Genomic DNA, 62374 nt, shown 5'->3' on the forward strand with positions numbered 1-62374 from the left:
TCAAACATAGGAGAACAACCCGTATCCTCAGCAGGCGAGCTGCAGATCCTGCCACGACAAAGGAGAGGAACTTGCAACATATAAAAGCGAGTGAAATAATTGAATAAAATGTTGCGGTTGTGGTGGGTGTCGAAGTACTAAGTGGCAGAATACGTGACACAGCAATAACATGATCGACGTTGTTTGCCGTTGTAACACCACATGCTGATTACAGGCGACTAACGGGGATCGGGTGGTGACCACAGCCAACAGCCATGCTGATTACAGGCGACTAACGGGGATCGGGTGGTGACCACAGCCAACAGCCATGCTGATGACGGGCACTAACGGGGATCGGGTGGTGCCAACAGCCATGCTGATTACAGGCGACTAACGGGGATCGGGTGGTGACCACAGCCAACAGCCATGCTGATTACAGGCGACTAACGGGGATCGGGTGGTGACCACAGCCAACAGCCATGCTGATTACAGGCGACTAACGGGGATCGGGTGGTGACCACAGCCAACAGCCATGCTGATTACAGGCGACTAACGGGGATCGGGTGGTGACCACAGCCAACAGCCATGCTGATTACAGGCGACTAACGGGGATCGGGTGGTGACCACAGCCAACAGCCATGCTGATTACAGGCGACTAACGGGGATCGGGTGGTGACCACAGCCATGCTGATTACAGGCGACTAACGGGGATCGGGTGGTGACCACAGCCAACAGCCATGCTGATTACAGGCGACTAACGGGGATCGGGTGGTGACCACAGCCAACAGCCATGCTGGTGAGAGGCGACTAACGGGGATCGGGTGGTGACCACAGCCAACAGCCATGCTGATTGATTACAGGCGACTAACGGGGATCGGGTGCTGAGGTTCGCTCACATGCCATAGTATCCGAGATTTGCAGCAAGATTCTTCTGATGTCAATCAATTGTCTGCGGTTTCAAACAACAAACAAACAAACATTCAAACAACAAACAAACAAACAAACAAACAGACAAACCTACCAAAACAACGTGTTAATTCTAACCATGATTATCAGTTACCTTCAACAGTTCTGCAACAGAATTGGCCAGTTTTATAAATTAAATCTGAGGGCTTTTATTGCGCTTCGTTTGATTTTGTTAATTTATGCATACACGTCTGTATTTTGTGAAACTGAAAGAGTCCCGTTATTCTACGATGGCCATATATTTTGTTTTTGCTTCTGGAAGCACTCCTTCCAAAAGCTTCTTAACTAGAGTTCCATTTTTAGATCTCTTCTCCACATACCTGAAAAAGATAACAACCAAATTAGTATGCATCATATACTTCTCATCAAAAGTTAAGACCCACTAGTGTAAATGTAGCCACTTACTTCAGTCAACTGGTCTAAACTAAATTTTGCAAAATATTCCATACTGTTTAAATGTACTGCTTACACATGAACTGATGTATTGTAAAACAAATTCGTAACGTTGAATAGAGTATTGTCATGAGTTCAGTAAATAATAAAAATCTGTGAAAATTGGCGAATTCTTTACAAAACTCTACACCAAAAATGCAGCTGTTCACATGCACGATATTTGCACATGCTTTTCAGCAATTTGAGACATGACAGTTGTGCAATCCATCTGCATAAAGTTTGCAGTGCTGGCTAGCTAGTTCTGCACGATTTAAAAAGAGTTAATCATTGAGTAATAGAATTCGTTATGGAAGTTGTCAGAATGATTAATTCACAGGGAAAGAGAATAAGTATTTGTTGTTCTAATCACTTCAATCTAATCTAATCTAATCTAATCTAATCTAATCTAATCTAATCTAATCTAATCTAATCTAATCTAATCTAATCTAATCTAATCTAATCTAATCTAATCTAATCACTAACAAAGCTCCTATACTGTTGAATTCAAAGAACTCCAATATATCAAAATGACTGGCATCATAGGTTTTCGTAATGGTGCTTTTCTGATATTTAAACACGTGGAGGCCTTTTTTCTTATGAGATCAATTTAAATCACACTGGGTCACGGAATGAATAGTTAACGTTTCTCGTCAAGTTGATAAAATCTAGCCTTGAAATTATTTTATCCATGTCTGCGCGTCACCGTTCCATACATCATGCCATGCTCAAGTGTCAGCTGAGAGATTATTCTATACACCATGTCATGCTAAAGTGTTATGTGAGAGATGATTCTATACACCATGCCATGCTAAAGTGTTATGTGAGAGATGATTCTATACACCATGCCATGCTAAAGTGTTATGTGAGAGATTATTCTACATACCATGTCATGCTAAAGTGTTATGTGAGAGATGATTCTATACACCATGTCATGCTAAAGTGTTATGTGAGAGATTATTCTACATACCATGTCATGCTAAATGTTATGTGAGAGATGATTTATACCATGTCATGCTAAAGTATTATGTGAGAGATGATTCTACATACCATGTCATGCTAAAGTGTTATGTGAGAGATGATTCTACATACCATGTCATGCTAAAGTGTTATGTGAGAGATTATTCTATACACCATGTCATGCTAAAGTGTTATGTGAGAGATGATTCTACATACCATGTCATGCTAAAGTGTTATGTGAGAGATGATTCTACATACCATGTCATGCTAAAGTGTTATGTGAGAGATGATTCTACATACCATGTCATGCTAAAGTGTTATGTGAGAGATGATTCTACACACCATGTCATGCTAAAGTGTTATGTGAGAGATGATTCTACATACCATGTCATGCTAAAGTGTTATGTGAGAGATTATTCTATACACCATGTCATGCTAAAGTGTTATGTGAGAGATTATTCTATACACCATGTCATGCTAAAGTGTTATGTGAGAGATTATTCTATACACCATGTCATGCTAAAGTGTTATGTGAGAGATTATTCTATACACCATGTCATGCTAAAGTGTTATGTGAGAGATTATTCTACATACCATGTCATGCTAAAGTGTTATGTGAGAGATTATTCTACACACCATGTCATGCTAAAGTGTTATGTGAGAGATTATTCTATACACCATGTCATGCTAAAGTGTTATGTGAGAGATTATTCTATACACCATGTCATGCTAAAGTGTTATGTGAGAGATTATTCTATACACCATGTCATGCTAAAGTGTTATGTGAGAGAATATTCTATACACCATTTTATAGAAGGAGAGGGGGAGGGAGGAGATAGGGAGTGTGGTGATGATGATGATTTTATGGGGGGAAGGGTCACCCATTTTGTTCTGGGGACGTATGGGGTCATTTACTTTGAACATAAAATGTTATGGGTGGGGATGGGGGGTCATTCACATTGTACATGCTTCTCCATAAAAGCCCATCACCCTAGCCATAAATTATGAACGGTCCCTAAATGGAGAGTAAAGAATATGTATTCCAAAGTGAACAATCCTTTGAAGACTTTAAGTGAGCTCTGAATAAATTCTTTTGCTTTCTCCAAAAAATATTTCCCGATATTAGAAAATCTTCAAAAAATATCCATTTGCTGGTGACCAAAATGGAAGATCCGGTAAACTTTTGGGGAAAGTATGTCTTGAATTGACCACGACCCGATTATCATGAACATATGTGAACTGTAAATATGTATAAAGAGTGTTACCCATGTCTATAGTAGATGAGGAAGATGTAGTCGTTGTAGAGACGTAGCCCACTGCAAGAGCCGGACACGGGGTTGCCGTTAGGGACCAGTAGGGTGTTGGTGGAGTTCGACATATCGAACACCCATACCTGGCCTGTCGTCTTGGCACACCAGTAGATCTTCTGGGCTGTGTGTGTACAAGACGGTATGTTGGTCAGTCGGTATTCACCATGTCATCAAAATGTTTATGTCTATATCATAATGGTTATACTCTTTGTGTAGCAGGGCGTGGAGTCATCCCATAGATGACATCCCTACCTTGTCAGCTTGCTGGAGCACGGGACTCCGACCACGGACCTTCTGATCCGAAGTCCACATGACCACAGAGGTCAACGCCGTCAGCAAGCTGACAAGGTAAGGACGTTATCTATAGGATGAATGCACACTGACCCTCGTGCCTTTTCGAGTATTAAAGATTGTTTATTTAGATGACACACGACTCGAAATGCTTCTCAGTACAATATATGATATCAGGAAAATTTGGGGTCATCTAAAAAATTGTCTTGAATCTTTAATCCTCGCAAAGACACGAGGACCTGTGTGAATGCACGCTCTGCTACATTTCCACACGAGACTCGTGAAGATCTGGATTAGAATTGGTCTTCAGCAACCCATGACTTGGTTGACACATGTGACCGTATCCCAATCGCGACGATCGATGCTCATGATGCTGACCATTTGATTTTCTTGTCCAGACTCGATTATATACCGAACTGCCGCCATTCAGCTGGTGATAAGTTACAGTGAAACGCCATGCCAATGACAAATATCGGCGCAGTTGTCTTACATTTGCATTCATATTAGCAGCTGGGGCGGTGGAGTAGCCTTGTGGTTAAGGCGTTCGCTCGTCACGCCGAAGACCCGGGTTTGATTCCCCACATGGGCACAATGTGTGAAGCACATTTCTGGTGTTCCCTGCCGTGATATTCCTGGAATATTGCTAAAAGCGGAGTAAAACTAAACTCACTCACTCACATTAGCAGCTGCAAATGATGACAGCTATTATTTACTTTACACGACTTTTACTTGTTAGACATGCCTTGTTGTGATGGTCAGGCTCGGAGACTTGCGTGTCATCGTTGCTCATAATATCAATCACTTGTTTTGTGTGTGTTTTTGTGATACTGCTATTTCACTGCATATAAGGAAACCAAAAAGAAATCAATCATGATTCTCTGCACATTTCAAAGGAAATTCGTTGAATGTAACCCAACGATGTCGAGTGAGTGAGTTAAGATTTAAAGTCACATCGGCAATATTCCAGCCATATCGTGACTAAACCTAGTTCTAAATTCATGAGAAATATATACAATTTATAAAACTATGTCAACGAAGGACAGTAAAATTACTACATTATCACAGATTTGTTATAGCCAGATCAAAGAAAATTAAGATCATAAACTAACAATTAACGATACGAGATAAACAGTGGCAAGAGATCGCTAGCAAAGGAAGTTAGGCCACTATACTAGGGACCGTGGGGACTTTGCTTCTGTTTCCTGCACGGTTCGCCAGGTGGAATTATACCATCCCTTCAGCTGTTAGCGATTGTAGGTAATGTTAGCCATTTATTTGTAAACTAAATATATTCTACGTTTAAAAACGATGGTAAATATGAATATTCTGAGATGCAAGTGGGCCTACATACCCTCTCAAGGGGTCAATAATTATACAGTACTTCAACCCCCGTCAAAGGTACCGCCACTTCAAATCACAGTAAATCTTCATGTGTTACCTGTCTATAAAATATCCATGTATACATCAAAATGTATTAATCAGACCAATTTCCTTAAAATCAGAACAAAAAACAATGACTAAATGAGAACTGATATTATTAAAATATCCTTCATAGTTAGTGATTTGAGTGAGTGACTGAGTTTTCGTTTTACGCCGCGTTTAGCAATATTCCAGCGACATCACGGCGGGGAACACCAGAGATGGGATTAACACATTGTACCCAAATGGGGAATCGAACCCGGGTGTTCGGCGTGACGAGCGAAAGTTAGTGATTTGAAATAGTTATCCCTTGTTATTGAACAACGATGTCAAGGCGATGGACAACATGAACTGTACATTTTATGGCACTTGCCGTTTTCAACCTTCGTGAAACCCCGACACAACTCTGCCGATCAAATCAGGGCGCCTTTGAAAACGGGGTGATCTCAAGACTCACTATCTAAGTTTATTATTTACCAGGAATGTCGATGTCCATGCCCCACACGATGGACGTTGCCGTGAAGATCGTCGTCACGGGAGACGCTTCATCAGTTTTTACGCTCTTCACCGTCTGGAACTCCTCATCTGCCCAGTATAGCAAACTGGAAACAAAATGTATATACTGACAGAGAAACAAACTAAGCTAACGTGCTAAAAAGGCAACACAGTTCAGTGACGCCTCACATGCCTGTTGCTGTGTTGAAATATCTCAGGCACTTACATCAAACGGTGTTAACATTGATTGAGTTTACTTTACGCCGCTTTTTAGCAATATTCCAGCAATATCACGGCCGGGGACACCAGAAATGACTGATGTTAACAAGAGAAATTAGTGGCATCGAACATATATCAAATCATCCGTGGTTCTTTTTATAGTGCCCCTCAAGAAAGAATGTGAAGTGAAGTATATGTATAGAAAGTGTTACCCATGTCTATAGTAGATAAGGTAGATGAAGTCATTGTAGAGACGTAGCCCACTGCAAAGAGCCGGACACGGGGTTGCCGTTAGGGGACCAGTAGGGTGTTGGTGGAGTTCGACATGTCGAACACCCATACCTGGCCTGGTCGTCTTGGCGCACCAGTAGATCTTCTGGGCTGTGTGTGTGTACAAGACGGTATGTTGATCAGTCGGTATTCACCATGTCATCAATATTTTGTGTGTCTATATCATAATGGTTATACTCTTTGTGTTGCAGGGCGAGGAGTCATCCATAGACGACATCCCTACCTTGTCAGCTTGCTGCAGCACGGACTCGACCACGCATCTTCTGATCCGAAGTCCACATGACCAAAGAGGTCAACGCCATCAGCAAGCTGACAAGGTAAGGACGTTATCTATAGGATGAATGCACACAGATCCTCGTGCCTTTCGAGTATTATAGATTGTTTATTTAGATGACCCACGACTCGAAATGCTTCACAGTACAATGTATGATATCAGGACAATTTGGGGTCATCTAAAATATTGTCTTGAATCTTTAATCCTTTTTTTTGGGGTCATCTAAAAATTGTGTTGAATTTTTAACCCTCGCAAAGACACGAGGGCCTGTGTGAATGCACGCTCTGCTACACTTCCACACGCGACTCGTGAAGATCTGGATTAGAACTGGTCTTCAGCAACCCATGACTTGGTTGACACATGTGACCGTATCCCAATTGCAAAGACCGATGCTTATGATGCTGACCAATTGATTTTCTTTGTCCAGACTCGATTATATACCGAACTGCCGCCGTTCGGCTTGTGATAAGTTACAGTGAAACGACATGCCAACCCTTGTAGTGTAATAACAAACATCGGCGCAGTTGTCTTACATTTGCATTCATATTAGCAGCTGGGACGGTGGGGTAGCCTAGTGAGTTAAGGCGTTCGCTCATACGCCAGAAGACCAGGTTCGATTCTCCCACAAGGGCACAATGTGTGAAGCACATTTTGCACCAAAGATGGGCTTCACACGTTGTACCCGAATGGGGAATCGAACCCGGGTCTTCGACGTGACGAGCGAAAGTTAGTGATTTGAAATAGTTATCCCTTGTTATGGAACAACGTTGTCAAGGCGATGGACAACATGAACTGTACATTTTATGGCACTTGCCGTTTTCAACCTTCGTGAAACCCCGACACAACTCTGCCGATCAAATCAGGGCGCCTTTGAAAACGGGGTGATCTCAAGACTCACTATCTAAGTTTATTATTTACCAGGAATGTCGATGTCCATGCCCCACACGATGGACGTTGCCGTGAAGATCGTCGTCACGGGAGACGCTTCATCAGTTTTTACGCTCTTCACCGTCTGGAACTCCTCATCTGCCCAGTATAGCAAACTGGAAACAAAATGTATATACTGACAGAGAAACAAACTAAGCTAACGTGCTAAAAAGGCAACACAGTTCAGTGACGCCTCACATGCCTGTTGCTGTGTTGAAATATCTCAGGCACTTACATCAAACGGTGTTAACATTGATTGAGTTTACTTTTACGCCGCTTTTAGCAATATTCCAGCAATATCACGGCCGGGGACACCAGAAATGACTGATGTTAACAAGAGAAATTAGTGGCATCGAACATATATCAAATCATCCGTGGTTTGAGATTACACCAGAGCTTATATCTGGTTCGGGTTAACGATGCTTGTAGAACATAGAATGTCTTCTGCTAGATTTCCCTAAGGTCCTTTTGGCTCCTTTTCTCTAAGGCCCCTCACAAACAAGTCACTTTAACTGGGTTAAATAGGGTTTGGCATGTCACCTCTAATTAACAATGTGCCAAAAGGATTATACTAGAAGACACCAGAAACAGGCTATAGAAAATGTACCTGTAAAGTGTATTGGCCGAGTGAATTCGCCATAACAAATTCTTCAGCCATTAGGGCAACGCAGCCCGAACTCAATTACCACATACACACTACTTTCATGAACAGTGTAGTTCACTTTAGCATTGTTTACTTTTAATTTAAATAACACATGTTTTCGAACATGATTATTTTTCGAACATGAAAAATATTTGAACAATGTCTTGGGGTTCATTCTGCAAAATATTCATGCATTTAGATAAACTATGACCGGGTAAGAAGTTTGGCGGTTTGAGTAAAACAACATTGACACACTCATGCAGCTCTGCTCACTTCTGTTCCAGATCGATCTGGCTTTGTCGTGGCTTGTTCACGTCTACATCTGGCGCCAAGACTGTCCAACTGCCGTCGGACGCCATCTTGACCATGCGATCCCCGCTGACAGATAAGTAGAGCAAGTCTCGGCATTCGTCGACAGAAATCCCAATAATTGTTCCTGAAATAAAAGTGATGGGACCCTTTGATTGCTACATTTCTACAGTGGCATGTTATTATCAAAGTCATCTCTTTGTTACCAAACCCAATCCCCAATTTGTAACTGATCCACTTTTGCACTTCGGATTGAGACATAAAACAACATACACTCTTACTTCGGATTGAGACATAAAACAACATACACTCTTCACACGGTGCGGTGGGGTAGCCTTGTGGTTAGGCGTCCGCTCGTCACGCCGAAGACCCGGGTTCGATTCTCCACATGGGTACAATGTGTGAAGCCCGTTTCTGTTGTCCCCTGCTGTGATATGGGTGGATATTGCTAAAAGCGGGGTAAAGCCAATCTCATTCACTCACTCATACACTCTTTACCCAACTTGCTCCAATTATAGCGTGTCGGTCTACCTGTATAGTTGGTTCCATGAGCTTGTGTGTCGCCCCCGTCGAGTTTGATCGACGTTACAGGGTTCGTTCCCAGGTAAATCCGGTTCTTCTGTTTATTGTACGCCATTGCTCTCAAATTCAGGGACAGTGTGTCGGTCCAGATTATGCTACCATTGGATCTATAGAGAGTCATGGCATTGTCAATCGCTATTATCAGACGTGGCTCTTCAGCTGAGAAAAACAAACAAATAAATTAGATACACATCATCATAATAACTGGGAGAACTTGCACTATACGCCACCCGTATAACACTAATGGATCGGCGCATGTCTTCGTTATGTCAGTGTGATATTGCTGACTGCTAACAAACAACAAACAAACAAACAAACAGCTCTTTACGAATTACAATTGCTTGGTTGGTTTGTTGTTTAACGCCGCACTCAGCAATATTCCAGCTATATGACTGCGGTCTGTGCATAATCGAGTCTGAACGAGACAACCAAGTGATCAACAGCATGAGCATCGATCTACGCAATTGAGATAGCGAGGCTGACCACCCAATCCAGTTAGTCGCCTCTTACGACAAGCATGGGTTACTGAACATCAATTCTAACCCGGACCTTCATGGGCTCTTTACGCATTACGGATAAGAGCCACCAATAATTTTGAACATCAGTCTTTACAGTTAATTTGAGCTTTTCTGACACCAAAACCTCTGTTCCCCGCCATGATGTTGCTGGAATATTGCTAAAGGCGGCGTAAAAGCATACTCACTTACTCACTAACTTTGAATATGAACCACGTGCCTGAAGTTACCATTGGTTACATAGTAAATTCATCTTCAATAACGCCCATCGACCAGGGTGTAGAAGGTGATATTCAAAACTCAAACGATTTGACAGCTCAGTCAAGGCGACAATCAGTTTCCTTATTCATATTTACTTATTAAGTGATCGAATATTTAAAATTAATTATTAACAATACAAAACACTATAACAATGAGAAATATATTGATATTTGTGCACGGTATGTTTTAGCATACATAATTTCATAATAATCACTCAACCCATACTGTTTAACCTTTCCAATTAAACGCCGAAGCTTGTCATGAACAATGAACATTGATTCAGCAAGAGAGAGATACAGCTAGCGCAGCTAACATTTGTTCTGATTAATCATAACATAGTGCCTCCAAGCCTACGAGTCAGTCCGTTCTTATTAAAACTATACAACCCGTGAAGATCCGGGTTAGAATTGATCTTCAGTAACCCATGCTTGTCGTAAGAGGCGACTGACGGGATCGAGCGGTCGGGCTCGCTGACTTGGTTGACACATGTCATCGTATCCCGATTGCGTAGATCGATGCTCATGCTGTTGATCACTGGATTGTCTGGTCCAGACTCGATTATTTACTGACCGTCGACATATAGCTGGAATATTGCTGAGTGCGGCGTAAACTAAGCTCTCTCACTCACTATTAGAACTATACACAAAAGCATTATTCAAGCACCCCCCTGAATCCAAGTGTAATCTTTAAAGTTTGACCAAGCAGGCGGTTATACCCTGGCACAATGGACTGCATATGTAAAGCACGTGCTCCACACGATATCTCAAAAGCTATGGGTCGCATGTCCACGTGCTGCGAAAGCACCAAGCCCATTGGGGTATTAATTTCATAATTGTAGTATGTGCATTGCAGTTTTCTGAACGACAGTAGATAAAGTAACTTTTCCTGACATGGCAAGACGCAGGTTTACAGAATAGGCACGATAGCTATTGTGGTGGTCTTGTGCATAGAACCCAGGTCACAAATTGTTTCAAGTTAAGCAACGTTGGTCACGGAGTGTTCTCGGATGGGTGACCGTGTTTAGCAGCTTGACTCCTGAGAGTTTCTAGAACATCCGTCCTGCCCCACAACGAAGCACACGTGACACTAGTGGTCTTACCTTGGGCAAATGAGTTTGTTCAAAATTGCATGTGTTCACCCAGCAGTGAATGGGTACCCGGGATAAGCTGGTCATGTGGCTATAAGCCTTGTATCGCCTCACAGGCAGTTGGGATTAACCGGGATAAAAATGTGTCCATTCCTTAGGGATGCTTAGCAACTTTCAGGTGGATATTTGCGCTCTGTTAATGTATTATATATACTCTCATGCATGCCGCGGTGATGTACTGTCAACAGCGGGGCTAACTTGACCATTGAACACAAGGTTGATAGTCGACTAGTTAGGAAGCACGTGGTCACCGAAAGACGGAGAAAAACAATTATCGTGTTGACGAGACCTAATTCATCATCATTGGTGTACAAATGCCGAAAAGGTGGAGAGTGGGTATCAGACACCCTTCCTTGCAGATGGGCACAGACGTGGTGTGGTGCAGGCACCGTAAAACCGCAACTTGAGGACCCGGTGAAGGGTTCATTGGTCTGAAAGTCGCAATCATCTCCACGTTATCGACGGCCGTTGTCGTGTATGGAGCATATTACCACGAAGTCATCTTTGCAGTTCAATCTTTTGGTAGGGGCTCGGCAATGATGGTGTGGGATTGCATTTCGTGTTACTGTAAGTTTGATCTCATTACAACAGCTGAGACACTCAAAGGTCAACGTTATCGACAGGAGAGAATGTCGTCGTGCCACAATTTGGCAACTACCCGGATGACAACGTCATCGCCAATCTGTAAAACAACGCCATTGAAACATGACCATGGTCCGCACGATGCCACGCACGATGTGTACCCTATTGAAGTTATCTGCTAAGTTCGAACTGGGGCACAACTGGACCAGACAATCCAATGATTAACAAGAATGATTTACGCTATAGGTATACGACATGCATCAACCAATTCAGGGAGGCCGATCGTCCGAACCCTTTATTCTCCACTGGCAAGCATGAACGATTCTTACGACAGGCAGTTGTTGGTGAAGATGCATCCTAACCTGAATCTTCATGGGTCCAAACATGAAGTAAGTGAGTGAGTTTAGTTTTTACGCCGCTTTTAGCAATATTCCAGCAATATCATGGCGGGGGACACCAGAAATGGGCTTCACACATTGTACCCATGTGGGGAATCGAACCCGGGTCTTCGGCGTGACGAGCGAGTGCTTTAACCACCAGGCTACCCCACCGCCCCACAAACATAAAGTCATAGATATGAAAAACAGTGTAACCGATGAGTGGATTGGCACACCTCGTTCAGTGTGGACGACAGTAGATGAGGATTAATAAATGAGTGCCATATTTAAATAAGGTTGCAGCTGAGTGGTTCTGGAAATATACATGTCATTGGTAAACGGTAAATGATAGATACTTACTTCCCCCAACAACTCTAGCAGGAGGCGTGCATTGGTCCGTCTGCAAGAACAAGACATACACGGTATTAGTTCATGTGATTTCGGTCATGTTGATTAATATCACATAGCAAGACTGAATGTATAAGACCCGTGAAGATCCGGGGTAGAATTGGTCTTCAGCAACCCATGCTTGCCACAAAAGGCGACCACCCGATCCCGTTAGTCGCCTCTTACGACAAGCATAGGTTGCTATATTCTTACCCAGATCTTTACGGGTCTGGAAACAATATGACTCAGTGGTATAAAGAAGATAACTGACAGCTGATTTCAAAATGTTGAGACAGAACTGTTGAAGTACAATGAATTTCTTCATAGAGAGAGACGAAAACACATTCGTAAGCACACACCCAATTGGCTGTTTCAGAGTCAATACCATTCAGACAGGTGGCCTTGCTACACCAATGCATCACCAATGGTCGAATCTTTACAAAGACATTAACCCGATAATTATGCCAATAGATAATCAATAACTTGAAATGGGCTATTTCCTGTTGCGGTTTTGAACAATGAAGCTGCCATACTGTATTGACGTTCACCACTTCCGAGAAGTTGAACCCTCTTACACGAAAGGACGTGGGAGAGACGAACGCAGCTTTATTTACATTCTGACCATGAACAATGGCATACGAGGGTTACAATATATTTAAAAATAGAATTTGTATACAGGATTGCTGACGGAGTAGACATTGGGCGCAATAGTTACAGAAATATGGAGATATTGAACTAAACAGCATGACTAAAATTCATTTAATTACAATTATTGCAAAAATTGCTAAGACATTTAAGTATGCTAAGAATTTGTCTTAACAGAGAGAGGACAGACCTTAGGTACATATGGATGATTCTACCATGACTTCAGTAAACACTGGATTGTGATTGGTTAATTAAAGTCATTCAGAGGTATATAATCACGTTATACAGGTTATCACGTTATACACGTTATACAGGTTGTTTGGTGTCCGCCATGTTGGTGGGCAGACAAAAATAGTGCATTACAGTAAACCATGTATGATTGCGCACGGAAAATCAGAGGTATATAACGAAATTATAATAGCTCTAAATTGTTCATTTAAAACCTCACGCTACGCTTTCGGTTTTAAATGAAATTTAGAGCTATTATAATTTCGTTATATACCTCTGATTTTCCCACACAGTAGGTTTATCTCCTAATTAGTAAAGGTTGCCGGTGGATATCCAATGTTTTCCTAAATGAGAAACATAAAATATAAATGGAAGTTTTCTCCAGTAGCCTTTAGAGTACAGATTGGACATCGTCTATCATGGAATGGCAATTTTCCATCTGCCAATTTTAACCGTATGGTGAATGATAAGCTAAAGTATTTCTCATAAGAAAAGTAGGGGAACCTGAACTTTCAATTTGGATAGAAAGTATAAGCGTTAATAAACCTTTCAAAGACAGACATCTTATGAACGCACCACCATTTCTCTTTATCACACCCCTAAATACAACGCAGGGATGCACGTGCACAACGCAGTAGTCCCATACAGATGCATCTTGTTTTTGACGGTTTTCAAGAGGGTCAATAAATCTCTGCAGATAATTACTTTTGACAATCATCTCAAAACATTCATTATTATCATATTAACACTGATTGACTTCGATATATCTCCCAATTGCTTTCTATCGTAAATTAAAATGAAGTTCCCTTACTTTTTTCAAGAGTATACAATAGGGTATTCTGTGTCTTTTGTCTAAAACATCAAAGTAATGTTCAAGTGTTGTACCGCCTTCCATAATCTTGAAAGATGAGATTTTTAAAAAGTTAGTAATTGTATTGACCTGTAAATATTGGTCCTCAGCTCTTGGGATATAAATAATCTGTATATCCAATCAACATTGTAGCAAACAGACTTCACTCAAACCCAGATTTTCTGGTATTGACAAATGATTACATATACCGGAATTCGCATAATATAGTCATGATTTATTCGTGCAAAATGCGTGTATTGACGTCATGGAGTGGCAAGTACATGTATTGGATGCTCTTGGAAGAAGTCAAGACCAGAATGTTCAAGAGCTGGGCGCCCTGTTGGTAAAACAATGGCGCAGGTTGCCTGATGCTGTTTTCATGGGTGTAAGGCAGTCAGGTGTCAGACAATGTTGGCTTGCTATTGTAAATGCGAGAGTGGGTGAGTGAGTGAGTTATTATTTAACGTCACATCGGCACTATTGCAGCCATATCGTGACGAAAACATATTTGGCATTGAAATGGAATATATTTATATTATAAAAACCTGTCGACGAATGTGAATGCGAGACAGGGACATACGCTGTACAGAACAAGCGCCAATACAGATGACTCGTCTCTATGACCCACCGTGCTACTGTTGAGGAGGGTGCACCAAACGCACTTTAATGCCTAATCCTTTGTTGGTGTACAGTCATTACGTCAATAAGCCATATTTATCCACTAGCAACACACTTTGGTCTATATGGGTATGATTGTGGCATAAAGTAACATATGTGAAGTTCGCTTTTGTTCAGTATATATCATTTGGGTGAAAATCAATTGAACATTAAAGTTATACATAGGGAAACAAAGAAGGGAACAGTTATCTTGTCTAAGATTTTTACCGAAAGTGCGAACAAATAATTAAGGAACACTTTAGCATATGATCGTTAAGGTACTGGTCTAAATGACTGATAAAAAGTGAGAGGATGAGTAAAGTTTTACGCCATTTTCAGCAATATTCCAGCAGTATCATGGCGGGGGACACCAGCATAAAAGGTGAGAATAGTAATGGTGACAGGTTTTCGCCTTGTCATACCCCAGTCAAGCAGGGGAAGAACTCCGAATAGGAGCTCATGATTTGATGTTCCCATACACATTACAAATGACGCTGAAACATTTTCAATATTACAAGACACTAGATTGTGTCCAACCTTCACGGATATCTCAAAATCTCTTGTTTCATTTTTCGTCCGAAGCAACATTCGCTGGATGTTCACGAAGATTTAATGGCATAGATGTTCCACAGTGTGTACCAGAGCACCAGATAGCTATACGGTATTAAAGGAAAAAGGGTTGGGATATATTAGCTTAGCCTACATTACCACCACAAATAATAGTTTACGACCCTGAATATTTACATTACCACAATCACTTGAGAATATCTGATTGGGTAAATTATGTAAACACATATTGTCGCCGATGAATTCTATCATTTTATCGGGAAATATGTTGACATTAAGTATTTGTTTTTGTCTTGTGATCAGATGCAGTGGACGTCGTTGTTTAACGTTGCCAATCATGAGGGTAGTTGGTGCTGAAGAACTTTGTTATGCAATACGTCAATAGTTCAACGTGTGTAGTAGATGACGTATTTACATAGGCCAGTCCATAGGTCAGATCGGTAGTTTTATCGGTAAATCTTGATTTGATTCCTTACCATTTTCCCCTGTGACAATATCACCAGATGTAATTGCAGTGTGGATATTGTTGTTTATTATTTACAGAGGCGTTACATCCAGGGATAATACTACCTTCTAAACCATCTTTTTCATCTCCAGGAAACAAGCCATAGCAAATCGATAATATGTTAGGAATTCGAGCTCAACTGAGCTGCTCAAAGGCGCTTTGTTTTTCCCTCGATCATGGGATTTTTTAGGATTTCAATATCAACTGCACAACGTAATTTATCATTTCAATTCCCTGTGGGGCATACAACTGGGGAGCAACCAAGCATGGTTTGTCTTTAATGCCACATACATTTGTATGGAGAACGCGTACCTTCTTTATACTTGTGTTTGACGATTTCGTACGTTCGCGCGCATTGACTGGTTGGCTATAGTAGTTACAGCGTGTTCAGCTTGACCTGAGCTACTCTGCATATGCATGACCCGGGAGGTCAGATGGCACAAACGGCAGGTCGAGTTAACTTCATTAAATATTGGAGCAGAGAATGTTATTAATTTTGCGTTCTCGCGAAGCATGCATACATGGATTCGTTACAGAACTTATCCCAGAAAACAACACTTCTGAAAAAACAATCATTTCATGTTTTAATTGAATTGTTGATACAGTCATATCCTACCTAGCTTGGTGTACTAACTTTACAACGTACAGACGTCAGTTACTTTCACAATCTGATTCACTCTCGCTGTCACACTCTACACCCAGTTCAATTACCACTTTTCTATAATTTCATCTTCACCTGCAATATTTCTGTCACAGTAGTCCCCTAAAGCCCGAATCGGAAACATAAAACCATCTGTAGCTTCTTTTTAAAAGAAAGTTAGGACATTGCTGACGATTTCTCGACACTGTCAAACGGCGACCTTGCCTCGGCTGTTCGGACATGTTGACAATCAACTGACAAGGAGCACCCCTTCACATTAATAGACCCAACCAGTTGTGACACGGTCACGCAATATATTAGTATTCACTTGATCAGGTCAAGCTAAACAAGCTGTAGGTCATTCAGTCCTTTCGAGATTTTATCTGATGCGATGTCTTTATTGGGCACTAATTTCTTTATGATGGCTTTGACCAGTTTTCCAGGTCCATGGCGCTGGGAATGAGCAGTATTCTATAGCGCCCGTAAGTACGGCACTTTGCGAGACCTTTGTTCTTCCGGTGACAAACAACGTTTCCTACCTTTTCGAATGGTCTCGTTGTTGTCAGTTGAATAACAAACTTCCGATCCAACCACCCCCCAAATTAGCCTATTATGACTGTCAACAGCTGTGACAACCAAGCATGTTTGTACACTTGGTCCGGTCTAGTAAAGTGATATTTGGCGGTCGCGCCATTTGGAACCAGAACTGGTTCTTGATTATAGGCTTATCACCGAAAAATCTGGTACAGGAAGTAACCGTCCATTTTGTGTTTGTTTGTTTTTGTAGTCAGGCAAAATTAAGCTTTACTAACGTACTGACTGACTGACTGAGTTTGGTTATTACGCCGCTTTTAGCAATATTCCAGCAACATCACGGCGGGGGACACCAGAAATAGGCTTCACACATTGTGCCCATGTGGGGATTCGAACCCGGGTCATCGGCGTGACGAGCCAACGCTTTAACCACTAGGCTACCCCACCGCCCCTACTAACGTACAGTGCTTGCACACCACTCATATTATTCTAAACATACAACTTTGAGAAAATTACCTTGGGTGCTTAACTTTTAACTCCAAGTGTATATTAATGAGGGCAGGATGTTATATCATGGAAAGTAGATTTGAGAGTGAGGCTACCACATAACGAGATCAGCTAACGTTAAATTTGGGTTGGCCGATGCATATTCTTCCGCCAGAGAAGGTAAGGCTTCAGCTGTAGGCGTGTCAGGTTATAAAGACTGTGTTGTTTTCAAATGGATCTTTAACAAACTCCCAGCGTCAATATATCTTCTACTATAGCTGTGACACATCATTTCAAAATAACAACCTACTTTTGTCATATATTATATACATTGCTTCAACGTTCATAGACATTTTTATCATGTAATTTTGAGTCTTTGTCAGTTGTCTTAACTTCATTTTGTCACAACGAAAGAATTATTCAAGAATATGCTTTGCTACTTCTATTGTATGGAATATGTAGAATATAGTTAATACCCTACTATTACTAATACTGGAATGTAGATTCAATTACTGGAAAAACTGTATATATTTACAGATTGAATCGTAAATTGAAATAACTATACTATATGTTTATATTATACAAATAACTGTTCTTTTTTCCAGTTAGAATTGGCACGCTGTATATTGAGAAAATGTTTGGTACTTTTTCTGTGTGGAAAAATACAACTAACAAATACAAGGTATGAAAAGGGAAATGTAACATAAGTTGTAAACAAATCCACATGATCATCACAACAGCCAGCACCAACACCCTCATTCCCACTCCAGAACCAACACCTTCACAACCGATCATCTCGACAACCGCCAACATCACTGACACCTTCCCACGCAACAACCATCACCTTCACTCCTTCACAGACGTCACGTTCCTACAGCAGAACCAACACCTCACACCAACACAATCATCCACTTCCCAAACAACATCCTACACCTTCACACCAACGCACCACCACCTTCACGTGCAGAATGTGCTGCTTTATCGCTGCAGAAAGTAATAAATTACATGTAAGGAAATGAATGGCAGTTTCCCATCTCCATCATGACGTACGTGTAACATCCAGCCCTGGCCAGGTATATTCAAACCAGTGACTGAAAGCATGAGAAACGAGCCATGTCTTCAGGGAACGATGGCACACAAGCAGCAAATACACAGTCGTGACCACCTAATCCCCGTTTTAATCAGCTCTTAAACAGGCATCAAGATCTGTCACGTAACTCAAGGGAAACTTAAATCTTAGGGTTGTACCATATTAAAGATGGTCAGTTGCGGTGAAAAGTGGTTTTAAGTTGGGTACAAGATTATCTCAGAGGTGCACGTCTGTGAACTGCTTCCAGACTTAGGTCACGGTCGGATTTACATTGAAACCCTACTGAAGTTAACCATGGATACCAAGCCGATACATACTACACCGACTCGGAACCGGTCAGTCCTTGTTTGATCCCCTGAATGTCGGTTTTCAGGGCAGGGTAACAATAAGTACCATCGTTCAATATATTTTAGTATGGCGCGACCATGGGATAGAGTCAACACCATTTACATTTTTGGTAGCTGCTGTGTCTCCTAGACACCAGGTACCATTGTAATACTGTGACTAGGTGGAATGTGGACGGGTTGTGGATGGGTACCCGAGCGAGAGAAACGATCATAATGGCACAATATATAGAACAAAGGAAAAAACAATAGATTTTGCTAAATGTTCTAAAAATATGCCCAAGAGGTACTTTACACAGACAAAGTTCAGTTACTATATATTTCAAATGGTATCTCACCGTTGCTGTGAACACCTTGCAATCTGTAGATGGCACGGGGACAGGTGATGTCGTCTTCATGTCGCTCAGAGAGAAACATATGTTGCTTGATTCACAATATATAACTCCCTTTGAGCTGTCAGTGTTGGAACATTTCACAGCGCACTCAGTGAGTGAACGAACAGCAACAGCAGCATCCGACATGTTGACACCATCGACGACAGTGGACTCTACGTAGTGATAGTATCGGTTCGTGGTACGCTGAGATGTGCTTGAAGCTATGAAACATGCACAATAAATCCAAATTGCCTCCACCTTCATCTTAGGAGAGAGATGTATTTTGCAACAGAATCCTACGGGACAAACCTTCTCTGTGTTAGTCTTACAACAAACCAAGGCTTTCAGTGAAAGTTCAGTGACAAATCAATATTCTATAAAGGTGACAATGCCAAGCTTTTCAACACCGGTTCTATGACTAAGCGAGGCTCTTCAACGACAGGTCAGTGACAAGCCAAGGCTCTTCAATGACCATTGTGTGACAAAACTTGGCTTTTTGACAGCAGTTCTTTGTCCAAGCAAAGTTCTTCAACGACAGGTCTGTGACAAGCCAAGACACTTCAATGTCACAAAACGTGTCTTTTCAACAGGCTTTTGGCAAAGACAACCTCTTTAACGCAGGTCTGTGGCAAGCCAGGTTCTTCAATGACCTTTCTGTTACAAAACGTGGCTTTTCAACAAGCTTTTGGCAAAGACAACCTCTTTAACACAGGTCTGTGACAAGCCAAGGTTCTTCAATTACCTTTCTGTTACAAAACGTGGCTTTTCAACAGACTTTTGGCAAAGACAACCTCTTTAACGCAGGTCTGTGACAAGCCAAGGCTCCTCAGCGACCTTACTGTTACAAAACGTGGCTTTTCAACAGACTTTTGACAAAGCAAAGCTCTTCAACGACAGGGCTGCAACACAGAGGCTTTTAAAAAGCAGCCTCCTGTGTACACTTATGTCCTTGTACAATGGTCGTATGATGCTCAACTAGCTGAATATGTAAAGAGCCCTACCAGGATTGAACAAATTAAGACTTCCAGATTTGCTCTCGATGGCACGTCCAGGAACTGAGCAATATATAGACAGTCAGTCATAAAATTGTCCATATTTACATTATCAAACCTTTCATTGAGCCAAAGTAATTACAGCTAGGTTCCATAACAAATCATTAATACAATGTATTGATCAGTGAAGCTTTTTTGCGAAGCACAAGAAACTCTCGATCGGTGCATTGAGTGGCTCATGTACGTAAATATTGCATTCAATTTCCTGTCAGACCAAATGTAGGCACATGCCAGCTCACATGCTTGTCAATAGTCTAAATTACATACCAGCTAATTTACCTTAATTCCATGCTGTATCATTTTACTGGTGCCATGATTATATCTAACATACTCCCGGCCGAAAAAGAGTATACACCCGTGTTTAGTGGTGGCTAAAGCCTGGATCAACGAGAAATGTTTTTTCGATGTTGATTATTTGGTGCAGGTATCATTACTGGGCCTTAATCTTGCTGTATTTCGAATACCGTTTTCAGCTTAGTAGGCTCTGATTAAAAACTGTTTTCGTTTGGCAACTCCAACTTCTAATCGACTACATGTGTTTTTCTTTTGTCCGTTAGTTTTTACTTAGCCATACATACGTCGGTTTACATACATTTTATGAAAACTTAAACAATAATGTGTGTATGACATATGTACCCCGGTCAGTGTGCGCTCGATTACCATTCTCAACTTCCTGTGAAGTATACAATCAGAGGTGCCTGTGAAACGCTAGAAAAATACCTGCAACATTTCCATATCGTTGCACTTGAAATGCACATTGTAATTTTGTTGGGTTTTTAAATAAACGATTGAGATATATACGAGAAGACTTTATTATTATTTATTATATTTTCCAGTTTTAGAGTTCAATTAGGAACTGTGTTGGAAAATCAGATGTATATAACGAAATAATTGTAGATCTAAATTTTCCATTTTTAGAGTTCAATGCTTGTTAAAAAGGGGTCTAGGCTAACTGCCCCCCGGACAACTGCCCCCCGACAACTGCCCCTGGCTATCTGCCCCCATCCATTGTGCCCCCGGACAACTGCCCCTGGGTTAATTGCTCCCCGGACAACTGCCCCCCATCATAACAAAAACACACAAACTAAAAGTAATAGTTTTAAATTTATAGCACTATGTTATACAACACAACATATCAATCTTCAGATTCACTTAGAGCTCATTTTTCACAAAGTTCATAAATATCAATTCACTTAAAAGGACAGATTGTGGGAGATGGCTCTTAAAAATTCCAAAATGTCCATAGAGTTATATTTCTCAACAACGTGCCAGTCTTTTGGCACTGTCATTGTGTCCATCAGCCCATCTAGCAATGGCCACATTACTGTATAACCTTCTCCAAGATTAACATGAGTTAACCTTAAATCACAATAGCTGGACATGAAAAAGTGATAACCTGGAAATTTAGATTTTATTTTTTCGTTTGTTTGTCTCGTAAATCTTTATTAATTGTTTCACATTAATTATATATAAATATAACTATATAGATTTTAATCTGTATCATTTTGATACCTATCCAGGCCATTCATTGTTTTCAGTGTGACCATATCATTCGAAATCTCAATATATCTTTGGACATTAATCCATTATAGATTATTAATTACATTTGACCCATTTCTGGTGTCCTCTGCCATGATATTGCTGGAATATTGCTAAAAGCGGCGTAAAGCTAAACTCACCCATTTGAACAAAACATAAACTCTGTTGATGTCACGGTACTACTGACAGCTGCAGGTTGGCCCGACGGGATAGAAGTGACAACCGAGACAGTACTTCTCTCTTAAACATTCTCTGCCAACGCATATATTCTTAAGCAGCAATGAGAAAGCCTTCTTTTCCCGTTTATGGTCAGACGACTTTATTCAAACAATTCGACTCTGTAGGGCTGCTCGTTTCGTGAAAACACTGAACATAAACTCATACGATCGAAAAGTCTGTCCTTTCAGTCATCATTTTGGGCTTTCAGTACATTCACTTTGCATCCTCAAAATGACTTAAAAAGGCTGAAAATACGCGTTCTTTTAAATAACAACCCTTGCAAATGCTAATTGTGTGAGTATTAGTATTCCCATTCAGGGAGACAGACATTGTGATTCACATCAGAAACGTCCACAGAATCGCCATTTTCCCAACCGTCCCTTCTGGTAGTCAATAACTGGATGACTCCATCTCTTTTCGAAAGATTGTCAAGGTGACATTGTGACTGTATATGTTATATTATAGTTGGGTTGAACTGTATGTTTTGGTTGGGTGGTCGTTTTGTGCAGGAATCAGTGTAAAGCATGCAAGGTTGGCCGAGTGCACAACAGGAAAAACGTGACTCTTGTTTAATCAAGAATGGCATTCATTAATATACTGAAAGGCAAAAGAAACGTCGCTGGAGATTGTGTAGACGTCCAATGGCCTGTTGTCGTTGATCTCTCGTTAACCTAGCCATAGCTGCTGTGCTCAAAAAACAAGTGAACGATTGCCATTCAAGCTGGCAATGTGTCTGAATGTGTATATGATGCACGTGCATCTCGATTTCAATGTCATGTTTGTGCGAAGTCTTCCCTTTCCACAAACAAAATCATTTATTACCTCAATATCAAACAAATTCAATCAAAACATGTATGGTTGATCAAATGATGCTAATGTAAGTAGATCAGTAAGTCATGTCACACAGACAATGTACAAGATCTATTTGCTTAATGTTAACAGCCAGTTGGGTAATACCCATTATTATGATAGGGGCGGTAAAACTGGCCTTTGTGGGCGATAAGAGGTGTAGGCGATATGAGGTGTAGGCGATATGAGGTGTAGGCGATATGAGGTGTAGGCGATATAAGGGCAAGCCACAGAGGTGGATGCGACGGGCTGTTGGGCTTCCTCAGCTCCCCCTATAAATAACTGACAAGAAACTTGAAACCAAGATCAAGTAAACAGTTAAAACATGAACTCAATGAAGCTGCAAATCTGCACCTAAACAATTAAAAAAATCAAAACAAAACAAATATTTAATACGAATAAATAGCCATCACTAAACTATCTTTTGCACTATGAACATATAACCATTTACACAAAGGTATCTGCCACCACGAAAAGTAGGTAAAAAATTGAAATGTAATTGTGCATTTGCCATAACTGGCAAATGCACTCATATTCTGGTACACCTGTCTTATTCCATTTCCTGAGTGAGCTCAGTTAACACATTTTACATTTTGTAGAAAACCAGTGTCTTAATCCCTTAAAGCAACACAGTTGTCACAACATCAATTTCAACATCCAATTTCATCATTCTGAATTTCACCTCAGTTGAGCATTTCAGTGTAGCTCGCAAAGACGAGGCCACGGAGCGGAACGATGACGGCTTGTGTTTCTCCGCGTTCAGTTACGTAATTTCCGCAAAGCGCCTGCGACAATTTGCGCCGAAAAAGTCGTTGTGTCCCATCCGTTGGTCTTGTGTATTGGAGTTAAACAGCCGCGGCTTTCAAGTGTATCTTGCTTTCCATATATACAATCCATTGATCACGCTGGGCCATTAAGTGACACTAGGTGTGAGATGTACAAGTGTACAGCCAAATATATCACATTCTAAGGAAATCTCGAATTGATTGTTTTATAAGGTGTCGAGCTGGCCAATTGGAATTCTGTTTGGGGTTACTCACTTTATCAGGACCAAGATTTTTGTTATGTGTATAAACTTCCTTTGTCATGTGAAATTAGGGTGTAAATATATTGTTGTTTACATTGGTGATGCATTGCAAAACCTTATATACCAAGATATGCACATCAATAATCTTGAATTTCAACCTTTTGTAAAATTCTCTTATGTGCATTAACTTATTTGTCATGCAAAATTGGTGTGTATATAATTATGTGTGATTGAACAATCCGTTTACTGAGATAGGAATAGGAACTTTGACTTTTCTCAAGACGTGCACATATTAGTCTGTAAAAGACATTGGCATTTATGTGTATATCCTCTTGAAAATCTTGTTTGGCACGATGTGCCTTTCAATTTAGCTATTGTGTGCATGTTCACATTGTATTTCAATTTTGAACATGTGGTTTAGACATATTTTTCTCAGAGAATCTGGTTTGATAAACAAGCAAAACATTGCCTTTATTGATAACTGACCAGTACATATATAATGTAACAGAATACACAAGAACTGGATACACAAAAGCAACAAATTAAATCCTATCATAAGTTGTAGCATTGTGAAGAGGGGTATACGGGGTGTTATGCGTCCCGTTTTATCCAGCGAGCCAAATTGTCGCTGACGCCTTCGGCTGGGTGGATAAAACGGGACGCATAAATCCCCGTAAACACCTCATCACAATAGTACACAGAATTTATCTTAACGAATGTTTAAATCTCTCTTCGTGTAAATACAGCATCAAAACAAGCTGAAACTCAATCATATATTTTACTAACATGGTACTGACTAGTCTATTTGAACCATTGTTTCACTGCATCCGGCATACATGGTAATTTGTTCAAGGTCATGTGAATCAATCAGAGATAGACATTCTTACATGACGTAGAATAAATGTGCATTGTACGTCCTTAGGAACCTTGAACTTGCAGTTACATTTAATTAATTGTGTACAAATATTGGTCTAGAATAATTTATCAATTCGTTTAGTCTTGAAGATGTATTGATGCAGGGGTTCATTCCCATTATTATTACTCCCAGTTTGACTACCCTTCCAATACACAACCTTTTCCATACGAGTGGTTTTTAATTACTAGCTCTCTCCCCTCCATCAGGTAGACTGTTCCACCAACACTTATAAACAATTATAGCTGTACCAGGCTCATGCAATATTTATTCAGCTAATTACATAGGTCATTGTTCAAGTATACACATATTCTGAGTTACACTATATTATATCATATACACTACATAGTAAGTAACTTAAGAAGTTATTGTGCTGTATTTAAACATATACTCTCCCAAAAAAGAAACGCATCATGAAAATAGCAATTTCATGTAGCAATGAATTAAAACGTGATTCATTTTACAAAAGGTTTTGCTCTGTTTATGAGTCCTATGGTGTTTATGTTTTGAAACATCACAACAAAACGCACCATCCGTAAAATACCCGTATTTAACAGCAGGATTTTCAATTTCGGCGTGTAGTGTCACAGAATACACAATTCACATGCAATGCACGTGAAAGTTGGGGATCAGATAGTCTCAATGATGGGTATAAAAGGTTGATCGCTCTCTGTCAATTATTCACTGTATTTGGAATATTGTTGACGAACGCAAAATGCCACGTCTAAGTGAAGCCAACCGTCATATCGCCATTGGTTTGCTTGAAGCTGGCCAGTCTCAACGTGCAGTTGCCCGACGCATCCCAGACGCGTGCCAGAAGACCTTATTTTGGCCCTGTGCTTCGACAACAACATCGTCGACATCAAGTTCAATGGTGCACCAACGTTCAGGCCTGGAACCTACCGAATTGGCGTAGAATCTGGTTTCTATTGGAACGACGCGATGGCAGAATGCGGATGTACAGACGTCGACGTGAACATTTCGCCGACGCTTGCGTTCCCCAGGTGAACAGATTCGGCCGGGAAAGTGTTATGATGTGGGGAGCGATCACCTGCCGTAGGAGAAGTGATTTGGTGATGATCCAGGTCAACCTGATAGCTCAACGGTACTGTGACGAAATCCTTCGCCCACACCTCCTTCCAATCATTGATCGCCAGAGGGAGTTGTTTCAACAGGACAATGCCATGCCCCACACAGCACGTCACACTAGAGACTTCTTCCAGAACCACAACATCAATGTGCTCCCCTGGCCCTCAAGTTCACCGGACTTAAACCCGATCGAACATCTGTGGGATGCCCTGGACAGACGGGTGAGACGCCGTAACCCTCAGCCCCAGACACTTCAGCAACTCGCACAGGCACTACAGGCAGAGTGGGCTGCGATTGGGCAACACGAGATTCTGCGACTTATTCGTTCGATGCCGAGGCGATGCCGTGCAGTTCTGGATGCCCACGGTGGTCACACGAGGTATTGACTTCAGCGCCACCACACGTCTCCATGTGACACTCAAACTGACTTTCCTCGAGTTGGTGCCAAAGACGGATAAGTCTGCATTCCCAGTGTGCAATTTCGCTATATTTCATTGACTCATAAAGCTTACAAGATGTTTCAAAATAAACATAAAAATACAGTTGAAATTCCTATATGCGTTTCTTTTTGTGGAGAGTATATTTTTATTCCGTCAAAACAGAAGCCTGGACAGGCGAAGAAGCCTAGTGGCTTATATAAACGCCGCTCCAGTACATTGTTCCAATAGCTGATACATAATTGAAATAGTTTGACAACAGAAGAATAATACTGATACAAAATAACAGATAAATGATTAATAATAAATATGTTCGTTATTGTGTTGGTTATGTCTAGCAACGAAATGAGCTTCCGCAGAGAATCAAGTTATATAAACTTGTCTAACATTGAGTATATATGTATTTGTTATATATTTGTATATATTTGTTGAGTTATTCAATGCGCCGTTTCCGTATAAAGTAGTTTTAACATCGTATCCTTGAATACAAGTTGTTCTCAAATTTTGATAGTTTCGACATGTAAAAAAGGTAGCGAATAACGTCTTCGTTAATGACCGGTAAAGTTATTGAGAATATATTTGTGTTCTACAGTTAATAGTTTGAATGGAAGTGGGAGGGATTATGTCCAATTTTCAAAACAAACAACCTGTACTATAACTTTACAAAGTTTTATTCCGAGTAGAGAAGTTATCACCAAATATCAAAACAAACAATGAATGATCACAAGATCCCCGATTCACTTGGCTTCTAATCATTATAGGAAGGACCTGGGATCTCCCTTATTTCAAGGCACCCGTGAAGAGCCACCTCCTCGTGGTGGGTAACGCTAAGAGCTCATCAACACACACACACACACCACCCCCATGAACCGAGCCCTTCGAAACAAACAGAACATTGGCCACGTTTACTTGGTGTTGACACAAGTGACAAGACACTTCTTAAGCTGAACCGATTCGCAATATCGAAGGGTGTTCATGGCATAGCTGGCGAGTTTAAAAACATCCAAAGATTGAGATCAGGCTCTTTATTGATTGAATGTAGCAAGAAACAACAATCTGTTAACCTTATGTCAATCACTTCGTTTGTCGGTGTTCCAGCTTCAGTCACGGAACACAGAACTCTCAATACCAGCAAAGGAATAATACGTGATTGAGATCAATTGTTCACAGACATGACTGAAAGTGAAATAGCATTTGAAATGACAGACCAAGGTGTGTTATACGTTAAACGATTCTCAACCAGGAAAAACTCTCAAACTCAACTAACTAACACTTATCTCTTTTCTTTTTCAGCACCAACTGTCCCCAAATCCATTAAGGCAGGCTATTGCAATATCAACGTTGACATTTTCATTCCAAATCCCTTAAGATGTTTCAAATGTCAAAAGTATGGCCATGGTGTCAATTCCTGTACAAGACCTGTCACGTGTGCACACTGCAGCGAGCTGTCTCATACTACTGAAGACTGTGACAACGATATAACAATAAGTACAAATTGTTCAGGGAGCCACTCATCCTTTTCAAAAGACTGTCCCATCTGGAAACGACAGATGGAAATCAATAAGATCAAATTTTCCAGAAACATCAGCTTCTCTGATGCTAGGAAACTTGTACAGTCTGCTGAAGGTACAGATTCCTACGCATCTGTTGTTAGTTCAACTTTGAAACCAGCACCCAAAGTAACAACTACATGTATAGACTGTCAAACAGATCTCACATGGGTAAGCACAGATGCACCTCAGATCTATACACGTGACCAGGCAATACAAACTTCTGAATCACTTTCAGTCACACACAAATCACTCTCAAGCTCAGTCACAGTCGTCATCTCTTTCTCAAGATCGATCAAAAGGACCAAAATCTCAAACTCAACATAATGGTAAACCATCCAAACCTAAACCAAGATCTGACTCGTCAAAAGGAGAACAAAATACGAGAATTTCAAAGGGGTCAAATAACCAAATCAAACTTTCAAAAAGTTTGGATCACTTGAAAAAATGGATGTTATGGAAAACATCTAGCCAAGGGTAAACAGCGTGTCGCCCTCAAGGAAGGTGCGGGGTAGATCCCCGATCAATCCACCCAGAAAATAATGTTTTTAATTAATCTTATACAGTGGAATTGTCGAGGTCTGAGGACCAACTTTAATGAAATACACCTATTGGTCCAAGATTTTAAACCATCAGCATTCTGCCTGCAAGAGACTTATCCAAAGCAGAACGATACTATAGTTTTCCGTCAGTTCCAAGCATATCTCTCTTTTTCTCCTCCGCGTGATCGGGCCACTGGAGGATCTTCAATCCTTGTGAGGCAAGATGTTTTCCACAGCCCTGTTGTGATTAAGACTAATCTTCAAGCTGTTGCTGTGCATCTTACTCTTCACGTTGCTTTCAGTCTGTGTTCATTATATATTCCACCATCTGCAGCTCTTCAGCAAGCTGATATTCAAAATCTCTATGATCAGCTTCCCAAACCATGTATTATCATGGGGGATTTGAATGGTCACAATCCACTCTGGGGAGGGAGGAGTTCATAACGACCTGTGTATAATGATGATGATTCCCATACTTATTTGCATCCTGCTACTGGCACCTACTCTTCTCTGGATTTGTCTCTAACTGATGCTTACCTTCTAAACGACTTTGAATGGTCAGTCCACAATGACCTTTGTGGCAGTGACCATTTCCCAACCATACTTTCAGCAGTAAATCCATCTGATACTCTGCCTTATACAAGACGGAATTTCACAAAGGCAAACTGGTCGATGTTTTTAACTCTATGCACAAGTAAACTCAAACCTGAAAAGTTTAGTGCTGTTGTAGGTTCCATTCAGGTAGTCTCTGATGTTTTGAATGAAACAGCTAATGAATGTATTCCAAAGTCCTCAATCCATGCTCATATAAGAAAACCATGGTTTAACGCGGATTGCAGGCAAGCTCGGTAAGCTAGGGAAAAGGCTGAACATTACTTCCGCCATCACCCAACTGGCCATAATCTAAATACCTTTAGCAAATTAAATGCAAAAAACTCGTAGAACGTTCAAACAAAAGAAGCGTCATTCGTGGCGAAACTATGTTTCTAGAATAAATTCACGAACACCAACGTCTAAAGTTTGGAATATGGTGCAAAGAATAAAAGGGAAAGGTTCCAAATCCAGTGTTCACCATCTTAAGGAGGGTGACATATTACTGACTGACAAAGATGAAATAGCAAATACTTTAAGGGAAACTCTAGCAACACATTCTTCTTCATTAAACTATATACCGAAATTTCAAAAATATAAAGAACACCAAAAAAAAGAAGAAGAAAATTTAGTTTGACTCTGAAAATGGTGAAGATTATAATGAAGACATTTCCATTTATGAGCTACATACTGCTTTAGGGCAAGCTCATGATACTGCAACAGGTGCTGATAACATTCATTATCAGTTACTTAAACATTTACATGTACCTGATTCCTCTTTAGAAACACTTTTAAATATATTTGATAAGATTTGGACAACGGGTCATTTCCCTTCATCGTGGTGAAATGCTGTTGTAATCCCAGTTCCTAAACCTGGTCGCGATCATTCCGATGCTTCAAATTACAGGCCTATATCACTTACTAGTTGTGTTTGTAAGACCATGGAAAGAATGGTCAATAACTGATTAATATGGTACTTAGAGTGAAATCATATTATTGCAAATATTCAATGTGGGTTTAGAAAACATAGAAGTACCATAGACCATTTAGTCAGACTGGAAACGTTTGTTAAGGATGCTATCATCAATAAACAACACGCTGTGTCAATATTTTTTTATTTAGAAAAAGCTTACGATACGACATGGAAATATGGAATTCCATAAGATCTTCATGAAATGGGACTGAGAGGCTGTTTACCGCATTTCATATCTCAGTTTTTAACAGATCGGCAGTTCCAGGTACGTGTGGGTTCCACCATGTCTGGTTTTTATGATCAAGATGAAGGTGTGCCACAAGGTAGCATTTTATCAGTAACGTTATTCACTATAAAGATAAACAGCTTATCAAATGTTTTAAATGAATCTGTTGATGGATCGTTATTTGTAGGTGATTTTAATGTGTCATGTCGAGGTAGAAATATGCACACGATTGAGAGACAGCTGCAGCTGTGTCTTAATAAAATAAATGATTGGTCAGAACATAATGGTTTTAAGTTTTCAAAATCTAAAACAAATTGCATTCATTTTTGTCGAAACCACATAGGGACCCGGACCTCCATCTTTCGGGCACTCCAATCAAAGTTGTAAAGGAAGCTAAATTTCTGGGAATGATATTTGATCAGCACCTTACTTTCTTACCGCATATTAAAAATCTGAAAGCTAAATGTTTGAAGGTACTGGATTTACTGAAAGTTGTTTCTAACTCCAAATGGGGAGGGGACCAAATTACCCTTCTTCACTTGTACAGATCACTTATCCGTTCTAAACTCGATTATGGCTCCATCATCTATGGTGGAGCCTGCAAGAGCAATCTTAAATTATTAGATTCTGTACACCATCAAGGTCTAAGACTTTGTCTTGGATCTTTCCGGACATCTCCTATTGATAGTCTTTACGTTGAGGCCGATGAACCATCGCTAAAACAACGCCGGATAAAACTAGCTTTACAATATGTCACAAAACTGTATTCAAATGAGTCTAACCCAGCATATAATTGTGTTTTTAATCCTTTTTATGAAGATATGTACAACAAGAAGCCTTCTTTATTCTCCCTTTATTTCTGCTGCTCACATTGAGCTCGAAACTATCTCTCCTTTCTGCCAGCTTTTTTCTCCACCTTGGCAATTGGTAAGACCACAAGTTGATCTAATCCTTTCTGAGTTAAAGAAATCGAAAACAAAAAAATGAGTGTAGTGTTATAATACAGTAAGACAGGGTTGTATCGAACGTATAGTTGTCTCGAAGTAAAACGTTGTCCCTTTGCATGCTCCTTGAGTCTCTGTACACATTGTCTGTATTGACGCCGGGGGTTATATACTCTGACCATTTCTCAACTCTGTGTTTCTGAATTAATTTGTTCATGAATTTTAATCATGGGATTCATATGTATGGCCAATTTATAAACCGGCAATAACAAGTCAACCACGCAACCAATAACCGTATATTGTTTAATACAATATCAATACAATATAATTAAACTTGGCAGATGAAACAATTGAGACATTTCTTATGCAACATAAGTTGATCTTGTCTTGCGGACTGGGTAACCTTGTTTGACATAACTTGAACTTTAACTTGGCAGACAGAAGAACCAGGTTGATTCCGCGACCGTGGGTCTGGGTGGTGATGTTAATCCCAATCCACCTAGATACGTCGTAAATTGGTTGGTCAGGCACGAGATTTGCTTGATTGCATGCTGTCGTATGCCATAAAGATGGCACCATGCTCAAATGTTAAACACTGGATTCTTCAGGTCCAGACTCACAAACCGCAGTTCTACATCTGGAATACTGCTGGGTCTCCTTTCACGAAGCAACCTTTACTAAGGTTAACCTTAACTACCATTCTTTAACATTGCACTAAGGTTACCTTAGTGACTTACAATCACCTTAGTGCTTTGTGAAAGAAGGCCCTGGTGTTTGGCCTTAAACAACAAACAAACAACAGGGATGTTGTGGCCATAATATTTTACAGCGGCGTAAACCTATATTCACTCATAATTAGAACTCGTAGTATAACACAAATAGACATTTTGCTTGATGGTCAAGGAGGTATTTACATTGGTTGTTAATGCAAGAATTATATATTTCATTTATTCTGTGTACAATTTTCTCATGCAGATATTATCACATAATTTTCATATGCATCACAAAAGTTTTCTTAATCTGTACTGTCTCCGTAGCACAGTGTACCTGTAACTTCATCATACCAATGTCACTTATTTCCCCCCTTGATAGTAATCCAGCCATCTAGGGTTCAAGATTTCATAATTTATGTTTCATATCCCATAGTACCACTTTCCTGTCATGTGACCCTAAAAAGCACATGTGGTACTGGTACTTTCAACCCATGCTTCAGTGTGTTTGCAGCCTCCATAGTGTCAAGAGGTCTCCTCTGACTTAAATTTCAACGTAGCACACGGGAACACAAATGTGAGTCTTGCATCTTTATTTCTTGTGCAAATATAATGTTTAATAGTCTTCCTTTGAAGTTCATGGCCTCATATTGCTATTGTTACATGCAATAATGCTGAAAGTGTTTAAATAATGTTCCAACGTTTTCAACATTGTTAAACATGATTTTAGATGATATTTAGATTATATTTATAGTCAAATTATACTACAAATTGTTTGTTTATTCTAGTTTTCCATACCTCATCCACTCATCTGCTTATCCACTCGTCTACTTATCCTTTCGTCTACTTATCCTTTCACACAATGTCTAACGATTAACGTCGAACGTATACTCTACATCAACGCCTAAGGTATCATTGTTTCCCATCAAAAGAATAAAACCCTGTGGATGCGAGTTACTGGAAATTTGTCTTTCTTGCGTCTACATTGGTAATATACATAATACATCATTTGTTTCTATCACAGCAGTAACATCGCAACACAAACTGCCGAGCAAACGAAAGTAGGCCTTTAAAATGGATTTGATACAAACAAACACAAACTTCAAACATTATCAAAACTTGACCAGGCCGAAATATGTAAGCTGGTTCAAAACAGTATGATACCCGTATAAAATACATCATCTTCTTTGTGTAATTTCAAGCCACCATCAAACATCGGTATGTGCTTACATTTGCCCGGCAGTTTATATCGCAATCATGGACATTAACAGTCTTCTTGTCAAAGGACATATGTACATGTGTTTTCAATCCCGCTTTTAGACATAAAAAGACCTAGATATTCCTTTGTGTAGCGGCAGTAAAAGTTGCAGTAATCCACAGGACCCAGCTCCACAAATCTATATTAGATCTAAGACCATCACAAACCCGTAGTTTAGTCGGATTAAATGCACAGCATAAATGTTATTCCGATACGATATCCTCAGCGTGAAGAAATAAGAGTGATTGAGTGAGTGTGTTTGGTTTTACGCCGCTTTTTGCAATATTCCAGCAATATCACGGCGGGGGACACCAAAAATAGGCTTCACACATTGTACCTGTGGGGAATCGAACCCGTTGTCTTCTGCGTGACAAGAGAACGCTTTAACCACTAGGCTACCCCACCGTCCCTGAAGAAATACGAACCCTTCGATAGAACATCTGGCGAACCTTCAGTGAAAGCTGACTACCGGGCAAAATGAGCTTCTTAGAACAGCGATATTTACAAAAGAAAACACACTTGCAGGAATAGAGATATATACTGAGAGAAACAAATAAAGGAACACGGGATATTTCAAGTGTTCCTTTAATATTTTCAAGTTTTCATCACCAGCTTTGAATAGCGCTGTGGGAGGAAATCTGAGAATAAATAAAGAACACTGCCATGAAGTGGTGTTCCGTTAATTGTTTCCATCAGTATATATACCCACACCCAGCCAAGAAACGAAAGTGTATAAATGGTTTGGCTTTTATTATCTACATCCGGTACTGGCCCGTTTAACTTGGATTTCGGAATATATATAACTTAAAACCAAATATTCAGGTGAGAATACTTCGCTCACTCGTGCCTAACCTTTTGAAGCTTCGATGCTTAGAACATTACCTGTCGAGTCCTCCTGTAGAGATACTGTCAGATCTTAAATCAGAGTGTTCAATAGTAAACGATCGGTGTTATAGCTTTCATTGTTAGATTAACTTTAGTCAAGGCCGATGACAGTCGTATCAAAACTATCGATTTATGCAACGAGGTCCTGGTAGATAACATTGTTCATAGAATTTGTTGAGTTCAAGTTCAATCATTCAACATCATTCTACAATAGCAAAATATTTTGTTTTCGATGCTGATATTTGGCCTTCAAGAATTTTCGCAGCAAGGGATCCATTCTTGTACCTCTTCTCCATGTAACTGTAAAGAAGAACAGAGTTTATTCATTCCCAGTCAGATATGACATAAACAAACTAAACCGTTCAAGTATAAACCATTTACGATTAACAACTATCACGGGGATCGGTTAGTTATCTTGTCAGTAGGGTTCATTTCCGAAAATGTAAAAAATGTAATTATTATTGCTGTGATGACTTAGAAACCGACAACACGGGGAATGGGATTCAACGTGCCGCCGCTGGGATTTTATTGGTAAAAGTAATTTCAGAACAAACAAAAAGAAATAATCAATTATTGCAAAAAATATAATTTGACCACTTGGCATGCGGAAAATTCCCCCAAACTTGTCAAAACGGTTTAATTGTCGGCTTCTTCTTTGAGAGAAAAACACAGCGTGTTTGGAGAAAGTGGCGAAAACAGTATACTGTCTTAAAAGAAACACCCACATTTCGTGACAATACATCACGAACAAGTTGCAATGTCAAACTATGGTGGCAACAGTGTGTATGCTGTAAAATGATTCTCCATGGAGAGTTACTTCCCTTAGTAGTGCACGGATCTCATTGTACTGGGTTTGATGCCCATCGGGTATCATCTGACCCACCTGGTGTGGCTGAATATAGTACGGTTCAAGGCAAGTACAAATACAATAAATTTGTCAGTTACTCACTCCAATCTGTAGTAGATAAGGTAGATGAAGTCGTTGTAGAGACGTAACCCACTGCAGGAACCGGACACGGAGCTGCCGTTGGGGACCAGCTTGGTGTTGGTAGAGGTCGACATGTCGAACACCCATACCTGACCTGTCGACTTGGCGCACCAGTAGATCTTCTTATCTGTAAATAGTCACAGAAAGGCATGGGGAAATGGAAATGAATAAATGAACTCCTTGTACAAGTGAATTATCATTTTGCGGCTATGCGTTCAAGGCATCACTGCATCCCGAACTGCTGAACAGAGAGGTAAGTTGAATATTATATAGTGTATGGGGGAAGAGATTTTAATAGGCCTATGTGTTTGTTTCACGGCTTGGTGTTTTATGTGGAAGCAAGGCAGATTCCAGTATTGATTTGGGGTTGAGTCCCATCCGGAATTCGAACCCGCACTAATCGCCAGCACACCAAGTCAGCCATCTAACTTACTCTGTGGGTTCGAATCCGGGGTGAGACTCGACCAAAACATACTGGAATCTGTACTTTACCGAGAACGTGTATTACCAAATATAACATATGTTACAAGAGTATGTCTCTTCAGCTAAGTTTTTCCAGTGGGCCTACGGTTTGTTTGTTTTCCTAATTGTCTTGGGCCCGGTTGTTCAAAACGCCGTTATATAAACATACCGTTAAATACCAACGGCCCATTAAAAAGCTAACGAAATGTTAGTTAACGGTACGTTAAAATCTGGTTGCTTAAAGGTCCTTTTAACAGGCCGTTAAGTAATGGTATGATAAGCCTGTTAAGGACGTAACCTTTACCCACAATTCCTTGCACATTATCCCATGATTCTATGTAAAAATGGCTTCGCTGCCACAAGCACCTGAGATGATACCTCAATAAACCTTATTCAAAAAAAGAAAAGAAGAAAAGAAATTCAGTGCAGAAGAAGAGAATGTGATTCAGACCATGTTTCACGAAAATGCTGACATTCCTAGCCAGAATTGAAGCACTGAGGTAACAACACAAGGCAAAGACTGCCATAGTCAATGGAATCTGTCCAAAATCTGTATCTTTGGTGCAATTCCACTTAAGTTTTCCTTGTGGGCTAATGTTCATGAATGCTGCATTAGGCTGGACAATGAACGCCATGTTGTCACCATAGAGCTAGATCTGGAACTAAGGCTAATGGTAACGTTAGTGAGCTAATGTACCCATTATCCATGGTCTTAACGGGCCGTTAAAAGATTAACGGAACATTGAGCAACAGGCTTTCGTTCTCCTAACGTTAACGATCCGTTTAAGACTAGTTAACGGCCCGTTAAAATTTAACCGGGCCTTCCCCCCTCAAGGTTTTCAGTTTACTCTGCCAAGATTCAGACACTGCTGTATTCCAACCTATAGTCTGTTTGCAGTGAAAACGTACCGATGAATTTCCCTTTAAACAAAAAAGTAAATCAAATAAACTGAAATTAAGATTGCGAATCCTCATAATTTTACCTTGCCAATTGAACATTTAAATTTCAGAATTTTATTCAACTTAGGTTAAAAGTTGTTTAACAGACGATCATAGATTCAATCGCTATTATTGGTTTGTATTACAAGGGAGTAAACGCAGTGATACAAATGCACGTGCAGTACGTAATGAGCGTTAACTTAGACCAACCCTACTTCTTCTCGGTGTTTCATTTAACGTGCATACCCCCTTGCAATACAAACCAACAATAGCGATTTGAAACTATGATCGTTTGTTAAACAACTTTTATCCTAAGTTGAATAAAATTCTGAGATTTAAATGTTCAATTGGCAAGGTAAAATCATGAGGATTCGTACTTCTAATTTCACTTTACGTTTTTGTTTAAAGTGAAATTCATCGGTACGTTTTCACTGCAAACAGACTATAATGTAATGCGCATGTTTCTCACATACCAAAGGGACGCAACTCTGCCAAGCGTGGAACGACCTCATGCCCATGTTATTGCATGTAGATTGTTAGGAAAACAGATATAAGCAACTATATATAGGTAACTGCATAGGTTTATATTTCGCTAATGATCCTAAACTTCGATAAGGGTTAATGACAAATCAGTGATCAACAGTATTGTTCCGCTTTACGTGACCCATCCACGCTAAACCTTCAGAAGCGGACGTAAAATATATTTTCGCGATCGAGATTTGAAAACCTTGGCGTTACCCGGGAAAGTGGTAGCTGTTTATTGATTCAGTCAACAAGTAGCACTAATGAATTTAAATAAAATTGTTTGGCTTTAATAATAATAGCAACATCATGGTGTAGAACAAACAGGGACTGGAACTAGAGTGTTTAGGATGATGACCACCTGGTGCTTTACCCACTGGGCCATCCTCACCGCCCCGATTTACACACGAATTTGTGAATGTAATATGCGTCCTGTCTTCACGTTTACATATATTTCAGTATAAGTTCATCAAAGGGAAAAACGACATCGTTTTACTTTATTTCAACCAATAACTATATATAAACAAGGACATAAGATTTTTAAGAAATGATTTATATAAGTCAGTTTTACAATTGGAAATATCATATTGATTCCCGCCACAAACTTCAAAAGAATCGAGTATGTACCCACAACACATTCTCTGTTTAGTTTTTTGTGTTTGTTTTGTTTGTTTTACGCCGCGCTCAGCAATCCAATGATCAACATCCTGAGCATCGATCTACGCAGTTGGGACATAATGACCTGTCAATCAAGTCAGCGAGCCTGACCACCCGATCCTGTTAGTCGCCTCTGACAATCATGGGTTGCTGACTACCAATTATAACCCGGGATCTATTCTCTGTTTATCCTGGGGCGGTGGGGTAGCCTAATGGGTAAAGCGTTGGCTCGTCACGCCGAAGACCCGGGTTCGAATCCCGACATGGGCACAATGTGTGAAGCCCATTTCTGGTGTTCCCCGCCGTGATGTTGCTGGAATATTGCTAAAAGCGGCGTAAAACCAACTCAGTCAGTCAGTCCTTTTATCCAGAGATAGATAGTAGATAATACAACCGACAATAGTTTGGAAATCCAATCAATCCAAAATACGTGAACCTTGTGTTGCCACCAAGCTCATGTTATTGATCATCCGTCTCTGCCAAAACTTCTCCAGATTCAGCGCACTGGGTTATTTGTTTTACCTCACTAAATATCTGCATTATTTTTTTATGGAAGAGAAAACGTGTACTTTCCATGTTTCTGTTATTAAGGTCCTCATGGTCTCGAAACCAAAAATGTAATGATTTTCATAATTACTGATTTTATTCTGATAGCGCTCGGTGCAGTATTACAAATAAACGTGCAAATGAAAAACTAAATAAATACGTGCAACACGTCCATGTTCGCAGCATGCATGTCCGCATGTACATCACATGTTTGGAATATGTTATCAGGAACCAACCGACTCTGAATGTCACAAATGTTCAATAAAACTAATCACGAGACGGTGAACAGTTATATTTGTGCTCTTGCCACAACCGTACTCAATCATAACTGTGAGTGTTTCCTTTGCCAAGACTTTCAAGCATTGATTTAAGAAAATCAAGTTTTGATTTTTTCATTTTTGACCGAGTGCATATAGGTTGGGGAAAATCATTAGGCCATGAGACCCGTGAAGATCCGGGGTAGAATAGGTCTTCAGCAACCCATGCTTGCTACAAAAGGCGACTATGCTTGTCGTAAGAGGCGACTAACGGGATCGGGTGGTCAGGCTCGCTGACTTGGTTGACACATGTCATCGGTTCCCAATTGCGCAGATCGATGCTCATGCTGTTGGTCACTGGATTGTCTGGTCCAGACACGACTATTTACAGACCGCCGCCATATAGCTGTAATATTGCTGAGTGCGGCGTAAAACTAAACTTACTCACTCACTCACTCATTAACCCATGTAAACCTTTAGGCTTTGATAGTATGGCCGTGATTTATATACCAGCAAAAAGAGTGTGAGTATGGTTTTATGCCGCTTTTAGCAATACTCCACAGTATCACGGCAGGGGACACCGGAAATGGGCTTCACACATTGTACCCACGTAGGGAATCGAACTCGGGTCTTCGGCGTGACGAGCGAACGCTTTAACCACCGCCCCACAAACAGAAGATACTACAAAGAGTACAACTATTGCGATACGGATGCATTTTTGTAAGGGTGTCATTGTGCACATGAAGTTTCACAAGTCGTTAAATAGTATCAGCACCTTTTGAGGCATAAACATGTTATAAACAATTATAATTCACCGTAGCATGACCCTAAACACCATACTCCAATGAACTCACGCAAAATTAAAGTCAATTCTTAATAACTCGAAACTAAATAAGAAACCATTCATTATTCAAGCATTCAAGGTAGGTTTGAATTATTTTTAAAGAATTTTAACAGCACCTATATCTACGTACCATTCAGTTATACTCAAATTACATTCGGCTTGCGAAAACAAGTTTGCAACATATGGGTTTAAACTCAGTGCTTAGGCCTCGCATTTCAGGATAGTTGTTTGTTTGTTTGTTTGTTTGTTTGTTGTTCAACGCCGCACTCAGCAATATTCCAGCTATATATATGGAAGCGGTCTGTAAATAATCGAGTCTGGACCGGACAATTCAGTGATCAACAGCATGAGCATCGATCTACGATATTTGGATACGATGGCATGTGTCAACTAAGTCAGCCAGTCTGACATCCCGATCCCGTTAGTCGCCTCTTAGGACAAGCGTGGGTTGCTGAAGACCAATTCTAACCCGGATGTTCAGATGTTGGTCATTAGTCATTTTAAAGGTGATGCTGAAGTGGCCAAGTGGTGCCATGTGTCGAGTTCACGACCGAATTCCAGTTTCACTCAGAATATAATCCGGTGTCTGTCACTAGCAAATCTGACAAATGCAATCAGTATGATGTTGTAATTGTGGGTGATATGTATACTCTCCCCAAAAAGAAACGCATATAGGAATTTCAATTGTATTTTTATGTTTATTTTGAAACGTCTTGTAGGCTTTGAGTCAATGAAATATAGCGAAATTGCACACTGGGAATGAAGACTTACCCGTCTTTGGCACCAACTCGAGGAAAGTCAGTTTGAGTGTCACATGGAGACGTGTGGTGGCGCTGAAGTCAATACCTCGTGTGACCACCGTGGGTATCCAGAACTGCACGGCATCGCCTCGGCATCGAACGAATAAGTCTCAGAATCTCGTGCTGCCCAATCGCAGCCCACTCTGCCTGTAGTGTCTGTGCGAGTTGCTGAAGTGTCTGGGGCTGAGGGTTACGGCGTCGCACCCGTCTGTCCAGGGCATCCCACAGATGTTCGATCGGGTTTAAGTCCGGTGATCTTGAGGACCAGGGGAGCAAATTGATGTTGTGGTTCTGGAAGAAGTCTCTAGTGTGACGTGCTGTGTGGGGCCTGGCATTGTCCTGTTGAAACAACTCCGTCTGGCGATCAATGATTGGAAGGAGGTGTGGGCGTAGGATTTCGTCACAGTACCGTTTAGCTGTCAGGTTGCCCTGGATCATCACCGAATTACTTCTTCTACGGTAGGTGATCTCTCCCCACACCATAACACTTCCCCGGCCGTATCTGTCGACCTTGGGAACGCAAGCGTCGGCGACACGTTCACGTCGACGTCTGTACACCCGCATTCTTCCATCGCGTCGTTCCAATAGAAATCGTGATTCATCACTGAACCAGATTCTACGCCAATTCGGTAGGTTCCAGGCCTGAACGTTGGTGTACCATTGAACTCGATGTCGACGATGTTGTTGTCGAAGCACAGGGCCAAAATAAGGTCTTCTGGCACGTAAACCAGCCTCTCTCAACCTGTTCCTGAAGGTCTGTGCAGAAAGCCTCCTCAATCCGGGTATTTGTCGAGCGGTACTTGTCGCCGTAGCTGTTCGATGACGCAAGTGATGTACCCGGATGTAGCGATCCTGCGCCGCAGTGGTCGCTCGAGGTCGCCCACTACGAGGGGCATCTGCTACCGCATTCTGCCGGCGATATCTCTCCCAGAGCCGTGAAATGGTGCTTTGGTGAACATTCATGCGTCGGGCAACTGCACGTATAGACTGTCCAGCTTCAAGCAAACCAATGGCGATATGACGGTTGGCTTCACTTAGACGTGGCTTTTTGCGTTCGTCAACAATATTCCAAATACAGTGAATAATCGACAGACAGCGATCAACCTTTTATACCCATCATTGAGACTATCTGATCCCCAACTTTCACGTGCATTACATGTGAATTGTGTATTCTGTGACACTACACGCCGAATCATGCTGTTAAATACGGTGTTGTGATGTTTCAAAACATAAACACCATAGGACTCATAAACAGAGCGAAACCTTTTGTAAAATGAATCACGTTTTAATTCATTGCTACATGAAATTGCTATTTTCACGATGCGTTTCTTTTTGGGGAGAGTATATTATATTAAGTGATTTGCTAACAAGTCTACCAATGCGGCATAAATGCCTTTTAAGTGTGCAATCGGGTTCATTACGTCAGCATGTTCAAATGGGAAACTAGGTCTACGAGATTGTCATCAACCAATTACCCTGAGCACATGTGTCCTTAAAGCTTAACTTTGGTATGTAACTTACAACGTCCCATGCATCATCCATTTCATTGACTGATTGCCTTTTGAGTGATTGAGTGATTCAGAGACGTATCGATTGACTGATTGATTTCACACAAACCGTTGAAGTCTATATCCATGCCCCAGACGACCTGGCCAGACGTGAACAACGTCTCCACAGGCGACGGTCCTGGCAACTTCGTCGACTTGACTGTCTTAAGAGCTTCATCTGCCCAGTACAGCGCGCTGCAGAGACACAAAAGAATATGATGATTGTGAGTGAGTTAAATTTACGCCGCACTCAGCAGTAGTCCGGCTTTATTTTTATCATTGGAATTGGTAATTAATCAATACATACACATGATATTCAAAGTAAAAAGGTAAAGTGTCTTTTCTTGGTTTTAATATTTTTCATAACTTTACTATGCTTCACATTCGATTTTAACTGCAACGCATCGGTCAGTTTTAAACCAGGTGTAAGAATTAAATTAATGTCCCAGAAAATCAACCAAGTGCCAAGTGTGACCACCAGATTCAGTGATAGTCATGCGATACACGCAGATTACTCGGGATATAGTCTACCCCGAATCAACACGGGGTAAGGTGTCTGTTTAAGGCGGGATGATGGACGGACGTACTTTTTCAAGGTGTCCAGTCTGTTTTGGCGTGGTTTATAGACGTCGACGTCGTTGGCGATGTTGCTCATGACGCCCTCAGGGGTGAGACGCTCCACGAGGTAGTTACTTACTGAGAGGTATATATTGTCGTCGAACATGTTGTTCTCAAACGCCATCAGTGTTCCTGAAACGTGTCAGAGATTTTAAAACTGTAAGATGTAGGTTCTAAATGAAACGGCACATTCCGTCAACCCTCGACACTTCCCGTAACATACTAAAGGGAGCATTCGGATTGTCCCTGAATGGTACGAGTGGCATCGGATATTATTGTATTCTACTGATGGTATAACGATTTAGGGATTCAGATCTGATGACTGGCTGAAGAGTGAACGAGTAAGTTTTACGCCGCTTTACGCAATATTCCAGCAATATCGCGGCAGATGACACCAGACATTGGCTTCGAGCATTGTACTCATGTGCCGACTAGATCACGAATTATTTGGGTGACGAGCAAATTCTTTACCCCACAATTTAGAAAGCGGAAACCAATAACACGACAACAGACAGACAGGCTTCTTTCTCCGTGACGACCAATATAAACAATTCTAACAGACAAAATAAAAAGCCTCAACATGACGAGGGGAACGACAAATGCTCACGGGAATGGGAAGAGAGACAGGTTGTGAGACGTCACTATGACGACTGGATTACACAAATAGACATTCGATCGGACAGGAATACAAACAGGACGTCACAGTAATAGAAACAGTAATTTTAAATGCATTTCAATCACAACAGATTGTATTGGAACATGGACAGAAAAGTCGTAAGGCGTCACCATGACGACAGTAAGGACAGATGGACACATCATGACGTCAATGCAGAGGACAAGAGATGCAGATGGAGCCGAAAAACAAGTGTCCGGATTAACAAGGTTCCACAATTCGTTGAAATATACATCCGGAAAGTGAGTTGCTTTGTTGTTTTACGCCGCACTAAGCAATATTCTAACTATATGGCGGACCAAACAATCATGTGATCAACAGCATGAGCATCGATCTACGCAATTAAGATACAATGTCATGTGTCAACCAAGTCAGCAAGCGATCCCGTTAGTCGCCTCTTACGACAAGCATGGCTTGCTAAAGACCAATTCTAACCCGGAAACCTAACGGGTTTCAGGAAACTACGACATTATCCGGGTGTACGTATCACCTGTATATGAGCTCCCGTGTGTCCGTTCGTCCGTTCCATCCAGCTTGACAGACGTGATTGGATTTGTACCGAGATAAAGTCGCTCTTGGAACGGATGGTAAAACATTGCTCGCACCAGCTCGTTGATCGTGAGGACATTGGTGCCGTTATAGTCAAACATGGTTATGACACTGCTTTGCGCAATCGCCAGACGTGGGATACCGGCTTCAAAGGGAAAAGAAGAGTTAGGGCCTATTCGATTATGCTAAACCGGTTTTGGTTTCGGGAAAACCATAATGCACTCGATTATGTCGAAACCTAAAACTGGGTTCTGAAACTTCGAAACCATCTCCGAGGCAGGTTTCGCAGTTTCAGTTTCGCGTTCTCTCACAACAAACATGGCGGAAACGAAAGCGCGAAGTTCAGCTGATCTTGGTGGCAAAATAGAGCAGCAGTTTTTGGAACCAAAATAATGATAAAAATCAACTGAGAACAAGAAAAATATATTCAAAACCCCAGTCTATTGAACATGACTATTTTATGCAACTTGTATATATATAATTACTTGTAACAGTTTAATTTCATATACGCAAATATTTACCTCCAAAAGCATCTTATCTCTTTATTATTTGTTAATTCACTGATAAAATGAAAAAACATATGCTGTTATCCAATTCGTTCCACATATACAGTAGCTGAGACATTTTTTTGGTATCCATTTTGAAACCGGATGGTGAAACCATCCACTCGTTTATAAAACTAGAGACTAGTTTCACTTTGAAACCATGTATCCGAAACTAGACACTCGTTTATAACAGGAGAAACCAGTTTCAAAAACCAAAACCAGTTTCGCAATAATCGAACAGGCCCTTAGTATCACAAACTGGTTTTCGAGACATTCAGCGTCATGTCTGTATCAGAGCAAAATCTGTTATGTTTGGAAGCGTTCTGAAAATCGTTGTCACTGCCATTGTTCTTTGAACTTATGTCATTAGAAAATTTGACAGCTACATTATTGGATATAACTATGAGGGGTATTTCAGTTTCGGTTTATACATGACAATGACATGAAGGTTGAACATTGTCCTGACGACCGACATTGGTCATGACACGTGAACATGACGTGCAACTTAACACTTGTGCAACCAGTCTTACGGCGTGAGCTATGACGAGTTCACCACTGTCATCTGCTGCTCATATTTCGAGCGTTCATAGGTGGGGCTGTGTGTTGTTTAACCCCGCACTCAGCAATAACTGTATAATGGCGGTCTTAAATAGTCGAGTCTGGACCAAACAATCTAGTGATTGACATCTTTAGCATCTAGCTATGCAAATGCGATACGACTGCATGCTCCAACCATGTCAGTGAGTGAATTTAGTTTTACGCCGCTTTTAGCAATATTCCAGCGATATCACGGCGGAGAACACCTGAAAAAGGCTTCACACATTATATCGAACCCAGGTCTTTTGACCATTTGAAATAAACGCACTTTACACATCCTAAATGAACTTTTGTGTATGTGTACTTACTTGGCGTTGGCGGAGGCACATATCTACAACATGTGTTCATTGCTGAAACAGAGAAGGAGGAGTTTAAAACATTCAAACCATGTTAAGAATTTACGCTCACAGTTGGTTCCGTTCATGGAGGTGAGGTGAGGTTTGATGAAATGGGGAATATTTCGCTCATATGACGACGTGCATGCGCGTGTATGTGTGGCTGCTTGTACTAGCCCAGACTGAAGCTGGTTTTATAGTGCTAGCCCACTGAGATACCATGCCGCAGTGAAGCATGAATACCCTACTCAGACACATTATACTCCGAGCCGACCAGTCCTTGTTGTACCCATTAAGCCGAGCGCCAGGCAGGGACCAACAAGTACCATATTTTAACGTCTTTTGGTATGACGCGGTCGGGGATCGAACCCGCGACCTTCCGCTCTCCGGACGGACGCTCTAACCACTACACCAAGGAGGCGGTTCACTTATCGAGGTAATAGCATAAAAAACCCACCTCCATGCAAACACTGTAAAACAACGTAACACAAATTAAATTCAGTTCCTGTAAATAAAAACATCAAAACTAGTAACTTCACTGATTGTTTTCTTTCAGTAGCCCGACAGATCTTTAGACAACCGCGTCATACCAATAGACGTTAATATATGGTACTTGTTGGTCCTTGCCTGGCGCTCGGCATTAATGGGTACAACAAGGACTGGTCGACTCTGAGTCAGTATAATGTGTCTGAGTAGGGTATTCATGCTTCACTGCGGCATGGTATCTCAGTGGGCTAGCACTATAAAACCAGCTTCTGTCTGGGCTAGTACAAGCAGCCGCACATACACATACACACGCATGCACGTCGTCATATGAGCGAAATATTCTCAAGCACGACTTTAAACCCAATTTCACCTCACCTCACCTTTTATAATATCAACCAATGAGGTAGACCGATAGCAGGCGTGGCCTATATTTCGTTTTAAGTAAAGTGAAACAAAATAGGGCTAATTATAAAGCACTCAAGATTTAATTATTCGATGGTGATGCGGGTATCACATTTCATTTTCAGGGCTTGACTTTAATTTAAAATACTCAATATGAATATAACTGTTAATATCTTTGACGAATAATTGAACCTCTCATGCCATTATTGATGAAATTTAAGTCCATATTCCACAATCCTGCATTAGCCGTTAGTATTGATCATTCAGTTTACGTTGCAGTCACAAATATCAACTTCGTGTCCTCTCTACTTTCGTTGTCGTTAATGGCACATGTGTTAAAACTTAGATCCGATTTACCGTTAAGATTAAAGGCATGGAATAATAATGTCCATTGGTTTACTCGGATATTTGTCTTTTTACGTTAACATAGGTTATAATGTATTCCATTGATTTAACCTAATCTCCCATTATGTTGTCAAGAGGTCTTCAAATAAGGCGACATTATATCATAAAGTACTTTTTCACAAAATATGGTCAAAAATGACATGTATACTGAAAGAATAAAATAAGGGAACATACTGTAGAAGAATATGATTTGTTAGTGTTTTAACTGATGTTGCGTATTCAAAACTGATTGTTTTCTGGTTTATCAGGATTGTTATAGCAACAAACAATCAACTGATATCTTTCTTAATGGATAATGACACGTGAAGTAAACTCTGTTAATCGTAACCACGTCGGATGTTGCAATAATGATTTATTTAATCTTCGTGGCACTTAAGCAAGTGTATAAGATTAAACAAACATTATCGCAATAGGATTGGCCAAGAAAAAGACATTAAAATAATATTATTGATTACTACCTATAGACTCCTTTCAGATTTGTTCTCTCAGATTTCTCACTCCTGAAGAAAACTGAAAATACGCCGATGCGTAAATCATTCAGCGTATAACGTTTGTTTGTGTTTGTTTGTGTTTGTTTGTTTGTTTGTTTCTTCAGCAGTGTTCCAGCAAATAACGAAGCATACAACTTAATGGATAACAACTAAAGGTAGTGTACTTCGTTATTTAAACACAGACTAGTAGAATGCCGATCAAACAATTAACGTTACAGCATTGTCACGGCGGTCTGTTTTGAAAACAGGAAAACAGCCAGTGAGTTCCAATGACATGTTACAAGCTAAATTCCCGATCCCGACCACACCATCCAATACTCGCGAAAACGAAAAACAGAATATTTTCTAACCAGGAATCCCCACAAGAAAATCATTTAATCTCATATCTATCTTTAGTATTTTTATTGAAATTAATTACATATGTATTGCTCTTTTGGAAAGAACAGAGGCACATATTTTCTAGTTATAGAATGTGCCGCAGTTATCTGTGCAGAGTTATGTGCCTTTTGCGTGTCCGGATCCTATTCATTTCACAGAATCGAACTGGTACCGGTGTATTTTCTACCCCACCCCGATGAGTGAGTTTAGTTTTATGCCACACTCGGCAATATTCCAGCTATATGGCGGCAGTCTGTAAATAATCGAGTCTGGACCAAACAATTCAGTGATCAGCAGCATGAGCATCGATCTATGCAATTGGGATACCATGACAAGTGTCAACCAAGCCAGCGAGCCTGACCACCTGTTAGTCGCCTCTTACGACAAGCATGGGTTACTGAAGATCAGTTCTAACCCGGATCTTCACGGGTAACCCAACCCCTAACTCGTATCATCATATAACGGATCGCGTTATTGTTGCGCGAAACCAGTCCGAACATCTTGATATCACAATCCGATATTAAAGTCATCTATCTGGAACTAGGTTCAGTACCCGCTTACACAGTGCCCTTATACGATGCCAACTTGCACACACATGCCTTTGCATAATTTTCCAACCAAAGTTAATCTCGTATTCCCGATGTGTGATTACAAACAAACACGCATGCAAACCACTTCGTCTTTAATAGTACAGTCAATTCAGGCATTGTATACACACACTATGTCTGTAGTTTTGAAATTACTTTCGTGACCATAAATGAAAATATGTCTTAGCTTTCGATTGTTTCATGAAACGAGATTATAATTACTCTCGGGAGTTTCGGATCAGACATGAGATATTGAATGACAGGTATTTATACTTCCACGACACAATTTTGATTCCTAATATATCAGATAAACGACAGAAAACACTTAATAATCTCTATCTATAAAATTTGTTTTTAAAATAATCTTTCTCAATTTTGAAAAATGACATGTCAGTCAAACAACAACGAGAAAACGTTTCAACATGAATAATTGTGATGTGTTTCCCTTTAACGACTCAAATCGACTAAATGTAGCTTAAAGTATCTCTAAAGTTCAGTGTGACATGCATCACACAAAAACCAAATATTGACATGCACGGAGGCCATGTTTTATCTGTGCAATAATTTGAGTTAGGTATATTCCTGCTTTTTCAGAAGAAGCATGAAATAAAGACTCCATGTTAAACACTCATAACTACAGTTGAGTCGATGCCACGGCGGTACCACGAGTCTGTTTACAAACAGCTTCAGTTGTAGGAGCTCACTCCATACAGGGCTGGATATTGAATTGCTATAAACTAGGAACAGCTCAATGGAAATCACGGTACACAAATTGCAGCTTGCTGACATTGATGCATGTACGGAGGTTTATTGCCGTTATCATGTCTGAACATGACGTCATCGTTGTGATATTAAAAAAATGTAAGGTCACGCTATCCCTTTGATTTTGCCGAGGTTGTTTACAATGTTCAGCTACTGTTAGTTGGACAAACATTTATAACGGTACTGTGCATGGGAGTGTAACGGTATTGCAATGCGCATGAGAGACTCCTTGTTTGGAGATTCTCGATCGATAGAGTCGACATAAATATTCTCTACTACAGTCAGTTAATTACCGTTTAGCAAATGACAAGATGACATGGACGATCAACCTATCTATAACACATGCAATGATTGAGTGCTCTTAGATTCATTTGTTCACTCTATAACTGTGTGAGAATACGTTTCGAAACGCCGATAAAATTGATCTTCAATGCGAACTTTTAAGGATATCATATATTAAAGTATAGCATTGTAGAACAAACATTATATTTCTCATTAATTATATATATCATTTATTCTCGTCGCGAAATGGTTGAAATATTGGCGATATAACTCGCTCACTCACTTCTGACACTAATTAACCTGACCGATTTTGTGACAGGTAATAGACTTCACTGTAGCAATGCTTCGACGACTCTGCGATAGTATGTACTATCACAGAGCCGTTTATTAGCTGTCCCAGATCCATCTATGTACTGTCACAGAGCCGTCTAATAACTGTCGAAGAGACATCTATTCACTGTCACATATCTGTCTGTGTACTGTCACAGAGCCGTCTAATAACTGTCACAGATCCATCTATGTACTGTCAAAGAGCCGTCTAATAACTGTCACAGATCCATCTATGTACTGTCATAGAGCCGTCTAATAACTGTCACAGATTCATCTATGCACTGGCACAAGTCCGTCTATTAACTGTCACATATCCGTCTATTCACTGTCACAGAGCCATCTAATAACTGTCACAGAGACATCTATTCACTGTCACATATCCGTCTGTGTACTGTCACAGAGCCGTCTAGGCACTGTCACAGAATCGTCTATTAACTGTCAAAGAGCGGCCTATGAACTGTCACAAACCGTCATCACAGCAGTCACTACAATCGCTATTAATACCAAGTCGTCACAAGACATGCCCTGTCACCTTTTCATCTCATAAAACAGAAATAATGTAGCGCACCTAGTGCACCTCCTTGTCGTGTCCTTTATATGCACACAGCAGTCCGTACTTGTGCACCACTTACAACATATACGACCACTAAAAGGCATTAATGTAGAACGTATTTAGAAGGAGAAAACCAAGTAGTTCACACTAAGATTATCTGAGTGCTTGCTCTGTGCTCTTGTTAATGCCGTTTCCAGAACCAATTTCCGTCCATCATGAAACTTGAAAAAGACTTTGCCATTCATAACCTTATGTTAGAGAGAGTGAGTGAGTGAGTGACCGAGTGAGTTAGTTTAACATACTTAAATTAAATATGTGTAAGAAAGTTACTAAATACTACTGCTAAGGATCCACACAAATTCACAACTTAACTTAAACGTAGATTTATATTTTGAAATTGTATCCTTTTAAAACTGGATAAATAATGATATGGTAACCCCTCTAGGCAAACAGTCACTTTAATCTAACCTTATGTACTTGATACATCAGTAACCATAAAAATGGTGTTCATGGCACCAATAAAACATTTTGCATATCATGGAACGAGTCATTGACAAGTACACAACACCTGTTAATAGCTGGTATGGGATCCACAAGATGAAATGACATACTGAAATCTTGGATCCATGCTTACAATAAGCTTAGATATTTAAACCAAATTGACCCCATGTCATACTTTTCTGTTGAATCCATGATTTGATCATTAGCAAAGTGTGAATAGTATATATTTTCTCGTTTGTTTTCTGTCTTTGCCATTCATTTGTACGGATCGATTGTTCGATGGGTGATAGTGTTGCTTTTACCACCGCTCGTATAGCTGTATTTGCCGCAGTGACTACCGATATTATTTATAATCACATGTTCAAAACTCAACTTATGTTTATTATAAGCAAAATATATTTTTCTTGTAAATTTATAAGGTTTGCCATTAATGTAACGCATATACAGTATCGCCGGAATGGTTTGTATTCACTTTGTAAGTATAGTCTTCGATGTTTAGTAATTGCGAGATTTCGTGATTCTGTTTCAATGGACGAGGCCGCATGTTTCCTGGTTGACTTGCCCATGTTGGTGAACAGGTTTTGCATGTGTTTGTGACGGATGCGCTACTTCCGGTACTATACTGGTTCCCTATTGCGAGACGGGGCCCAGCTTACTTCCGGTACCAGATTTCCGGCGACAAGCGTATATTTAAGAACAGGTTCTGGTTCCAAATTGCGCGACCGCCAAATATAAGTTCACTAGACCGGACCAAGTGTACAACCATGCTTGGAGGTCACAGCTGTTGACTGTCGTAATAGCTGGCTAATTTGGGGATGGTTAGATCGGAAATTTGCTATTCCCGTAAGGATTATCGATTCCTTACTGTCAACTGACAACCATTAGACCATTCGAAGAGGTATGAGACGTTGTTTGTCTCCGGAAGCACAAAGGTCTCGCGAAGTGCCGTCACCTACTTACGGGCCCTACATGACAGGATACGGTCACTTTTTCGCGATGAGCTTATGCCATCACTATTTGATAGTGATTCATAAACACATGCTTATGATAAAGTCGGAAATGTAAAATGGGTTTATTTTAACGGTGATTGTTTTGCAAACACCTGGTGTCATCACGGATTTTCAGTGATCCATTTATATAGTTTCATCACTATTTGCCTCATCACTAGTTTTGCCGAATATGTTTCCATGAATGATCGAGACTGGATGTTTCCTGAAACACGTTTTCGTATTTAATGACTGTCTTAAAGATTTTCAAGCTTTTATTGACACTTTTCCGTAGTAAGCCTCGTGTATATTGATGTCATAAATATACAGCCGTAATCACGTTCGTTTTACAATTTATAGTTTACATGATTCGATCCGCACCAAACGTTCCTGTTTTTAACAGGGTCAACATCAGTTTAATGCATATGATCGATAAATTTTGTTGTGAAGTAGTGAACAATCTGAACACTTCACACAGCAAGAAACGCAATAGAGGCTATTAGCTAAAGAGTAATTTTCCTATACTCTTTCCTTTACGTCCAAATTTCGAAATTTACACTCAACAGACGTTTGTGCTTGAGGCGATTTTACTGATGACAACTCACCAATAATCTTACACGTCCATTAAGCCCACTCGTGCTCTTTACGAAAAGTATTTTTATCCGAGAACAACTGTCACCATCGTAGGCAGTCAAACATCAAGCAGTAACAGTTTTAAACCTTTAAGAACGCGATTCAGCCAAGATCATTTAGTTCCTAGTGAGAATATTCATTGTTCTTCGTTTATTGTGAGAAATAACGGAAATGGGTGATTTTTTGTCAATCCAACAACCTTTTCTAAACCTTTCAATGATTTCCCAAGTGCTAAAACGTCTTTAGCTGCAAAGAGCTGTATCTGAAGGGTATTGATCGATTGGGAAAATTGTCCGTGAATATATGCTATTAAATCCGATTACGGAATCGCTGATCGATCGTGAAGACAAAACACATTCACCGATAACAATTAAATGTCATTTCCACAAACAATCTGAACCCTGATATTCCTCATACTAAAAGAAGTGGGGAAGTTTACTTAAGCCGTAAATTGTTCAATGTTGAAAAATATCTGGAACCTCACTACGAACGACATTACAAAGAACGATTCTCATATCTGGTGTACGCATACAGTGGAACCCCTCTAAACCAGCATTCGTTGGGACCGACAAAAAATGCCGGCATAGAGGGGGTGTCGGTTTAGAGAACTTTTCCCTTTTCAACCTGAGAATGATCTTCGAACAACGTGTTGATAGTGATCATATTCTTGGTTCATCAATAAAGATAACATCCATTAAAGCACGGAAAAACAAACTGGTCTCATCGCAGACATCTTCACTAATCGTATATTCATCAATCAAAGTCCTTACTGACACCATCTTGTAAATCTTGTAAGAAGGCATCTCGTACACATGTACTATACATTCTAAGAGATAGTATTTTGTGTGAACCTTGTAGTATTGATACTATAAGACGTTACTTATATCATTGCCAACGTATTTTGTCCGTTTCTTTGGATTTCTTCATGTTGGTATTACGTCAATACCCATAATGAAAACTATGACAATTATAGCATATTCTTTTGTATGGTGTCGGTGAAGAAACCGATGATTCAAAAATAATTATGTATTTGGTCTAAGCTATAAATATGATACAACTATAAATTAACTGGAAATGCCAACAAACATTTATTTAATTGAACTACACACTTGTAAAGTACAGTAAATTACGTTTATAATGAACAAGCTTTTAACGGATGTAACGAACTACAATTAACGGTCCCTTTGAGTTTGTTAAAGGGTCTGTAACTCTCGCGGGGCGCTACTTCCGGTACTAAGCTGGTACTCGTGAAGGTCCGGGTTATAATTGATCTCCACCAACCCATATGCTCGTCGTAAGAGGCGACTGACGGGATCAGGTTGTCAGGCTCGCTGACTTTGTTGACACATGTCATCGTATCCCAATTACGTAGATCGATGGTCATGCTGTTGATCACTGGATTGTCTGGTCCAGAGTCGACTATTTAAAGACAAAACAAACACAACATGTTCTGTCTATTGTCATGTTACACCTATTCCATCCTTTTCGTTCTTGTTCCATAACCTCCACTCATCATATTTTTGTAACCCTCTGGGGGTAGCCTAGTGGTTAAAGCGTTGGTTTGTCACGCTGAAGACTCGGGTTCTTTCCCAACATGGGTCTGGTGTTCCCCGCCGTAATATTGCTGGAATATTGCTAAAAAGCGTAAAACTAAACTCACCCACCATTCACTCACTCACTCTCGCACGCACGCACGCCCTCACGCACTCGCTCACTCTCCACGATCGCCCGTGTGCCCAATGCTATTAGTGATTTATCTAACGACATGCCCTGTCTAAGGTTTGATCGTGTGTGTCATAACTCTTCCTGCCATGACTTGAGTGGCGTCGTAACACATGCACAGCTGGCTAGTGACGGTGTAAATAGAAATGGAATATAATGGACTGTTCCCCCTCGTGGGAGATGTTACATACAACCGGGTAACAATGACCCATTCACTGCGGAGTTCGTTGCGTTTCAAAGTGGGTTTTTATGTTTCTTCTACCAAGAACAAATGTTCGTAACTTAAAAATTATCGATTTGTTTGTTTATAAAGATGTCTACCGAGTAAGTAACAACTAATCATTTTATATTAATGTGACCTTGAATTATAAATACTGCACAAATTTTCCGTTTAAGCTTAAAACGCTCCGTCGAGGTCAAGCTATGTTCTGCGTGCGTACGTGCGTGCGTGCGTGCGTGCGTGCGTGCGTGCGTGCGTGCGTGTGAGTGGGTGGGTGAGAGATATAGGGAATATAGGTTGTAACGGTCGTGTATAGCCTGGCCTGTCACGTAAAAGTGTTTAACGTCCAAGTATAGGCTGTAGCATTTGAGTATAGTCTGTAGCATTTGAGTATAGTCTGTAGCATTTGAGTATAGTCTGTAACATTTGAGTATAGTCTGTAGCATTTGAGTATAGTCTGTAACATTTGAGTATAGTCTGTAACATTTGAGTATAGTCTGTAACATTTGAGTATAGTCTGTAACATTTGAGTATAGTCTGTAACATTTGAGTATAGTCTGTAACATTTGAGTATAGTCTGTAACATGTGAGTATAGTCTGTAACAATGTGAGTATAGTCTGCAACATGTGGGTATAGTCTGTAACATGTGAGTATAGGCTGCAACGTGTGAGTATAGTCTATAACAAAGTGAGTATAGTCTGCAACATGTGGGTATAGTCTGCAACATGTGGGTATAGTCTGTAACATGTGAGTATAGGCTGCAACGTGTGAGTATAGTCTGCAACATGTGGGTATAGTCTGCAACATGTGAGTATAGGCTGCAACATGTGGGTATAGTCTGTAACATGTGGGTATAGTCTGTAACATGTGAGTATAGGCTGCAACGTGTGAGTATAGTCTGTAACAATGTGAGTATAGTCTGCAACATGTGGGTATAGTCTGTAACATGTGAGTATAGGCTGCAACATGTGGGTATAGTCTGTAACATGTGAGTATAGGCTGCAACGTGTGAATATAGGCTGTAACATGTGAGTATAGGCTGCAACGTGTGAATGTAGGGTATGAAATATGAGTATAGTCTATAACATGTGAGCATAGTCTATATAATATGAGCATAAGTTGTAATGTGTGAGTATAGGCTGTAACGTGTGAGAATATGTTGTAACATGTGAGTATAGGCTGTTAATGTGAGAATAGGCTGTAACATGTTAGTATATGCTCTGACATGTAAGTAAATGCTGTAACATATGAGTATAGGCTGTATCGTGTGAGCATATGCTGTCATATGTGAATATAAGCTTTAAAATGTGTGAATATAGGCTGTAACGTGTGCGTATAGGCTGTAACATGTGAGCATCGATTGTAACATGTGAGTATAGGCTGTAACATGTAGGTATAGGCTGTAAGGTGGGAGTATAGGCTGTAACATGTGAGTATAGGCTGTTACGTGTGAGTATAGGCTTTAAGATGTGAGTATAGGCTTTAACATGTGAGTATATGCTGTAACATGTGAGTATAGGCTGTTACGTGTGAGTATAGGCTTTAAGATGTGAGTATAGGCTGTAACATGTCAGTATAGGCTGTAAGGTGGGAGTATATGCTGTAACATGTCAGTATAGGCTGTAAGGTGGGAGTATATGCTGTAACATGTCAGTATAGGCTGTAAGGTGGGAGTATATGCTGTAACATATCAGTATAGGCTGTAAGGTGGGAGTATATGCTGTAACATATCAGTATAGGCTGTAAGGTGGAGTATAGGCTGTAACATGTCAGTATAGGCTGTAAGGTGGGAGTATATGCTGTAACATGTCAGTAAAGGCGTTAAGGTGTGAGTATAGGTTGTAACACATGAGTATAGGCTTTAACATGTGAGTATATGCTTTAACATGTCAGTATGGGCTTTAACGTGTGAGTATAGGCTGTAACATGTGAGTATAGCTACAGGCTGTAACGTGTAAATATAAGTTTTGACGTGTGAGTATAGGTTGTAACACGTGAATATAGGCTGTAACATGTGTGCATAAGTAATGTGATAATTACACAGTTATTAAAAGTTTCATAGATAATAGGTAGATAAAATAATTAAGATTTTTTCATTTCTATGAAATAGTGTGTAGCAGTATGTTTTCGTGATCAATATATCTTTGAACATGTGTTGTGTACACATTCTTATGAACGAGAGCCTGAATCAATAGGCCATGTACAGCAGTAACAACCATTGTGAATCTTTTGTACAACTCTGAAAAAACGGCTTAAACAACAATTGTATATGGATCGTTTAAATAGTCACTCGGCATTGATAAATACTCTCCATCTTGAGACAAAACAAAGGGCATCTATGGTTGACTGCAATGTAATTCTTCCGTGGAACTTTTTTCGAAGGGTAAATTAGGTATGAAGCACCTAATGTCTTTGGGACAAAGTGGTGCTTGAATACAAAATTGTTTCGAACTTGTTTGCCTCCTGTCACACACATTTGGCCTGATTTCTACTGCTATCTTGCTCTACTTACATGACACCAACAGGAATTCTGTGACTTATACAAACCAGGACGGGGCAGTCTCACAGTTTGTACACATTCACTACGTTGGTGAAACCAAGGGAGCACGCACCAAAGGTCACAATGGTGGAGACCCAAGGATTCGAATCCGCAGTCAGCGGATCCTGACTCATCATAGTCCAGCAGGCCTATACAAATATCTGCTCATGATAAAGTCATAACGGTACAATCGACTCTGCTTTTGGCAGAGATTTCTTATGAAGGTGGAAAGGGTTTTGTCGCTTCTATGTACAAATGTTTGTGTTGTAGCCCTCCCATCACCTTTATATGTAGCGCTTTGAGTGTACACTTTGGTATGGAATCCACCGCGGTACGACTGACTGACAGACTGAGTTTGGTTTTACGCCGCTTTTAGCAATATTCCAGCAACATCACGGCGGGGGACACCAGAAATGGGCTTCACACATTGTACCCATGTGGGGATTCGAACCCGGGTCTTCGGCGTGACGAGCCAACGCTTAAACCACTAGGCTACCCCACCGCCCCCGGCGCGGTACGAATACACATATTATTTTATTATTATATGGCGGCAGTCTGGATCAGACAATCCAGTGATAAGCAGCATGAGTATCAATCTACGCAACTGGGATACGATGACAGGTGTGAATCAAGTCAGTGAGTCTGACCACCCGATCCCGTTAGTTTCCTCTACGACGTGCATGGGTTACTGAAAACCAATTCTAACCCGGATCTTCACGGGTCAGGAAGACTCAGTAGGGTTCCAACATACAGGCACACCGTTCAGATGATATGAAACATCTTGTAATGTTAGGACACACAATTTGCAACTTCTTTATGTTTATTGTAATGGTCAAGTAACAGCCTTGTATGTTGCAACTACTCTGTAGGGAACCGCATCTGTGGTGTAGTGGTTACAGCGTCCGCCCGGGTAGCGGAAGGTCGCAGGTTCGATCTCCGACCGCGTCATACCAAAAGACGTTAAAATATGGTACTTGTTGGTCCCTGTCTGGCGCTCGGCATTAATGGGTACAACAAGGACTGGTCGGCTTGGAGTCAGTATAATGTGTCTGAGTGGGGTATTCATGCTTCACTGCGGCATGGTATCTCAGTGGGCTAGCACTATAAAACCAGCTTAAGTCTGGGCTAGTACAAGCAGCCACACATACACATACACACGCATGCACGTCGTCATATGAGCGAAATATTCTCAAGCACGACGTTAAACCCAATTTCACCTCACCTCACTCTGTTGGGCGAGGACACCGGCTGACCATCTCATTGAAGCACCTTTCATAGTAAAGCGGTTCATGCCAGAGTTAGTTCACTGCTATTTGTGTCCATGAAAATGGTGTATCATAATCTACAGGATGGGTATATGTGTCCGTGATAGTAGAATGTCACGAGTATTTCATAGTTCTGCCATGACCAAATTAAACACCAACTCAATGTTATTGGCGTTGGTTTCTGAAAATGTTTTGATCTGGTTGTGGATCCAAATTACGGAATTGCATCAATGGCCATTATAATTTTGGGGCTTTTTTAAGTGAAATGTGAAATGCACACCGTCCGCTTTTTCTGCCAATGTTTATTGTCACACATCGGTTGAATATTGTGGTAACTGCAAGTCGGTACATTCCAAGCTATGATTCCAAGCTATATTTATCATTTTGAAATGCTTTTCGGACAGTGATTATTTCAGAAATGCTAGCTTTTGCGATGATGTACCATCAAATCAACTGTTTCAATCAGACGTGGTTAATAGGAATTGAAACATCCGATTGACTAATCTGATTTTTCTAGATTAATGGTCGAATAAATCAAGTGCAAGTGATTATTATTTACACAGTGTGTACAGTGGCTTTAACGTTTTAGGTATCCACAAACAGAAATACATACAAATAGAAGGCATGTCTCACATAAATATACAAGGTATCAAATGTAGATCCTACATCTGCCCTCGATATGACATGAATACTTTCCGTTTTCTCCCCTCTATAGTGAGTGAGTGAGTTTAGTTTTAGGCCGCACTCAGCAATATTCCAGCTATATAGCGGTGGTCTGTAAATACTCGAGTCTGGACCAGACAATCCAGTGATCAACAGCATGAGCATCATTCTACGTAACTGGAATAAGATGACACGTGTCAACCAAGTCGGCGAACCTGACCACCCGATCCCGTTACTCTCCTCTAACGTTAAGCATGGGTTACTGAAGACCAATTCTAACCCGGATCTTGAAGGATCTCTTCCCCTCTATAGAAAAATGTTAAAAAGTGTACTTACTATAATACAGTGAATGAATCTCGTCAAGCAGAGTATCCGAACTGGACACCAGTCTGTGGACCAGTTTACAGGCATAACTGTTGGTGTTGTAGAAGAAGGATGTGCACAGACTGTTTGCCGCACACATTGACGCACAATGACGTTTTGACTTCGCTGACGTAAATCCAATCATGAAGTCATTCGGTACTGTCTTCCCGTCCATATCCCATACTCTCATGTACGGTGTATACTGCATACCATCTTCCTCGCAACTACTGTTTATTAGTGTAAAGGTGATTAGCCACAAGAACATCATCTTCCACAGCAAACATCTACTGGGTTCTCCATCCAAGTGTTTTATCCAACTGGAATATGTTTTTGTTACAACCACACGTTTTCATAAATTTGAAATCCTGATTATCCGTAATGCCATTGAGCCTTATGTCACTTTCTCCTTCCACAGAGAAATGCAATTCACACAGATAATTTCAACCTTCCATGCTTCTAACGAACCAAAAAATACTTCGTACAAAAATACTTTTTAGTCTTGGTTCTTGGCTAAATAGGTCAAATTTCTTATTCCATTTGTGAAATCGAAAATTCCATGAACACGTTGGAGTCGATGCCGTTTTGGGTGAGTCGTTTATATGGCTTTTCTGAAGGTTACTTTACGTTGCAGCTGGGCATCGTCACGCCAGAACTGTGCTTCTCAGCCGCTGTACACGATGTGGACGCTGCGGATAGACAGACTCGCGATGCCAGCGGAGCATTGATCTGCTTTTTAACACAGTTGCAATTACTCTCTGGGTTTCTGAAGTGTGACTTTGTTCTGGTTGTTGTAGGTTACCGGGTTTCTAGTTTTTAGTGCGTCCCCTATTTTTTTGTTCGTTCATTCGTTCATTTGTTCGTTCGTTGTTTATTCTTTCATCTCCATTTCTGGTGTCTCCCACCGTGATATTGTTGGGATATTGCTAATTTTCTTTCATCAGATCGTACGGTCGTTCGTTGTTTCTTTCTTTCATCAGATCGTACGTTGTTTCTTTCTTTCATCCGATCTTGCGTTCGTTCGTTGTTTCTTTCTTTCATCCGATCGTACGTTCGTTCGTTGTTTCTTTCTTTCATCCGACCGTGCGTTCGGTCGTTTTTCTTTCTTTTATACGATCGTACGTTCGTTCGTTGTTTCTTTCTTTCATCCGATCGTACGTTCCTTCGTAGTTTCGTTCTTTCATTCGACCGTGCGTTCGGTCGTTTTTCTTTCTTTTATCCGATCGTACGTTCCTTCGTAGTTTCGTTCTTTCATTCGACCGTACGTTCGGTCGTTTTTCTTTCTTTTATCCGATCGTACGTTCCTTCGTTGTTTTGTTTATTCACTCAATCACACATTCATTTCTGATGACAACTTAATCGCCAGCTATATCAGATTCTTACCAAATGTGCTGTATGTATGTATCATTGAGAGTCAAAATATGCCACATGGCAAAGTATATATAATTCAAAAAGTTTTGCTAATACGTACAGTTTTCTTCATATCTCAACAAAGGCTTTGTCGGTTTTCTGTTTGTCTTAGACATTGGCCACGTATTTCTACGGCCATATTGAACCACTGTTTGGGGCACATATATTCCAAACGCATCTACTCTGAACGTATCCTTAGGAACTGCTCACCAACATGTTTTTTCCAGAAGACTTAACACAAGACCTTTACAGGACACATATCTTTTTTGGTGGTAGCTGTATTGGGTTCAAGTGTCTTCCCACAATTTATCATTTTGTCCTTGAGAAACCTCATTACAGCATAACTACCGTCCTTTCGCTGTACATGCATAAACGAGTGAGTGAGTGAAAATTTAAGGCCGCATCAGTAATATTTCCACAAGCCCGGGTTCGATTCCCTACATGGATACAACGTGTGAAGCATATTTCTGGTGTTCCGTGCTGTAATATTGCTGGAATATTACTAAAAACTAACTAAGATCACTCATTAATATCAGTAATATTTCAGCAATATAGCGATGAGAAAGTTTACACATATGTGCATCCGTGAATGATGTCACATTCAGTGTCAGTGTCACTTTGTCACATACTGACGATGCCTCTCCTGTCACGCCCTCAACCTTGTTGAACCAATTATTTCACCAAACTTCTGTTAGTGTGTGTCAAAGCGTTTCATATTACCAGGTATGAGTTTTGTCACTGAATGTATTATGATTAAACATTGATCAGACGAACGATTAAATCTAATTGTGTCATTGTAAATAACATAAGATGAACGCTATTTCATACGTATCACATATACCTTTTCCGGCAGTACATATCACATTCAAAAGAACAATGTTTACGCTTACTTTCATAAAGGTAGGTTTTGCCGAATTGATGTCATTATATCGGAAGTGTTTGGAACTGTCATTCCTGTGTGACGTCACCATAACCTGTACTGGCATCGACAATAGTAGTAGGCTTTTCATGCTACCAACGAAGTCAAATCAGCACATAAAGCGGAATCTTAAAACTTAAAGGAGAATACGAGTGAATTGTAATACTTTGCTGGGTGAAAGATAAAGTAATCAGAAACACCTTCCCAAATTGTCAATTATAAATAATGCATAATTATGTTTTAATCGCGAAAACAGTTTCGGTAAAATATCAGCTTCGGCCATTATGCATATTTCGCTGGAACCCACGTGAATGTTGCCTCTCCCGACACCCCCTTCCCCACGCTCCACCCCCAATCCGAAGACCCCACCCCTCCCCACCTACATTCATTCTAAACGGAATCTGACAGCAGACACGCTGTAGTATTTTGTAGTCCATGTTGACAGATGAAGAATACGTTACACTGTTTAGGGATAACATGTTTTGAATTCTTTGCATCGACGTTACGTTGTACCTTGATTATATCACCCGCGTTGAAGAAGTATATATGGATGCTGAAATGTGTGCATATGTTACGATTACTGTACACATTCTATGCCAGTGACCACTTTTCTTGGATCAAATATGTAATATGTATTATACCATGTGAATTTAGATAGGGTGTCTTTGGAATTAATTACGTCTGTGTTGGAAGTCCTTGTGACCTTGACAAGTGAATGTTAATGTCTATTCTGCTATGGTCTGTTATATGGTCTGTTAAGCATAAAAATATGTACTGTTAAATATTTATATGCTCAATGAAACGGAACTTCTTTGTGGGGAAACGTACCAAGAAGAATGTTTTTTGTTCTAAAAAATATGCCTTCATTAATCTTTTATTCAATGTCATGATAATGATGATGATGATGATGATAATGATGAACAGCTAGACCCTTTGTATATTTTCTGTTTCCTTTTGAGGCAAACAGCACAAATGCTACATTTAACATAACATGTTAATGGAATTACTTGCCACTGTAAATTCAGCATTGCAGATGTTGAAATGGCAGCAAACGTGAAATAGCTTTTCAGCCGGTCACGGCTCAATACAGTCACTGAGCATTTTGTGTTAATGAACTTCATCAGCTGGAGAGGAGGCATTATAAGAAAAGCAGAAGAAGCTCTCATATTATCTGGGTTCACTTTAGCCTTATGGGTTCTCCATTGAGAGACATTTTTGCATGTATTGTTTGTCTAGCACAGACAAAACATAGTCAAGACGTTGGGGTAAGAAAATAAACATTAACAAATTACATTCGTTGACTGGAAGTGGCAATTGATTGATTATCTACATCATCTACATTATTTTAGTCTAAAAGTAGGCGTAGCTATATTATTAACAGCAATAAACATGTGCAAATATACACCAACAAAAAACTAGTTTTTAATAAAGTCAGGTTTTGCCTGGCGAACGAAGATTTATTGAGGTGGGTGTCCGCGTCGTCTTCAGGCCGTGTCGTGGCTGTTGAGACCGA

The 62374-nt window shown here is 40.4% G+C and overlaps 1 protein-coding gene across 1 annotated transcript; it reads right to left on the minus strand.

The window, feature by feature from the left end:
• Positions 1-33873: 33873 nt before the first annotated feature.
• LOC124262008 lies at positions 33874-59217 on the minus strand. The gene is made up of 7 exons (XM_046696418.1): positions 58509-59217; positions 44940-44981; positions 43431-43634; positions 42237-42399; positions 41720-41844; positions 35037-35202; positions 33874-34387 (listed from the first exon to the last, which is right to left on the minus strand). Exons 1-7 carry the CDS (start codon positions 58801-58803, stop codon positions 34288-34290), a joined length of 1095 nt encoding a protein of 364 aa, XP_046552374.1. The 5' UTR covers positions 58804-59217; the 3' UTR covers positions 33874-34287.
• Positions 59218-62374: the final 3157 nt, after the last annotated feature.

Source organism: Haliotis rubra, unplaced genomic scaffold (genome assembly GCF_003918875.1).
Source record: "Haliotis rubra isolate DU_JTF1 unplaced genomic scaffold, ASM391887v1 Scf82, whole genome shotgun sequence".
Lineage (NCBI taxonomy): Eukaryota > Metazoa > Mollusca > Gastropoda > Lepetellida > Haliotidae > Haliotis > Haliotis rubra.

Excerpts from the sequence above, each read along its gene's own strand:
- LOC124262008 (XM_046696418.1), bottom strand. The coding sequence starts at position 58,803 with ATGATGTTCTTGTGGCTAATCACCTTTACACTAATAAACAGTAGTTGC. Across the intron at positions 43,635-44,939 it reads TGTGCCTCCGCCAACGCCAA|CCGGTATCCCACGTCTGGCG; the intron begins GTAAGTACACAT and ends TTCCCTTTGAAG. Across the intron at positions 41,845-42,236 it reads AGACTGGACACCTTGAAAAA|CGCGCTGTACTGGGCAGATG; the intron begins GTACGTCCGTCC and ends GTGTCTCTGCAG.